Source organism: Melanerpes formicivorus, unplaced genomic scaffold, assembly GCF_026170545.1.
Source record: "Melanerpes formicivorus ecotype bairdi unplaced genomic scaffold, bMelFor1.0.p_v2 SCAF_208, whole genome shotgun sequence".
NCBI lineage: Eukaryota > Metazoa > Chordata > Aves > Piciformes > Picidae > Melanerpes > Melanerpes formicivorus.
In genome coordinates this window covers 60,928-129,371 of record NW_027142560.1, presented here as the reverse complement: position 1 = coordinate 129,371, position 68,444 = coordinate 60,928, and the positions used below count along the sequence as shown (strand labels likewise).

At 59.4% G+C, this 68,444-nt stretch overlaps 3 protein-coding genes and 1 pseudogene across 3 annotated transcripts; 2 read left to right on the top strand and 2 right to left on the bottom strand.

Moving 5' to 3' along the window:
• Positions 1 to 6,699: 6,699 nt before the first annotated feature.
• On the bottom strand, positions 6,700 to 21,482 carry LOC137457897 (zinc finger protein 135-like; annotated as a pseudogene).
• A 3,298-nt stretch (positions 21,483 to 24,780) lies between these two features.
• On the top strand, positions 24,781 to 38,018 carry LOC137457902 (solute carrier family 12 member 7-like). Its single transcript, XM_068169654.1, has 5 exons — positions 24,781 to 24,797; positions 26,129 to 26,335; positions 27,156 to 27,257; positions 30,662 to 30,808; positions 37,977 to 38,018. The coding sequence occupies exons 2-5, from the start codon at positions 26,135 to 26,137 to the stop codon at positions 38,016 to 38,018; spliced, it is 492 nt and encodes a 163-aa protein (XP_068025755.1). The 5' UTR covers positions 24,781 to 24,797; positions 26,129 to 26,134.
• A 1,293-nt stretch (positions 38,019 to 39,311) lies between these two features.
• On the top strand, positions 39,312 to 51,125 carry LOC137457896 (solute carrier family 12 member 4-like). The gene is made up of 18 exons (XM_068169649.1): positions 39,312 to 39,434; positions 40,975 to 41,060; positions 41,168 to 41,260; positions 41,505 to 41,603; positions 42,427 to 42,484; positions 42,593 to 42,755; positions 43,135 to 43,238; positions 44,285 to 44,383; positions 44,880 to 44,999; positions 45,361 to 45,465; positions 46,151 to 46,322; positions 46,634 to 46,835; positions 48,135 to 48,364; positions 48,719 to 48,853; positions 49,095 to 49,178; positions 49,812 to 49,876; positions 50,264 to 50,397; positions 50,913 to 51,125. The coding sequence occupies exons 3-18, from the start codon at positions 41,206 to 41,208 to the stop codon at positions 50,978 to 50,980; spliced, it is 1,893 nt and encodes a 630-aa protein (XP_068025750.1). The 5' UTR covers positions 39,312 to 39,434; positions 40,975 to 41,060; positions 41,168 to 41,205; the 3' UTR covers positions 50,981 to 51,125.
• A 10,928-nt stretch (positions 51,126 to 62,053) lies between these two features.
• Positions 62,054 to 65,419, bottom strand: NOP10 (NOP10 ribonucleoprotein). Its single transcript, XM_068169648.1, has 2 exons — positions 65,270 to 65,419; positions 62,054 to 65,116 (listed from the first exon to the last, which is right to left on the bottom strand). The coding sequence occupies exons 1-2, from the start codon at positions 65,321 to 65,323 to the stop codon at positions 64,976 to 64,978; spliced, it is 195 nt and encodes a 64-aa protein (XP_068025749.1). The 5' UTR covers positions 65,324 to 65,419; the 3' UTR covers positions 62,054 to 64,975.
• Positions 65,420 to 68,444: the final 3,025 nt, after the last annotated feature.

The window sequence follows — 68,444 nt, the reverse complement described above, 5'->3', positions numbered from 1 at the left end:
TGAAATTCTCCTTTTCTCCTTGGGAGATTCTTCCTTTTGGGGTCAAAGTCTTTCTTTTTGGGGGTCAAATTCTCCCTTTTCAGGGCAACCTTCACCTTGGGCTCAAATTCTTCCTATTTGGGGCCAAATTCTTCCTTTCTGGGGCAAAAATCTTCCTTTTGGAGTCAAAATTCTTCCTTTTGGAGGTAAAATTCTTCACTCCTGGGCTAAAATTCAGCATCTTGGGGAGAAAATTCTTCCTTTGGGGAGTCAAATTCTTCCATTTTGGGGTAAAAGTAATTTTTTGGGGTAAAAGTCTTCCTTTGGGGGTTAAAAGTCCTCATTTTGGGCTCAAATTCTTCCTTTTTGGGGTAAAATTCTTCCTTTCTGGAGTCAAATTCTTCCTTTCTGGGGTAAGATTCATTTTTGGGGTAAAATTCTTCCTTCTGGGGTTAAAAGTCTTTGGTTTGGGATAAAATTCTTCTTTTTGGGAGTCAAATTCTTCTTTTGGGGAGTCCAAGCCTTCCTCTGGCTTGCAAGAGCCTTCCTCTTGGGGGTCAGAGTCTGTGCTCTGTGCTCACATTCAGTGCTTTGGGCAGTGGCAAAGGTTGATTTGTGCTCAGTTGCTTCATTCCATGGGGAAATTGCCCTCATTTCAGCCCCCAGACCACCACTTCAGGCCCCAAGCCCCTCATTTGAGGAACCCAAACCACTCCTTCAGCCCCCAAGGCACCACTCCACACCCCAAACCCCTCATTTCTACCCTCAGACACATGCTCACTTTAGGCCCCCAATCCCCATTGCAGCTCCAAAGTCCTCACTTCAGGCCAAAATTCCACGGTTTAGGCCCCAGACCTCCTCCCTTAAGCTCCAAGTCCTCATTAAGAGCTTCAAAAAGAGTTAGCTTTAGGCCCCAAAGCCTCAGCTGAGGCCCAAAGTGCTCATTTTAGGCCCCAAGCCCCCAGTTTGGGCACCCAAATCCTCAGAGGTCTCTATGGGGCTGGGGTCCCTATAGCTGCACTGTGTGGTCCCTATAGAGTGGGGATCCCTATGGGACTGGGGTCCCTCTCTGGGTCCCTATGGGGCTGGGGTCCCTCTATAGGTCCTTATAGGGCTGGGGTCCCTCTACATGTCCCTATGGGGCTGGGGTCCCTCTATAGGTCCTTATGGGGCTGGGGTCCCTTTCTGGGTCCCTATGGGGCCGGGGTCCCACTATATGTCCCTATGGGGCCAGGGTCCCCCTATAGGTCCTTATGGGGCTGGGATCTCTCTATATGTCCCTGTGGGGCTGGGGTCTCTCTATATGACCCTATGGGGCTGGGGTCTGTCTATAAGTCCCTATGGGGCTGGGGGTTTCTCTATAGATCTGGGTGTCTCTATATAGATCCCTATGGGCTGGAGTCCCTCTTTAGGTCCCTATGGGGCTGGGGTCCTTTTAGCTGCACTGTGGCATCACATTACAGTGGGGGTCACTATGGGGCTGGAGTCCCTCTCAGGGTCCCAATGGAGCTGGGGTCCCTCTATAGGTCCTTATGGGGCTGGGGTCCCTCTCTGGGTCCATATAGAGCTGGGGTCCCTCTACACATCCTTATAGGGCTGGATTCCCTCTCTGGGTCCCTATGGGGCTGAGGTCCCTATAGCTGCACTGTGGGATCCCTATAGAGTGGGGGTCCCTATGGGGCTGGAGTCCCTCTCTGGGTCCCTATGGGGCCAGGGTCCCTCTATAGGTCCTTATGGGGCTGGGATCTCTCTATAGGTCCCTATGGGGCTGGGGTCTCTCTATAGGTCCCTGTGGAGCTGGGATCTCTCTATAGGTCCCTATGGGGCTCGGCGTCTCTATATAGATGCCTATGGGGCTGGGGTCCCTATAGCTGCACTGTGGGGTCCCTATGGGGTTGGGGGTCTCAATGGGGCAGGGCTGGGGTCCCTATGGGCCTGGGGTCCCTATAGCTGCACTGTGGAGTCTCTATAGAGTGGGGGTCCCTATGGGACTGGAGTCCCTCTATAGGACACTATGGGGCTGGAGTCTCTCTATAGCTCTCTATGGGGCTGGGGCCCTTAGAGCTGCACTATGGAGTCCCTATAGAGTGGAGGTCACTATGGGGTTGGGGTCCCTCAGTAGGTTCATATGGGGCTGGGGATCTCTCCATAAGTCCCTATGGGTCAGAGGGTCTCTCTATATGTCCCTATGGGGCAGGGGTCCCTATCTGGGTCCCTATGGGGCTGGGGTCTCTATAGCTGCACTGTGGGGTCTCTATAGAGTGGGGGTCACTATGTGGCTGGGGCTCTCACTATAGGTCCCTATGGGGCAGGGGTCCTACAGCTTCACTGGGGGGTCCCTATGGACGTGGGGGTCACAATGGGGCAGGGCTGGAGCTCCCTATGGGGCTGGGGTCCCTCTCTGGGTCCCTATGGGGCTGGGATCTCTCTATATGTCCTTATGGGGCTGGGGTCTGTCTATAAATCCCTATGGGGTTGGGGGTTTCTCTATAGGTCCCTATGAGGCTGGGTGTGTCTGTATAGATCCCTATGGGGCTGGAGTCCCTCTTTAGGTCCCTATGGGGCTGGGGTCCCTCTAGCTGCACTGTGGCGTCATATTAGAGTGGGGGTCACTATGGGGCTGGAGTCCCTCTCAGGGTCCCAATGGAGCTGGGGTCCCTCTATAGGTCCTTATAGGGCTGGATTCCCTCTCTGGGTCTATATGGAACTGGGGTCCCTCTACACATCCTTATAGGGCTGGATTCCCTCTCTGGGACCCTATGGGGCTGAGGTCCCTATAGCTGCACTGTGGGATCCCTATAGAGTGAGGGTCCCTATGGAGCTGGGGTCCCTCTATAGGTCCTTATGGGGCTGGATTCCCTCTCTGGGTCCCTATGGGGCTGGGGTCCCTATAGCTGCAGTGTGGGATCCCCATAAAGTGGGGGGCCTATGCGGCTAGAGTCCCTCTCTGGGTCCCTATGGGGCTGGGGTCCCTCTATAGGTCCTTATGGGGCTGGAGTCTCTCTCTGGGTCCCTATGGGGCTGGGGTCCCTATAGCTGCACTGTGGGGTCCCTATAGAGTGGGGGTCCTTATGGGGCTGGGGTTTCTCTCTGGGTTCCTATGGGGCTGCAGTCCCTCTATAGGTCCTTATAGGGCTGGGGTCCCTCTCTGGGCACCTATGGGACTGGGGTCCCTCTATAGGTCCTTATAGGGCTGGGGTCCCTCTCTGGGTCACTATGGGGCTGGGGTCCCTATAGCTGCACTGTGGGATCCCTATAGAGTGGGCGTCACAGTGGGGCTGGAGTCCCTCTCTGGGTCCCTATGGGGCTGGGGTCCCTCTATAGGTCCTTGTGGGGCTGGGGTCCCTCTCTGGGTCCCTCTGGGGCCGGGGTCCCTCTATAGGTCCTTATGGGGCTGGAGTCCCTCTCTGGGTCCCTCTGGGGCTGGGGTCCCTCTATAGGTCCTTATGGGGCTGGGGTCCCTCTCTGGGTCCCTCTGGGGCTGGGGTCCCTCTATAGGTCTTTATGGGGCTGGGATCTCTCTATAAGTCCCTATGGGGCTGGGGTTTCTCTATAGGTCCCTATGGGGCTCAGCATCTCTATATAGATTCCTATGGGGCTGGGATACCTATAGCTGCACTGTAGGGTCCCTATGGAGTTGGGGGTCTCAATGGGGCTGGCGTCCCTCTATATGTCCCTATGGGGCTGGAGTCTCTCTATAGGTCCCTATGGGGCTGGGGCCCTTACTGCTGCACTGTGGGGTCCCTATGGAGTTGGGGGTCTCAATGGGGCTGGCGTCCCTCTATATATCCCTATGGGGCTGGAGTCTCTCTATAGGTCCCTATGGGGCTGGGGCCCTTACAGCTGCACTGTGGAGTCCGTATAGAGTGGGGGTCACTATGAGGCTGGGGTCCCTCTCTGGGTCCCTATGGGGCTGGGTTCCCTCTATAGGTCCTTATGTGGCTGGGGTCCCTCTCTGGGTCTCTATGGGGCTGGGGTCCCTTTCTGGGTCTCTGTGGTACTGGGGTCCCTCTAGGGCTCCCTATGGGGCTGGGGTCTCTCCCAGAACTGGACACAGGACTCAAGGTGTGGCCCAACCAGTGCTGACTTCCCTGCTCCTGCTGGCCACACTGTTCCTAATGCAACTCATCCCAGTGCCAGGTGCTGCACTTTGGCCACAGCAACCCCAGGCAGAGCTACAGGCTGGGGTCAGAGTGGCTGAGAGCTGCCAGGCAGAGAGGGATCTGGGGGTGATGGTTCACAGCCACCTGAACATGAGCCAGCAGTGTGCCCAGGTGGACAAGAAGGCCAATGGCATCCTGGCCTGCATCAGGAATAGTTTAGCCAGCAGGAGCAGGGAAGTCATTGTGCCCTGTGCTCTGCATTGGTTAGGCCACACCTTGAGTCCTGTGTCCAGTTCTGGGCCCCTCAGTTTAAGAAGGACACATCCTGGTGTGACAGGAGGATCCCCACACCTGGATGTGTTGGAAGCTGAGTACGGGAATGCAAGTCATAGTTTGCCTTCACTTCGAGGCATGGAAGGAGTCACTGGACTCAATTGCCCCAGAGGTGGAAACACAGCCCCAGCATTTGCAGCATTTGGACTGGGCATGGACTGATCCAGACTGTGCTGGAACAGAGTGGAGCTGCAGAGCACCTGCAGTGAGCAGCCCTCTGGGTACTGCAAAGCGACCTCCTGTGGAGTGAGAATGGACAGTGCCTGAGGTGTGCTGCTGATCGCTGCTGGGCATGGTGCAGATGGCACAGAATGAGGGCTTGGGAATGTCAAAGGTTAAGCTGGAAATTTGCTGCCATTACTCCACACCATCCTGCCTCATGCCACCTTCACAGGGACAGTGCTGGCTGGAGCAAAGGACTACAGGGCTTGAAGTTCAGATGGCAACATGGGAGGCTTCCTGTTCTGGTTGCTGCTGTTGGGTTCTGGCTCTCAGGTGCTGGCTTTTTGCTGAGGGGGAGGGCTGCAGGGGTTTAACTCCTGGCTGCTGCTGCTCACTGCTGTGCTTCTTTCTACAAACAGCCTCAGGTCAGTGTGCATTATGGGATCTCATTTGGATTCAGCTCTTTTGTTCTTATCTCAAGTCCTTATCTCAACCCAGAGGGTTTTTTGGTTCCTCTGTGTGTTGTTTTTCCCTCACTTCTGTTTTGGGGGGGAACAGGCAGCTTAACCTCTTCTCAGCTCTTCAACCTGTTCCAGCCCCATAGCAGAAAGCCAACAGAAGCATTTTGAGTTCTTCCAAAGATGTCCATGAGATTCCCCCTACACCCTCCAAAACCCCCAAAACAATCCTAGAACCATCCAAATCTCAAGCACCTAAGATCACCTGAAAGCCCCTGAAGAATGCAGGTCCTTGCCTCTCCAACCTGATCTCCTTCTATGATCAGGTGACCTGACTGGTGGACGTGGGGAGGCCTGTGGATGTGGTCTACCTGGACTTCAGCAAGGCCTTTGACACTGTCCCCCACAGCAAACTGCTGTCTAAGCTGTCAGCCCCTGCCTTGGACAGCAACACCCTGTGCTGGGTTAGGAACTGGCTGGAGGCTGAGCCCAGGTGGTGAATGGTGCCACATCCAGCTGGCAGCCAGGCACCAGTGGTGTGCCCCAGGGATCAGTGCTGGGCCCCATCCTCTTTAATATTTTCATTGATGATCTGGATGAGGGCATTGAGTCAGTCATCAGCAAATTTGCAGATGACAGCAAGTTGGGAGCAGATGTTGGTCAGTTAGAGGGCAGAAGGGCTCTGAAGAGGGACCTCGACCAACTGGACAGATGGGCAGAGTCCAATGGGATGGCATTCAACAAGTCCAAGTGCCAAGTGCTGCACTGTGGCCACAACAACCCCAGGCAGAGCTACAGGCTGGGGTCAGAGTGGCTGAGAGCAGCCAGGCAGAGAGGGACCTGGGGGTAGTGGTGGATAGCTGCCTAAACATGAGCCAGCAGTGTGCCCAGGTGGCCAAGAAGGCCAAGGGCATCCTGGCCTGCATCAGGAGCAGTGTAGCCAGCAGGAGCAGGGAGCTCATCCTGCCCTGTGCTCAGCACTGCTCAGGCCACACCTTGAGTCCTGTGTCCAGTTCTGGGCCCCTCAGTTTAAGAAGGACATTGAAACACTTGAATGTGTCCAGAGAAGGGCAACAAGGCTGGGGAGAGGCCTTGAGCACAGCCCTGTGAGGAGAGGCTGTGAGGGAGCTGGGGTTGCTTAGCCTGGAGGAGAGGAGGCTCAGGGGAGACCTCATTGCCCTCCACAACTACCTGAGGGGAGGTTGTAGCCAGGAAGGGGTTGGTCTCTTCTCTCAAGCAGCCAGCACCAGAACAAGAGGACACAGTCTCAAGCTGTGCCAGGGGAGGTTTAGCTGGAGGTGAGGAGAAAGTTCTTCCCAGCAAGAGAGTTGTTGGCCCTTGGGATGTGCTGCCCAGGGAGGTGGTGGAGTCCCCATCCCTGAAGGGGTTCAAGAGGGGATTGGATGTGGCACGTGGTGCCATGGTCTAGTCATGGGGTCTGTGGTGCCCAGTTGGACTCGATGATCCTTGAGGTCTCTTCCAACCTTAGTGATACTGTGAGACTGTAATAATGCCTCTGAGATGCCACTCAAGACTCCTCTGAGAACCTCATTTTCCTGTCCCTGAACTGGGCACACAGCTCCAGCCCCACTTCTTGGGGAAAAATGACCCCAAAATTTAGGCATTGTTCCAGAGATGCCTGAAATAAAAGCAGACAGACAGAATTTGGGTAACTTTCAGGTTTTATTGACACAATTGGGCAATGGACAGAGGGATTCTTACCCCAGGGGGACACAAAGCATTAGGGCAGAATCAGGCAGACCCTGGCAAAGCTCTGCCCAGCTCCAATGGCAGCTCTGGCTATGCTGACTCAGCACTGTAATTGTTCTCATCATCACTAATTGGTGTTCAGAGAGGCAGGAGGTGTTTGTTACTGCCAGAGCCCCCAGCCTCTGGGAAATGCAGGTGAAAAAGAGGCGATTTTGGTTCAAACTGCTGACAAGGCCCTTTCAGGGCGCCATGATTACCCCAATAGACCCTGGGTAGGTCTATTTCACATCCCCTGCTCTGTGGGCTGCTCAACAGTGACTATAGCGATGCTTGGTGAGATAGGAGCTGTGGGTGAAGCTCTTGCCGCAGTCGGGGCAGATGAAAGGCTTCTCACCAGTGTGTACGCGGTGGTGGTGAATGAGAGTGCTCCTACAGGCGAAGCTCTTGCCGCACTCAGAACAGGTGAAAGCCTTCTCACCGGTGTGCAGACGGTGCTGGGTGAGGCTGGAGGCGCAGGTGAAGCTCTTGCCACACTCAGCACAGATGTACGGCCCGTCACCGCTGTGGACGAGTCGATGCTGCCGGAGTCTGGTGCTTGTGGAGAAGCTCTTGCTGCACATAGGACAGCTGTATGGTTTGTCACCACTGTGGGTGAGTTGATGGCCGATGAGTCTGCTGCTTGTGGTGAAAATCTTGCCGCACTCGGCACAGGGGAACAGCTTCTCTCCCGTGCGGATGCGGCGGTGGATGGTGAGGGTGGCGCTGTGGCTGAAGCTCTTGCCGCAGTCCCTGCAGATGAAGGGCTTCTCGGTAGTGTGCACGCTGTAGTGCTGGGTGAGGGCAGACTTTGAAGTGAAACTCTTGCCACAGTCAGCACAGTTATACAGTTTCTCACCCGTGTGGGTACAGCGATGGGGGGGTGAGGGTAAAGCTCTGTCTGAAGCTCTTGCCACATTTGGCACAGCTATACAGTTTCTCACCACTGTGGATGAGTTGGTGCTGGATGAATGCGGCGCTCGTGGTGAAGCTCTTGCCACACTCAGCACAGGGCAACACCTCTCCGCTGTGGATGCGGCGGTGGATGGTAAGGTAGTAACTGCGTTTGAAGCTCTTGCCGCAGTCCCTGCAGCTGGACTTCTCGGTGCTGTGCACACTGTGGTGCTGGGTGAGGTTAGCCTTCTGAGAGAAACACTTACCGCAGACAGCACAGCTGTATGGCCTCTCACCAGTGTGGGTGCGGTGGTGGGCGATGAGATTTGAGCTCCGGGTGAAACTCCGGCCACAGACAGCGCAGGTGAAAGGTTTGGCTGCGGTGTGGGTGAGGCAGTGCTCCATGAGGCTGAAGTGCCTGCAAAACCTCCTGCCACAGGCAGTACAGATGAAAGACTTCTCTCCGGTGCGCACACGACGGTGATGGCTTGGACTCCCCTTCTGGATGAAGCTCTTGTCACAGTCGGCAGAGCTGTATGGTTTGTCCCCTCTGTGGAGGAGTTGGTGCTGGATGAGTCTGGTGCTTGTGGTAAAGCTCTTGCCACACTCAGCACAGGGGAACAGCTTCTCTCCAGTGTGGGCACGGCAGTGCCGGATGAGCTGAGAGCCCCCTCTGAACCTCTTGCCACAGTCACCACAGACGAAGGGCCAGGTGCCAGGCTGGGGGCAGTGGTGCTTCACGGGCTCTGAGCCAGGTGGGAAGCTCTGCCCACACTCAGGGCACTGATTCAGCTGCTTGGGTGGCACTGAGGGACCTGCTCTGGCTTCATCCTCCTCCATACATTCCTTCTCCTCATCCTGGTCACCTTCAGCATCATCATTATCCTCCTCTTCGTACTCCTAGTCACCATTCTCCTCAGCATCATCATTGTCATCCATCTTGTCCTCTTTTTCCTCCTTCTCCTCTCCCGTGGGGCTGCACTTGGGCTGCTCCAACTTGATCTCTGGGTGCTTCTTCTCCTCCCAGCTCTTGTTTGTGTCCATCTGTGAGGCCATACTGCAGAAGGAAGGGGTCACAGCTCTGCAATAGGGAAGATGGTAGCACCTGAGCCCAGGACCTCAAACCCTCATATCCCGCCTGGTTGATGGCTGTCCCTGAGTCCCAACACCTCCCAACACCCAGCTGAAGGAAAGAATGCAGAGAGGACCTCAAACCTCCACTTTTTGGCACAGTGTGGGCTCAAACCTCTAATACCTGTGCTGAGACCCCAGGTTCCTGTGATCAGTGCCCGGAGGTACGCTGGGGCTTACAAGTGGTCTTGACCCACTTTCCTTGAGGCTGGCAGCACTGACAGGGTGGTTCCTGGCCCAGGGATGGCTCAGCACTGCCCAGGACCAGGCAGCACAGCTCAGCCTTGCTGGGGGCAGCTCCCAAGCCCAGCAGCACAGCCACAGCACACAACCAGGGCTGATCAAGATGGGAGGCCTCAACAAGTGCAGACTCAGCTCCTTGACCAGGAGACAGCCCCCAGCACACAGCTGCAGGCCAGCACCACAACACAGCTGCCTCCACACAGCCTCTCCCAGGCCTTGCCTAAAGCTTCCTCCCACTGCCTGCCCAGGGCTCTGCTGCCTGCAGATGCATTTGCCAGCACATCTTGCTCTGGACCCATCTCTCCTCCCTGGCCTTGCCCCCAGCACACCCACTCTGTGCTCAGCTCTGCCTTGCACACACCTCCCTGCTGGCCACTCCCCAACAGAAGATCAGAGCACCCCTCAGGACACAGAGAAAGGGAACTTCATGCTTTCTGGAGGTGCATCAAAGGGGGAAGGGACTTGGGCAGCTTCTTGCTAAACCTCTTCAGCCCTCACTGGGATGCTGGAGGAGTCTCTGGCTCCTGTCCAAACCTCACACCTCCAGCACCCTTCACACACCTGCAACCCAAAGAGACTCACTGGAAAGGGTTTTGCTTCCTTCTCTCCCTGACCATTTCTCTCACCTTGCTCTTTGCAGTGCTCCAGGAGCTGCCACTCCACATCCCCAAGAGAAAATGAGGTTGGATGGGAGGGCACAGTGCCCATGGGCTGCTGTTCATCTCCCAGCTGACACAGGCAGAGCTGCAGCACAATTCACTCCTTTCAGCTCCTCAAATGCTGCCAGATTCTGCCATGTCCTGCACACACCTTTGCCGCATGGGACCTGTACCCTGTCCCCTTTTTGGGGGGACAAGGCCTAATTCCTGCCTGACCATTCCCAGTCCCTTCCCTCATTCCCAGCCCATCCATGGCCCTGCTGCCTTGGCTGTCCCATGGCCCTGTGTCCCCCACCTCCACTGCCACTGCAGCTGGAAGGGTGGAGTGGGAAATGCTGTGGCTGAGGAAGCCTCTAAGGAACTGGGCTGGGGTCAGGTTGTAGTGAGTGTGACAGATCTCAGCCTGAGCCCCAGGCACAAGGGTTTGCCCCACCCCCAGCAATCCCACACTTAACCCCTGATGCTCCTGCCCATGCAGTTTCTCTAGCAGCTGTCACCACATGCGGGAAAGTAAGGCAGGAGTTCAGGACGAGTGGCCTCCTGAGCTGGGTGATGGGGTCAGGGAGCAGTGTAGTGCCCCTGAAATCCATGAGGAATTAGTTTGGGACCTGCTGACCCACTTGGACACTCACAAGTCCATGGGACCGGGTGGGATCCATCCTAGGGTGCTGAGAGAGCTGGCAGATGAGCTGCCAAGCTGCTCTCCATCATTTTCCTCCAGTCCTGGCTCACAGGTGAGGTCCCAGATGACTGGAAACTGGCCAATGTGGTCCCCATCCACAAGAAGGGTCGGATGGAGGAACCTGGAAACTCCAGGCCAGTCAGCCTGACCTCAGTGCCAGGGAAAGTGATGGAGCAGATTATCCTGGGGGCAATAACTGCGCACCTGAAGGACAGCCAACAGCTCGGGTCCAGCCAGCATGGATTTAGGAAGGGCAGGTCCTGCCTGACCAACCTGAGCTCCTTCTATGGTCAGGTGACCCGTCTGGTGGATGTGGGGCAGGCTGTGGATGTGGTCTACCTGGACTTCAGCAAGGCCTTTGACACCATCCCCAACAGCAAACTCCTGGCCAAGCTGTCAGCCCCTGGCTTGGACAGCAGCTCTCTGAGCTGGGTTAGGAACTGGCTGGAGGCTGAGCCCAGAGAGTGGTGGTGAATGGTGCCACAGCCAGCTGGCAGCCAGGCACCAGTGGTGTGCCCCAGGGAGCAGTGCTGGGCCCCAGCCTGATCAATATCTTCATTGATGATCTGGAGGAAGGGATGGAGTCCATCAGCAGTAGGTTTGCAGCTGACACCAAGCTGGGGGCAGGAGTTGATCTGCTGGAGGGCAGGAGAGCTCTGCAGAGGGACCTGGACAGGCTGGGCAGATGGGCAGAGGCCAAGGGCAGGAGATTGAACACATCCAAGTGCCAGGTGCTGCACTTTGGCCACAACAACCCCATGCAGAGCTACAGGCTGGGGTCAGAGTGGCTGAGAGCAGCCAGGAAGAGAGGGACCTGGGACTGCTGATTGACAGCTGCCTGAACATTAGCGAGCAGTGTGCCCAGGTGGACAAGAAGGCCAAGGGCATCCTGGCCTGTGTCCAGAGAAGGGCAACAAAGTTGGTGAGGGGTTTGGAACACAGCCCTGTGAGGAGAGGCTGAGGGGGCTGGGGTTGCTTAGCCTGGAGAGGAGGAGGCTCAGGGGTGACCTTATTGCTCTCTACAACTACCTGAAAGGTGGTTGTAGCCAGGAAGGGGTTGGCCTCTTCTCCCAGGCACCCAGCAGCAGAACAAGAGGACACAGTCTCAGGCTGCACCAGGGGAGATTTAGGCTGGAGGTTAGGAGGAAGTTCTACACAGAAAGAGTGATTGCCCATTGGAATGGGCTGCCTGGGGAGGTGGTGGAGTCACCATCATTGGAGGTGTTTAGGAGGAGACTTGATGGGGTGCTTGGTTGCATGGTTTAGTTGATGAGGTGGTGTTGGATGACAGATTGGACTCAATCTTGAAGGTCTCTTCCAACCTGCTCTATTCTATTCTATTCTATTCTATTCTATTCTATTCTATTCTATTCTATTCTATTCTATTCTATTCACAGTGTGGACAGCAGGAGCAGGGAAGTCATTGTGCCCTGTGCTCTGCATTGGTTAGGCCACACCTTGAGTCCTGTGTCCAGTTCTGGGCCCCTCAGTTTAAGAAGGACATTGAGAGACTTGAACATGTCCAGAGAAGGGCAACAAGGCTGGGGAGGGGTCTGGGGCACAGCCCTGGGAGGAGAGGCTGAGGGAGCTGGGGTTGTTTAGCCTGGAGAAGAGGAGGCTCAGGGGAGACCTCTTTGCTCTCTACAACTACCTGAAGGGAGGTTGTAGCCAGGTGGGGGTTGGTTTCTTCTCCCAAGCAACCAGCACCAGAACAAGAGGACACAGTCTCAAGCTGTGCCAGGGGAGGTTTAGACTCGAGGTGAGGAGAGAGTCATTCACCATTGGAACGTGCTGCCCAGGGAGGTGGTGGAGTCCCCATCCCTGGAGGGGTTCAAGAGGGGATTGGATGTGGCACTTGATGCCATGGTCTAGTCATGAGGTTTGTGTTGACAGGTTGGACTCCATGATCTTTGAGGTCTTTTCCAACCTTGGTGATTCTGTGATACTGTGAAAAGGAGGCAAAAATCATCTCCCAGCAGGGATGGTGAGGAAGGCACATCAGTGGGGCCCAGCACCTCGCAGAACCCAGCGGTGGATGAGGATGACTCAGACCAGGAAGCAGTAACTGTTACATCTCTACCCAGTAAGGAATTAAGGCAAACTCGTTTGGATTACGCACAGAAAGAGGGTGAGCCAATACTAAGCTGGGCCCTGAGCTGTTGGGGCAAGGGGGTGGACAGTAAGGGTTCACAAGGGTAAGGAACAAGGATGGATGGGGAAAGTACGTATAGAAAAACAGTCCTTTGGAATCCTTTGAAGAGGTGTGGATGTAGCAGAGACGAGGACCAGGCCTGACCATGTGGCAGAGAAGTAGGAAGCCCGAAGTAGTCCTCTCATAAAGGCAAGGCAGGAACCAAAAAGAAAGAAATGGCTGCAGTGTCTTCCTTTTCATAGGCTTGCTGGACAGGGAGCGGGAGTGGAACATTCTAACTCAGTTCCCCAGAGAGAAACCTGGATCCATTCTGAAGGAGAAGGGGAAAAGGAGGCATCGCTCCCCTTTTTCAGTTCAGACATGGAGGCCTTGATCTCTTTGTCAGTGTCTTTAGCCACAGTTTCTATGGCTGAGATCAGGGGTTTCTGAATTACACTTTCCTCATATTCCCTTAAATCATTGGCAAACTCACAGAGAGTTTTAGGACTTCCATCCTGCCCACTCAGGAGTGTCCCTCCTAATGTGGGAGCGTATTTCTGAGGAGCACTCTGGGTGAGTTTCTTTCAGAAGGGCCGTCTCATGGGCACCTCATCTGGGTCCGAAGGGAGCTGGCCATCCCCATACATTATTTTCAGCACAGCCATCTGTCTCAGATACTGAATGCCCTGTTCCATAGCTGTCCATCTAACTGGGGCCCAGGGCAGGTCATCTCTTGAGCGGTAGCAGCTCCTGATGGCATTGAGGATCGGGGCCCAGAGAGTGTGTGTTCCATCGAGTTTGGCTAACTCTTTGTCCAGGCTGGCATCACGAGACAGGGAGCCTAAAAGCTTCACCTCCCTCTTATTGAGGACCACCAGAAAGGGTCATCTATCTTAGCTCATTCCCACAAGGTCTGCACCCACTCTCTACAAAGGAACAGCACAGGCTCTCCAGTCTCCTTTGCCCTTCCTCTCTGCTCCCAGGAACATCTTCTGGTATCTCTCTCTGCAGAGGAGCTTTGAGGCCTTGGCAGTGCTGCCAACTGCAGCCTGGAGCGGCCTGGCTCACCTGGGAGCTGCATACCAGAATCTGTAACTGCAGGTCTTGGGTATGGGGGAGGAGGGGCAGAGAGGCATGGGGGTGGGGGAAGGCATTTGGGGCCTGGGGTTCTGGCCTGGTTTGGTGGAGCTCTGGAGGAAGCTTTGGCCTAGGGAGGTTGCTTGGCTCCCGTGGCCCAGGCACACTATGGATTGTTGTGGATTTGATGCTTTGCACTGTAGGATGCAGCTCTGAACAGCACAGCCATGGAAACTGCCCAATTCTATCCAACCCTCTGGCCACAGCTTGGCATCAACTCCTTTCACCTTTCTCTGCCTCCTGAAACCTAAGACAATGCCCTGCAGAACAAGGTGGAGGAGCTCAAGGGAACAAGCTGCAGAGGGGGCCTAAGGCAACCTCCTGAGCTTCAACAAGAGCAAGGGCAGGGTCCTGCTACCAGGACAGGCTGAGGGAGCTGGGGGTGATCAGCCTGGAGGGGAGAAGAGAAGACTCTGGGGAGACCTAAGAGTGACCTTCTGGTACCTGAAGGGGACTACAAGAAGGCTGCAGAGGGACTCTTTGCAAAGCCTGCAGGGACAGCACCAGAGGCAATGGCTTCAAACTAGAGCAGAGCAGATTGAGACAGGAGGTGAGGAACAAGTTCTGCACCAGGAGGCTGCTGGAACACTGCAACAGGTTGCCCAGGGAGGGGCTTGAGGGCCCAGCCCTGGAGAGGTTCAAGGTCGGGCTGGACAGGGCTCTGGGCAACCTGACTGCAGAGGGGCTTGGGCTGCATCACCTTTGCAGCTCCCTCCCAACCCAAACCACTCCAGGATTCTAGGAGTCTAAGGGCAGCCTCCAGGGAGAGCAGGAAAAAGATGAGGCAGAGGAGGACAAGGAAGAGGACAAGGAGGAGGAGAACCAAAATCCCTTCCAAACTCCTCCAAACCTCTGCCAAATTCCTGGAAAGCTCTTCCAGCTCTGCAGAGTTCATTCTGAAGAGAGCTGAGGGAGTTGCTAGGCTCAGGGATGTCTTGCACACTCTGCACAAATGCTTCAGAAGCTTTCCAAGTGCCCTCAAAACCAGCAGCACAGCTCTGCTGCCACACAATGCCAGGCTGCAAGGGACCCCAAGGCTCAGCTGCTCCAACCTTGCCAGCTGACACTGGACTGGAAAGGAGCTGGCCCAGCCCCCTGCCAACCTGAGCCTCCCAACTCTGCCCTGCAGGGCAATCCACCGCTGCCCTGGGGAGATTATTCCAATGGCTGACTGGGAGGGAAAAGCTTTTGCCTCTGCAGGGCACTGTGCCACTTCAGCTCAACTCTTGCAGCAGCTCTTTGAGATCTGCCTCTGGAGCATCACAAACTCTGAAGCACTGCAGTGCAAAGCAGCTCAGCTTCAACTTCCAACTGGCTGAACTCTCTCATTTTAAATTCAAGGCAGGGGCCAAGCACACACCCAGCCTACAAGCTCACACCTGGCCCCCAAGCTCAGGAACCAGCAACTAAGGTCAGAGTCAGCTCCCAAGCACAAGAATCCAGATCAGAAATGCAGAGCCAGCCCCCAAGCTCAGAGCCAGCTCCTAAGTTCACATCCAGGCCCCAAGCTCAAGAACCAGCAGCTAAGATCAGAACAACTTCCAAGATCAGGAGCCAGCCCCTGAGCTCAAGAATCAGCAATTAAGGTCAGAACATTTCCCAAGCTCAGAAACCAGGTGCTGACCTCAGACACAGACCCTGAGGTCAAGAACCAAATCCCAAGCCCAGAGCCAGCAAGTAAGGTCACAACCACTTCCCAAGCTCACACCCAGACCTGGAGCTCACACCCAGCAACTAAGCTCCAGAGCCAGCAGCTCAGGTCAGAACCACCTCCCAAGCTCCAGAGCCAGCAGCTCAGGTCAGAACCACCTCCCAATCTCCAGAGCCAGCAGCTCACGTCACAACCACTTCCCAAGCTCCAGAGCCAGCAGCTCACATCAGAAGCACTGCCCAAGCTCCAGAGCCAGCAGCTCACATCAGAAGCACTTCCCAAGCTGCAGAGCCAGCAGCTCACTTCAGAACCACTTCCCAAGCTCCAGAGCCAGCAGCTCACATCACAACCACTTCCCAAGATAGGAGCCAGCCCTCAAGCTCCAGAATAAGCAACTAAGGTCAGAACCACTGCCCAAGCTCAAGAACCAGGACCCAAGCTCCACAACCTGGACCAAAAGTGCAGAGTTAGCTCCCAAGCTCAGAGCCAGCAACTAAGGTCAGAACCACTGCCCAAGCTCACACCCTGCCCCCAAGCTCCAGTACCAGCAACAAAGGTCAGAACCAAGCTCCAGAGAAAGCCCTCACAAGCCCAAGAGCCAGGAACTACGGTCAGAACCACTTCCCAAGCTCAAGAACCAGCACCTGACCTCAGAGACAGGCTCTGAGATCAACCATCAGACCCCAAGCCCAGAGCCAGCAGCTCAGGTCAGAACCACTGCCCAAGCTCCAGAGCCAGCAGCTCAGGTCAGAACCACCTCCCAAGCTCCAGAGCCAGCAGCTCACGTCACAACCACTGCCCAAGGTCCAGAGCCAGCAGCTCACATCAAAACCACTTCCCAAGCTCCAGAGCCAGCCAGATCAGAGCCAGCCCCCGAGCTCAAGAATCAGCAACTAAGGTCAGAACCACTTCCTAAGCTCAAGAACTAGCACCCAAGCTCCAGAACCTAGACCAAAAGTGCAGACTCAGCTCCCATGCTCAGAGCCAGCAACTAAGGTCAGAACCACTTCCCACGCTCACACCCAGCCCCCAAGCTCAAGAAACAGCTCCCGAGCTCCAGAGCCTGCAAGTAACATCAGAAACGCTTTCCAAGCTCAGGAACCAGCTCCCAGCCTCCAGTAACAGCAACAAAGTTCAGAGACAAGCTCCAGAGCCAGCTTCCACAAGCTCCAGAGACAGTAGCTCACATCAGAAGCACTTCCCAAGCTCCAGAGCCAGCAGCTCACATCAGAAGCACTTCCCAAGCTCCAGAGCCAGCAGCTCACATCAGAAGCACTTCCCAAGCTCCAGAGCCAGCAGCTCACATCAGAAGCACTTCCCAAGCTCCAGAGCCAGCAGCTCACTTCAGAAGCACTGCCCAATCTCCAGAGCCAGCAGCTCACATCAGAAGCACTGCCCAAGCTCCAGAGCCAGCAGCTCACATCAGAAGCACTGCCCAATCTCCAGAGCCAGCAGCTCACATCAGAAGCACTGCCCAAGCTCCAGAGCCAGCAGATCACATCAGAAGCACTGCCCAATCTCCAGAGCCAGCAGCTCACATCAGAAGCACTGCCCAAGCTCCAGAGCCAGCAGCTCAAATCAGAAGCACTGCCCAAGCTCCAGAGCCAGCAGCTCACATCACAACCACTTCCAAAGCTAGGAGCCAGACCTCAAGCTGCAGAATAAGAAACTAAGGTCAGAACCACTGCCCAAGCTCAAGAACCAGGTCCCAAGCTCCACAACCTAGACCAAAAGTGCAAGAGTTAGCTCCCAAGCTAAGAGCCAGCAACTAAGGTCAGAACCACTTCCCAAGCTCAAGAACCATGGCCTGACCTCAGAGACAGGCCCTGAGATCAACCATCAGACCCCAAGCTCCAGAGCCAGCAGCTCAGGTCAGAACCACTGCCCAAGCTCCAGAGCCAGCAGCTCAGGTCAGAACCACTGCCCAAGCTCCAGAGCCAGCAGCTCACGTCAGAACCACTGCCCAAGCTCTGGAGCCAGCAGCCAACATCACAACCACTTCCCAAGCTCAAGAAGCAGCAGCTAAGGTCAGAACACTTCCCAAGCTCCAGAGCCAGCAGCTCACATCAGAAGCACTTCCCAAGCTCCAGAGCCAGCCCCCAAGCTCCAGAGCCAGCAGCTCACATCAGAAGCACTTCCCAAGCTTCAGAGCCAGCAGCTCACATCAGAAGCACTGCCCAAGCTCCAGAGCCAGCAGCTCACATCAGAAGCACTGCCCAAGCTCCAGAGCCAGCAGCTCACATCAGAAGCACTTCCCAAGCTCCAGAGCCAGCAGCTCACATCAGAAGCACTGCCCAATCTCCAGAGCCAGCAGCTCACATCAGAAGCACTGCCCAAGCTCCAGAGCCAGCAGCTCACATCAGAAGCACTGCCCAATCTCCAGAGCCAGCAGCTCACATCAGAAGCACTGCCCAAGCTCCAGAGCCAGCAGCTCACATCACAACCACTTCCCAAGCTAGGAGCCTGCCCTCAAGCTCCAGAATAAGCAACTAAGGTCACAACCACTGCCCAAGATCCAGAACCAGCACCCAAGCTCCACAACCTAGACCAAAAGTGCAGAGTTAGCTCCCAAGCTCAGAGCCAGCAACTAAGGTCAGAACCACTTCCCAAGCTCACACCCTGCCCCCAAGCTCCAGTACCAGCAACAAAGGTCAGAACCAATCCCCAGAGAAAGCCCTCACAAGCCCAAGAGCCAGGAACTAAGGTCAGAACCATTTCCCAAGCTCAAGAACCAGCACCTGACCTCAGAGACAGGCCCTGAGATCAACCATCAGACCCCAAGCCCAGAGCCAGCAGCTCAGGTCAGAAACCACTGCCCAAGCTCCGGAGCCAGCAGCTCAGGTCAGAACCACTGCCCAAGCTCTGGAGCCAGCAGCCAACATCACAACCACTTCCTAAGCTCAAGAAGCAGCAGCTAAGGTCGGAATACTTCCCAAGCTCCAGAGTCAGCAGCTCACATTAGAACCACTTCCCAAACTCCAGAGTCAGCCCCCAAACTCCAGAGCCAGCAGCTCACATCAGAAGCACTTCCCAAGCTCCAGAGCCAGCAGCTCACATCACAACCACTTCCCAAGCTCCAGAGCCAGCAGCTCACATCACAACCACTTCCCAAGATAGGAGCCAGCCCCCAAGCTCCAGAATAAGCAACTAAGGTCAGAACCACTGCCCAAGCTCAAGAACCAGCACCCAAGCTCCACAACCTAGACCAAAAGTGCAGACTCAGCTCCCAAGCTCAGAGCCAGCAACTAAGGTCAGAACCTCTTCCCAAGCTCAAGAACCATGGCCTGACCTCAGAGACAGGCTCTGAGATCAACCATCAGACCCCAAGCCCAGAGACAGCAGCTCAGGTCAGAAGCACTTCCCAAGCTCCCGAGCTAGCAGCTCACATCACAACCACTTCCCAAGCTCCAGAGCCAGCAGCTCACATCACAACCACTTCCCAAGCTCCAGAGCCAGCAGCTCACATCAGAAGCACTTCCCAAGCTCCAGAGCCAGCAGCTCACATCAGAAGCACTTCCCAAGCTCCAGAGCCAGCAGCTCACATCAGAAGCACTTCCCAAGCTCCAGAGCCAGCCCCCAAGCTCCAGAGCCAGCAACTAAGGTCAGAACCACTTCCAAAGCTCACACCCAGCCTCCAAGCTCTAGTACCAGCAACAAAGGTCAGAACCAAGCTCCAGAGCCAGCCCCCACAAGCTCCAGAGCCAGCCCCCACAAGCTCCAGAGCCAGCAGCTAAGATCAGAACCACTTCCCAAGCTCAAGATCCAGCACCTGACCTCAGAGACAGGCCCTGAAATCAACCATCAGACCTCAAGCCCAGAGCCAGCAACTCAGGTCAGAACCCTTTTCAAGCTCACACCCAGACCCCAAGCTCATGACCCAGAAAATAGAATCAGAACCACTTCCCAAGCTCAAGAGGCTGCCCCCGAGCTCTGAGCCAGCAACTAAGGTCAGAACCACTTCCCGAGCTCACACCTGGCCCCCAAGCTCCAGTGCTAGCAACAAAGGTCAGAACCAAGCTCCAGAGCCAGTCCCCACAAGCTCAAGAGCCATCAGATAAGATCAGAACCACTTCCCAAGCTCACAGCCAGCCCCCAGGCTCAGAGCCAGTTTCACAACTTTGCTTATTTCAAGTTCCCTTCATTGCACTTCTGCTAAGTGTCCAAACTGAAGCAGTCAGAGAATGCTTTGGGCTGCAAGGGACCCCAAAGATCAGACAGCTCCAACCCCCTGCCATGCCCACAGGCACCTTCCACCACACCAGGCTGCTCAAGCCCTCATCCAACCTCACCCTCAGCACCTCCAGGGAGGGGGCAGCCAGCACCTCCCTGGCCAACCTGCTCCAGGCTCTCACCACCCCCACTCCAAACTATTGCCTCCCAAGCTCCACTCCAAATCTGCCCTCCTCAACCTTCAATCCAGTCCCCCTCAGCCCATCACTCCCAGCCCCTCACCAAAGTCCCTCCCCAGCTCTCCTGCAGCCCCCAGCAGCTGCCACAAGGCTGCTCCAACCTCTCCCCACAGCCTTCTCCTCTCCAGCCTCAACAGACACAACTCTTACAGCCCACACCCACAGGGGAACTGCCACAGCCCTCCCACCACCCCCATGGCCTCCTCTGCACCCCCTCCAACAGCTCAACCTCCTGCCCCTCTTGGGGGCACCACAGCTGCACACAGCACTCCAGCTGGCAGCACACAATGCTGCCAGCACAAAAACCATTGCAGCAAAAGCCTCAAGCTCTGCTCAGCTGCCAAAACCAAAGGGACCTCAACTTGGCCACCAGAGAAAGGACCAAACTGAGCCAAGACACTGATCCAACACCCAAGGCTGCACAAAACAACCATCAGCAGAAGCTCCTCCTGCCCTGAGCCTTTCTGTGCTCAGGAGGCCTGCAGAGAAACTGAGAATCACTCTGCAACCCCCCAGGGAATCTTTGTGCCTCAAGAGCTTGCAGAGCACAGAGGCCTTGGATGCCACCACCCCCAGCACAGCCAAGCCGCCCCACAGCTGACACCAGCCCCAGGCGCTCCCAAGCTCAGGCTCAGCACAGCACCCACGCCTGACACCCCCACGGCACCCAGCACACAGCCTGCCCACAGCTCCCCCCCGCGCCTGGCCCTCAGCCCAGCCGCTGCCCTTCAGCACAGCAGCCGCCCGGCACCTGCCAGCACAAAGCCTCCAAACCCCCAGGGCTCCCCCACACACCCCCACAGCAGCCTCTGCTGCAAGCCACACCCCACGCTCACCACCACCTCTCCTGCACACAGCAGCCCCCACAGCGCCGCTGCCACCTCAGCTCTGCTGCCAGCCCAGCCCCCAGCACAGGGACACAGGGACACAGGGCCAGGGACAGCCCCTGCAGCCCACCAATGGCTCCGCCTGCAACACAGCAGCAGCCAAAGGGGGCCTGCAGCTGCCCCCACCAGGGGGAGCCAGCAGCACAGCACCACAACGAACCCCCAAACACACCCACCCCGACCCAGACCCACACACAGCTCCCCACAACCGCACCCACCCCCTCGCACCACCCCACCACTCCCCACTCCAAGCCTCACCACCCCGACCCACACCACACCCACACACAGCCTCCCCCACCACCACCAACTCCTCCCCCCAAACCCACACAGCCCCACGGGCTCCTCACCAGCCCCTCACACGCCCCTCTCCGACCCCAAGCCCCCACCCAACCTCACACACGCCCCCACAACTCCACAGCCCCCAACAACCACCCCCCACAGCCCCACCCACACCAGCCCCACACCTCACCGAGCCCTCCTCAAGCCCAGCTCCAGGACACAGCCCTCAGCCCCACGGCAGCCCAATGCCAACCCCACGAGCCGCTCCCCCGAGCCCACCCCAGCAGCCCCCACTCTGCCCCACACCTACCCCACAGCCCAGGCCAAAGGGGCGCACAGCAGGAGGAAGAGGAAGGAGGAAGAGGAAGGAGGAAGAGGAAGGAGGAAGAGGAAGGAGGAAGAGGAAGGAGGAAGAGGAAGGAGGAAGAGGAAGGAGGAAGAGGAAGGAGGAAGAGGAAGGAGGAAGAGGAAGGAGGAAGAGGAAGGAGGAAGAGGAAGGAGGAAGAGGAAGGAGCAGAGGCAGCTGCCGACTGCCGTCCCCTGCAGCCTCCTGGCAGCCTGGGCGAGCAGAGAGCGATGCAATGGACAGCCCGCACCGACCACGTTTCAGCTCAGAGGAGGCGGGGGCTGGGGCCTCAGACGAAGCCCCGCCCACGGCCGGGCAGCCGCAGCCAATGAGAGGCGGCGGGAGCGCGGCAGCTCCTCCCCCTGGGCGCTGCCGAGGCACAGCCAGGAGCTGCCCCTGCCGGCCGCGGCCGCCATTGGTGCTGCCCCGTGGGGAGCGGCAGCGGTGCCAGAGCGCTGCGGGCGGCGGCAGCGGAGCGGGGAAGGGTCTGGGCGGGCCCCGGGGCATGCTGAGAGCCGGGGAGCGTTGAGCTGCTGGGCCCCGGCGCTGCGCGGGGCGTGCGGAGCTCAGCCTTGAGGTTTTCCTTCCTTCCTTTGTGTTTGAGTCCCCAGGCTCCCACTGCCTGCTGCGGAACATCTTGGGGCTGCCTCCAGCCCTCGCAGCAGCCTCTCTCGGGTTGCACTCAGATTGGTTTGGTCTCAGGTTGGCTTTGAGCTTTTTCCCTTAGGCTGTGAGCTGAACGCAGCTCAGGAAGAAAAGTTCTGACTGCAGGCTGGAGAGAGAGGGCTTGGGGCCGCAGGAGGAAGTTTGAGGAGGGGTTTGGAGGAGCCCAGAGCGCTTGTGCAGGGCAGAGACACAAATAGGTCCCTGAGCCATAGCCGCCCCCAGCGCTCCCCGGCCCCGCAGCCCCTCCCGCCCCGCCGCAGCTCAGCAGCCGGCAGCTGCCGCTCGCCCTCCAGCACCTCGCATCCAAAGGGAGTCTCTGGTTTCAGTTCTGATGCATCAGAGGATGAGGAGGAGTCTGGGTTGGGTTGTTGGTTGCTTGGCACCAGCAGCAAGGTTATTTCCTGTGCCAGGGTTTGGATCTAGCAATTGCTGTGACCCCACCTCTGCAGAGCCATTCCCTGGCTGCGTTTGCAGTGTCCCCGGGGCTGGGCTGGTTACCAGTGCTGATTGAGGCTGTTGGTGCCTGACAATCATTTTGACGTCTTGCTGGAGCTGGCCTCTTGCAGCAACATTGACTTCCCCTCTCCACTTGTTCTCTTTCCCTTGGTTCTTATTACCTATGCCAACGGATTTGGGTTTTGTTCCTGTATGAAATTTGGTTTCAAGCTAAAAACTCTGCATCTGTGTGCTGGATTTTAGAATCATAGAATCAGTAAGGCTGGAAAAAATCTCAGAGATCATCAAGTCCAACCTGTCATAGAATTATACAATCAGTGAGGTTGGAAAAGACCTCAGAAATCATCAAGTCCAACCTATTAGCTCACAGCTCATGACCAACTAAACCATGGCTTCAAGTGCCACGTCCAATCCCCTCTTGAACACCTCCAGCGACAGTGACTCCACCACCTCCCTGGGCAGCACATCATCATCATCTTCATGGCCTCCTCATCTGGCAGTTCCATATCCCCTTTATGTTTGGGGCACCAGAACTGGATGGAGTTTTCCATGTAGGATCTCAGGAGAGCAGAGCGGAGGGGCAGAGTCCCCTCCCTGTCCTGCTGCTCACACTGCTTCTGATGCAGCCCAGGATGCAGCTGCTTGCTGGACTGCCAGCATCATCCTTGTTCCAAAGGACTAAATAGTCTTAAGTAGAGCTCAGGGAGAAAGCAAATGCACCCAACAAGACTAAGGGAGCAGGATAGCTCCCCTGTGATCCAGGAGGAAGTAGTTAGAGACCTGCTGAGCCACTTGGATCCCCACAGGTCCATGGGACCGGATGGGATCCATCCTAGGGTGCTGAGAGAGCTGGCAGAGGAGCTGCCAAGCCGCTCTCCATCATTTTTCACCAGCCCTGGATCACTGGAGAGGTGCCAGAGGACTGGAAGCTGTCACTGCGGTGCCCATGCACAAGCAGGGCAGGTTGGATGAGCCAGGGAGTTCCAGGCCTGTCAGCCTGACCTCAGTGCCAGGCAAGATGATGGAAGAGTCATCCTGAGTGCAATCACACAGCACTTCCAGCATGGCCAAGGGCTCAGGCCCAGCCAGCATGGGTTCAGGAAGGGCAGGTCCTGCCTGACCAACCTGAGCTCCTTCCATGCCCAGGTGACTGCCTGGTGGCTGTGGGGCAGGCTGTGGATGAGCTCTGCCTGGACCTCAGCAAGGCCTTTGACACTGTCCCCCACAGCAAACTCCTGGCCAAGCTGTCAGCCCCTGGCTGGGACAGCAGCTCCCTGAGCTGGGTGAGGAACTGGCTGGAGGCTGAGCCCAGAGAGTGGTGGTGAATGGTGCCACAGCCAGCTGGCAGCCAGGCACCAGTGGTGTGCCCCAGGGAGCAGTGCTGGGCCCCATCCTCTTTAACATCTTCATTGATGATCTGGAGGAGGGGATGGAGTCCATCAGCAGTAGGTTTGCAGCTGACAGCAAGCTGGGGGCAGGAGTTGAGCTGCTGGAGGGTAGACAGGCTCTGCAGAGGGACCTGGACAGGTTGGACAGATGGGCAGAGGCCAAGGGCAGGAGATTGAACACAGCCCAGTGCCAGGTGCTGCACATTGGCCACAACAACCCCAGGCAGAGCTACAGGCTGGGGTCAGAGTAGCTGAGAGCAGCCAGGCAGAGAAGGACCTGGGGGTAGTGGTGGACAGCTGCCTGAACATGAGCCAGCAGTGTGCCCAGGAGGCCAAGAAGGCCAAGGGCATCCTGGCCTGCATCAGGAACAGTGTGGCCAGCAGGAGCAGGGAGGTCATTGTGCCCTGTGCTCAGCACTGGTTAGGCCACACCTTGAGTCCTGTGTCCAGCTCTGGGCTCCTCAGGTTAGGAAGGAGGTTGAGCTGCTGGAAGGTGTCCAGAGAAGGGCAACAAAGCTGGGGAGGGGTCTGGGGCACAGCCCTGTGAGGAGAGGCTGAGGGAGCTGGGGTTGCTTAGCCTGGAGAAGAGGAGGCTCAGGGGAGACCTCATTGCTCTCCACAGCTCCCTGCAGGGAGGCTGCAGCCAGGGTGGTTTGTCATTCCAGCATCCTCTCAGGGGCTGAGCTCTTCTTGTTTCACTGACTGGGTATCCCCAGCAGCTGCATGAGGATGACCTAAATGTCTGTGCTTTAGGTCCTGGCTCCCGGCTCTAGGCTCTAGCACCAGGCCTGAGCTGTCAGCTGTGAGCCCACCCCTAGGCCCCAGCTTTGGGCCCAGCTCTAGGCCGTGGTTCCCAGCTGTGAGCATCACTTTAGTCCCTGGCTCTGCGCCCACCTCCAGTCCCTGAATAAAGCCAATGAGCTCCAGCCAGGCTCCGCCTGCTCCTTCGGGGGGAGGGGACGGGGTGGGTGGGAACCGGGCTTTGGTCCCGCCCCTAGCCACGCCTCCTCGCTAAGCCCCGCCCACATGCGGCAGCCCTGCCCCTGCGGCAGCGCAGGTAAAGGAAACCCTGGAAGGGAGGGGGAGGAGGGGGGGAAGGGAAAAGACCCCTAAAAAGGTGAATTTACCCCAAAATTCCAGGGTGGACCCCCGGGAGGGAGGGAGGGGAGCCAAAACTCAACGAATTGGACCCAAAATGGGAGGTTGGAGGGAGATGAAGGGGGAAGCCCAAACTAAGGCTATTGAGGGTGGGGGAGGAGAGGGTTGGGGCTGGGGTCCCCTTAAAGGTGTGGGGGGAGGTCAACAACAGAGCTGATTGGCCTCAAAATGGCACTTTTGACCCCAAATATCACTTTATGGGCTCAAAGTGTCATTTTTTACCCCAAAATGTTACATTTTGGCCCCAGAAGTCTACCTTTTTAGCCCCAAAATGTCACTTTTTGGACCCAATTTCTCTCTTTTTGATCCCCAAAATGTCACTTTTCTGGCCCCCAAAGTGTTACTTTTGGCCCCAAAATGTCAATTTTTTAACCCAAAAGGTGATTTTTGGCCCCAAAAGTAATTTTTGGCCCCCTACATGCTCACTTTCTGCCCCAAAATGTCACTTTTGACCTCAAAATACCACTTTTTGAACCCAAAATGTCATTCTGACCCAAAAATCAAGCCCCTAAGTTCTCACTTTCTGCTCGAAACTGTCATTTTGAACCCCAAAATATCACTTTTTAACTAAAAAATGTCATTTTTGGGACCCAAAATGTCAACTTTGGCCCCCAGATCACATCTTCGGCCCCTAAATTCTCACTTTTTGCCCCCAGATGTCATTTTTTGACCCCAAATTTCACTTTTTTGCCCCAAAATATCACATTTTGGCTTAAAAATATCAAATTTTGAACCCAAAATAACTTTTTTAGCCACAAAATGTCCCATTTGGCCTCAAAATGTCACTTTCTGAACCCAAAATGTCATTTTGCCCCTAAAAGTCAATTCTTTGCCCCCTAGGTTTTCACTCTTTCATCCCAAAATGTCACTTTTTGGACCCTAAATTTCACTTTTTCAACCCAAATTGTCACTTTTTGAACCCCAAATGTCATTTTTACCCCCAAATGTTACTGTTTACCCCCAAATTTGCCCCCAAAATGCCATTTTTTGCCCCCAAATCCTTTTTCACCCCAAAACGTCCTTTTTTAACCCAAATTCTCTTTTTTGACCCCAAACTGTCATTTTTTGCCCCAAATTCTCCCTTTTGCCCTAAATCCTCCTTTCCTGCCCCAAATTCTCCTTTCTTGCCCCAAATTCTGCCTTTTCAGCCCCAAATGGCCTTTCTTGCCCCAAATTCTCCTTTTTCACCCCAAATCTCCTTCCCCTCTTCTTCCCCGCTGCCTACCCAAGGCGGCCATGTCTGGGCCGGAGCCCTCCGAGACCACCCCGGAGCCTCCCTCCCCCTCCACCACCTCTCGGCCCCTCCCTTCCGACTCCAGCGCTCAGACCACGCCCACCAGCCCCGCGCCCTGCTCCGGATTGGCTGCCTTCCCTACCAGCCCCTCCCACCTCGAGGCGGGGCTGGGTACCGGGCCACGCCCCCTGGCTCTCTTTGAGGTGAGGCCACGCCCCCCCGCTCCCTCCTCTACTCCCTTGGTCCAAGACTTTCCCTAGCCCCTCCCTTCCCCACCCCTATTGGTCAAACCTCCCTCTGTGACCGCCCCCACTGCTTGGCCCCGCCTCCCAATTGGCTTCCATTGCCCAAAGCCCTTTCTGGCCGCAGCTCTTTCCCGCTCATTCTACCCCCAAATTCCCCCCAGAATGAGCCAAATTCACCCAAATTCCCCCAAACCCCTCCTTAGCATCCCTAAAACTCTCCAATTGCACCCAAACGACCCCAAAATCCTCCGATTTCACCCCCAAAAGCCCCCAAATGCCCCAAATTTTACCCAATCCCCTTCAGTCCTCCCTCTGCAATGCCCCCCAAACCCCCACATTCCACCCAAAATGACCCCAAATCCTGCCAATCCACCCCGCAATGACCCAAAGCCTCCAATTCTGCCCAAACTGACCCCAAAATCCTCCCAATTTCACCTGAAAAAGCCCCCAAATTCCCCTATTTTTCCCCACTCCCAATCCCCTTCATTCCCTTCCCCCAAGCCCCCGAATTCCACCCCAAATGACCCTGAATTCCCCCAATTTCACCCCAAAACCCTCCCCAGGGCCCCTCCCAGCCCCCACACTCCTCAAATCCCCTCTCCCAAAGCCCCCAAATCCTCCAATTTCACCCCAAAAAGGCCTCCCCTGAGGTCTTCCCCTCCCCCCCCCCCCCCCGAGGCTCCAGCTCCTCCCTGACCTCCCCCCTCCCCCCCAATCTCCCCTCTCGCGAGGGTCGCATGACCCCCACCACACACCTACTTGGCTCCGCCCCCCTCAGGAGGAATTGTCCAATCAGCAGCCTCGGGTCCCGGCTTTGCTCCGCCCCATGGCTCCCTACAGCGCCCTGGGGGAGGGAGAGAGCGAAGGAGAGGAGACCTCGGTACTGGGAGGGGACTGGGAGGGGACTGGGGAGAGGCTGGGAGGGGACTGGGAGTGAACAGGATCCAAAGTGGGAGGGGCCTGAGGACCCATACTGGTATGACTGGGTCCATACTGGTCCATACTGGTCCATACTGGGAGTTCTAGGGGACAACACTGGGTCCATACTGGTCCATACTGGGTCAGTAGTAGCCCATACTGGTCCATACTGGTCCATACTGGGACCATACTGGTCCATACTGGTCCATACTGGTCCATACTGGGAGTTCTAGGGGACAACACTGGGTCCATACTGGGAGTTCTAGGGGACAACACTGGGTCCATACTGGTCCATACTGGGTCAGTAGTAGCCCATACTGGTCCATACTGGTCCATACTGGGACCATACTGGTCCATACTGGTCCATACTGGTCCATACATCAGGTTGGACTCGATGATCCTCGAGGTCCTTTCCAACCTAAGTGATACTGTGATACTGTGATACTGGTCCATACTGGTCCATACTGGGAGTTCTAGGGGACAACACTGGGTCCATACTGGCCCATACTGGTCCATACTGGTCCATACTGGTCCATACTGGGAGTTCTAGGGGACAACACTGGGTCCATACTGGTCCATACTGGTCCATACTGGGAGTTCTAGGGGACAACACTGGGTTCATACTGGGTCCATACTGGTCCACACTGGTCCATACTGGGAGTTCTAGGGGACAACACTGGGTCCATCCTGGTCCATACTGGTCCATACTGGGAGTTCTAGGGGACAACACTGGGTTCATCCTGGTCCATACTGGTCCATACTGGGAGTTCTAGGGGACAACACTGGGTCCATACTGGTCCATACTGGTCCATACTGGGAGTTCTAGGGGACAACACTGGGTCCATACTGGTCCATACTGGTCCATACTGGGAGTTCTAGGGGACAACACTGGGTCCATCCTGGTCCATACTGGTCCATACTGGTCCATACTGGTCCATACTGGGAGTTCTAGGGGACAACACTGGGTCCATACTGGTCCATACTGGTCCATACTGGGAGTTCTAAGGGACAACACTGGGTCCATCCTGGTCCATACTGGTCCATACTGGTCCATACTGGTCCATACTGGGAGTTCTAGGGGACAACACTGGGTTCATCCTGGTCCATACTGGTCCATACTGGGAGTTCTAGGGGACAACACTGGGTTCATCCTGGTCCATACTGGTCCATACTGGGTCCATACTGGGAGTTCTAGGGGACAACACTGGGTCCATACTGGTCCACACTGGGTCCATACTGGTCCATACTGGTCCATACTGGGAGTTCTAGGGGACAATACTGGGTCCATACTGGTCCATACTGGTCCATACTGGTCCATACTGGGAGTTCTAGGGGACAGCACTGGGTCCATACTGGTCCATACTGGTCCATACTGGGTCCATACTGGGAGTTCTAGGGGACAACACTGGGTCCATACTGGTCCATACTGGTCCATACTGGGAGTTCTAGGGTACAACACTGGGTTCATACTGGTCCATACTGGTCCATACTGGTCCATACTGGGAGTTCTAGGGGACAACACTGGGTCCATACTGGTCCATACTGGTCCATACTGGGAGTTCTAGGGGACAACACTGGGTCCATCCTGGTCCATACTGGTCCATACTGGTCCATACTGGGAGTTCTAGGGGACAACACTGGGTCCATACTGGTCCATACTGGTCCATACTGGGAGTTCTAAGGGACAACACTGGGTCCATCCTGGTCCATACTGGTCCATACTGGGAGTTCTAGGGGACAACACTGGGTTCATCCTGGTCCATACTGGTCCATACTGGGAGTTCTAGGGGACAACACTGGGTTCATCCTGGTCCATACTGGTCCATACTGGGTCCATACTGGGATTTCTAGGGGACAACACTGGGTCCATACTGGTCCACACTGGGTCCATACTGGTCCATACTGGTCCATACTGGGAGTTCTAGGGGACAATACTGGGTCCATACTGGTCCATACTGGTCCATACTGGTCCATACTGGGAGTTCTAGGGGACAACACTGGGTCCATACTGGTCCATACTGGGTCCATACTGGGTCCATACTGGGAGTTCTAGGGGACAACACTGGGTCCATACTGGTCCATACTGGTCCATACTGGGAGTTCTAGGGTACAACACTGGGTTCATACTGGTCCATACTGGTCCATACTGGTCCATACTGGGAGTTCTAGGGGACAACACTGGGTCCATACTGGTCCATACTGGTCCATACTGGGAGTTCTAGGGGACAACACTGGGTCCATCCTGGTCCATACTGGTCCATACTGGTCCATACTGGGAGTTCTAGGGGACAACACTGGGTCCATACTGGTCCATACTGGTCCATACTGGGAGTTCTAAGGGACAACACTGGGTCCATCCTGGTCCATACTGGTCCATACTGGTCCATACTGGTCCATACTGGGAGTTCTAGGGGACAACACTGGGTTCATCCTGGTCCATACTGGTCCATACTGGGAGTTCTAGGGGACAACACTGGGTTCATCCTGGTCCATACTGGTCCATACTGGGTCCATACTGGGATTTCTAGGGGACAACACTGGGTCCATACTGGTCCACACTGGGTCCATACTGGTCCATACTGGTCCATACTGGGAGTTCTAGGGGACAATACTGGGTCCATACTGGTCCATACTGGTCCATACTGGTCCATACTGGGAGTTCTAGGGGACAGCACTGGGTCCATACTGGTCCATACTGGTCCATACTGGGTCCATACTGGGAGTTCTAGGGGACAACACTGGGTCCATACTGGTCCATACTGGTTCATACTGGGAGTTCTAGGGGACAACACTGGGTCCATACTGGTCCATACTGGTCCATACTGGTTCATACTGGGAGTTCTAGGGGACAACACTGGGTCCATACTGGTCCATACTGGTCCATACTGGGTCCATACTGGGAGTTCTAGGGGACAACACTGGGTCCATACTGGTCCATACTGGTCCATACTGGGAGTTCTAAGGGACAACACTGGGTCCATCCTGGTCCATACTGGTCCATACTGGTCCATACTGGTCCATACTGGGAGTTCTAGGGGACAACACTGGGTCCATACTGGTCCATACTGGTCCATACTGGTCCATACTGGGAGTTCTAGGGGACAACACTGGGTCCATACTGGTCCATACTGGGTCCATACTGGGTCCATACTGGTCCACACTGGGTCCATACTGGGTCCATACTGGGAGTTCTAGGGGACAACACTGGGTTCATACTGGTCCATACTGGTCCATACTGGGAGTTCTAGGGGACAACACTGGGTCCATACTGGTCCATACTGGTCCATACTGGGAGTTCTAGGGGACAACACTGGGTCCATCCCGGTCCATCCCGGTCCTGACTGGTGGTTCCCTGCCCCGGGGCAGGGCCGTTCCCTGGGGGCACCACTGGGGGTCGCTGCTCCCTCCCTGCAGGCTCCCCTGGGGCTGCTCCTGGCCCTGCGACTGCCCTGGGTGGTCGGCGCCGGGGGAGTGCTGCTGGCAGCCAGCATCGGGGCCCTGCTGGGAGCCTGCGTGAGTCTGCTGGGAGCACTGGGAGCTACTGGGAGCTACTGGGAGCTACTGGGAGCACTGGGAGCTACTGGGAGCTACTGGGAGCTACTGGGAGCTACTGGGAGCCAAACTGGGAGCTACTGGGAGCACTGGGAGCTACTGGGAGCTACTGGGAGCTACTGGGAGCCATACTGGGAGCCATACTGGGAGCACTGGGAGCTACTGGGAGCACTGGGAGCTACTGGGAGCCAAACTGGGAGCACTGGGAGCCATACTGGGAGCACTGGGAGCCATACTGGGAGCTACTGGGAGCCAAACTGGGAGCTACTGGGAGCCATACTGGGAGCACTGGGAGCCATACTGGGAGCTACTGGGAGCCAAACTGGGAGCTACTGGGAGCCATACTGGGGGCACTGGGAGCCATACTGGGAGCTACTGGGAGCCATACTGGGAGCTACTGGGAGCCAAACTGGGAGCACTGGGAGCCATACTGGGAGCTACTGGGAGCCATACTGGGAGCACTGGGAGCCATACTGGGAGCTACTGGGAGCCAAACTGGGAGCTACTGGGAGCCATACTGGGAGCACTGGGAGCCATACTGGGAGCTACTGGGAGCCAAACTGGGAGCACTGGGAACCAAACTGGGAGCTACTGGGAGCCATACTGGGAGCACTGGGAGCCATACTGGGAGCTACTGGGAGCCATACTGGGAGCTACTGGGAGCCATACTGGGAGCACTGGGAGCCATACTGGGAGCACTGGGAGCCATACTGGGAGCTACTGGGAGCCAAACTGGGAGCTACTGGGAGCCATACTGGGAGCACTGGGAGCCATACTGGGAGCTACTGGGAGACATACTGGGAGCTACTGGGAGCCATACTGGGAGCACTGGGAGCCAAACTGGGAGCACTGGGAGCCAAACTGGGAGCTACTGGGAGCCATACTGGGAGCACTGGGAGCCATACTGGGAGCTACTGGGAGCCATACTGGGAGCTACTGGGAGCCATACTGGGAGCACTGGGAGCCATACTGGGAGCACTGGGAGCCATACTGGGAGCTACTGGGAGCCATACTGGGAGCACTGGGAGCCATACTGGGAGCACTGGGAGCCAAACTGGGAGCACTGGGAGCCAAACTGGGAGCTACTGGGAGCCATACTGGGAGCACTGGGAGCCATACTGGGAGCACTGGGAGCGAAACTGGGAGCTACTGGGAGCCATACTGGGAGCACTGGGAGCCATACTGGGAGCACTGGGAGCAAAACTGGGAGCTACTGGGAGCCATACTGGGAGCACTGGGAGCCATACTGGGAGCACTGGGAGCCATACTGGGAGCTACTGGGAGCCATACTAGGAGCACTGGGAGCCATACTGGGAGCACTGGGAGCCATACTGGGAGCACTGGGAGCCATACTGGGAGCTACTGGGAGCCATACTAGGAGCACTGGGAGCCATACTGGGAGCACTGGGAGCCATACTGGGAGCACTGGGAGCCATACTGGGAGCTACTGGGAGCCACACTGGGAGCACTGGGAGCCAAACTGGGAGCACTGGGAGCCATACTGGGAGCTACTGGGAGCCATACTGGGAGCACTGGGAGCCACACTGGGAGCTACTGGGAGCCATACTGGGAGCTACTGGGAGCCACACTGGGAGCACTGGGAGCCATACTGGGAGCACTGGGAGCCATACTGGGAGCTACTGGGAGCCATACTGGGAGCACTGGGAGCCAAACTGGGAGCTACTGGGAGCCATACTGGGAGCACTGGGAGCCATACTGGGAGCACTGGGAGCCAAACTGGGAGCTACTGAGAACCATACTGGGAGCACTGGGAGCCATACTGGGAGCTACTGGGAGCCAAACTGGGAGCTACTGGGAGCCATACTGGGAGCACTGGGAGCCATACTGGGAGCTACTGGGAGCCAAACTGGGAGCTACTGGGAGCCAAACTGGGAGCACTGGGAGCGAAACTGGGAGCTACTGGGAGCCATACTGGGAGCTACTGGGAGCCAAACTGGGAGCACTGGGAGCCATACTGGGAGCTACTGGGAGCCATACTGGGAGCTACTGGGAGCCATACTGGGAGCTACTGGGAGCCATACTGGGAGCACTGGGAGCCATACTGGGAGCACTGGGAGCCATACTGGGAGCTACTGGGAGCCATACTGGGAGCACTGGGAGCCATACTGGGAGCTACTGGGAGCCATACTGGGAACACTGGGAGCCATACTGGGAGCTACTGGGAGCCAAACTGGGAGCTACTGGGAGCCATACTGGGAGCTACTGGGAGCCATACTGGGAGCACTGGGAGCCAAACTGGGAGCTACTGGGAGCCATACTGGGAGCTACTGGGAGCCATACTGGGAGCACTGGGAGCCAAACTGGGAGCTACTGGGAGCCATACTGGGAGCTACTGGGAGCCATACTGGGAGCACTGGGAGCCATACTGGGAGCTACTGGGAGCCATACTGGGAGCACTGGGAGCCATACTGGGAGCTACTGGGAGCCAAACTGGGAGCTACTGGGAGCCATACTGGGAGCTACTGGGAGCTACTGGGAGCACTGGGAGCCATACTGGGAGCTACTGGGAGCCATACTGGGAGCTACTGGGAGCCATACTGGGAGCACTGGGAGCCAAACTGGGAGCACTGGGAGCCATACTGGGAGCACTGGGAGCCAAACTGGGAGCTACTAGGAGCCAAACTGGGAGCTACTGGGAGCCATACTGGGAGCTACTGGGAGCCATACTGGGAGCACTGGGAGCGAAACTGGGAGCTACTGGGAGCCATACTGGGAGCACTGGGAGCCATACTGGGAGCACTGGGAGCCAAACTGGGAGCTACTGGGAGCCATACTGGGAGCTACTTGCAGCCATACTGGGAGCTACTGGGAGCCACACTGGGAGCACTGGGAGCCATACTGGGAGCACTGGGAGCCATACTGGGAGCACTGGGAGCCATACTGGGAGCTACTGGGAGCCATACTGGGAGCTACTGGGAGCCATACTGGGAGCACTGGGAGCCATACTGGGAGCACTGGGAGCCATACTGGGAGCTACTGGGAGCCATACTGGGAGCACTGGGAGCCATACTGGGAGCACTGGGAGCCAAACTGGGAGCACTGGGAGCCAAACTGGGAGCTACTGGGAGCCATACTGGGAGCACTGGGAGCCATACTGGGAGCACTGGGAGCGAAACTGGGAGCTACTGGGAGCCAAACTGGGAGCTACTGGGAGCCATACTGGGAGCTACTGGGAGCCATACTGGGGGCACTGGGAGCCATACTGGGAGCTACTGGGAGCCATACTGGGAGCACTGGGAGCCATACTGGGAGCTACTGGGAGCCAAACTGGGAGCACTGGGAGCCATACTGGGAGCTACTGGGAGCCATACTGGGAGCTACTGGGAGCCATACTGGGAGCACTGGGAGCCAAACTGGGAGCACTGGGAGCCATACTGGGAGCTACTGGGAGCCATACTGGGAGCACTGGGAGCCATACTGGGAGCACTGGGAGCCAAACTGGGAGCACTGGGAGCCATACTGGGAGCACTGGGAGCCAAACTGGGAGCACTGGGAGCCATACTGGGAGCACTGGGAGCCATACTGGGAGCTACTGGGAGCCATACTAGGAGCACTGGGAGCCATACTGGGAGCACTGGGAGCCATACTGGGAGCACTGGGAGCCATACTGGGAGCTACTGGGAGCCACACTGGGAGCACTGGGAGCCATACTGGGAGCTACTGGGAGCCATACTGGGAGCACTGGGAGCCACACTGGGAGCTACTGGGAGCCATACTGGGAGCACTGGGAGCCATACTGGGAGCTACTGGGAGCCATACTGGGAGCACTGGGAGCCACACTGGGAGCTACTGGGAGCCATACTGGGAGCTACTGGGAGCCATACTGGGAGCTACTGGGAGCCAAACTGGGAGCACTGGGAGCCATACTGGGAGCACTGGGAGCCAAACTGGGAGCACTGGGAGCCATACTGGGAGCTACTGGGAGCCAAACTGGGAGCTACTGGGAGCCATACTGGGAGCACTGGGAGCCATACTGGGAGCTACTGGGAGCCAAACTGGGAGCTACTGGGAGCCAAACTGGGAGCACTGGGAGCCATACTGGGAGCTACTGGGAGCCATACTGGGAGCTACTGGGAGCCAAACTGGGAGCTACTGGGAGCCATACTGGGAGCTACTGGGAGCCAAACTGGGAGCACTGGGAGCGAAACTGGGAGCTACTGGGAGCCATACTGGGAGCTACTGGGAGCCAAACTGGGAGCACTGGGAGCCATACTGGGAGCTACTGGGAGCCATACTGGGAGCTACTGGGAGCCATACTGGGAGCTACTGGGAGCCATACTGGGAGCACTGGGAGCCATACTGGGAGCTACTGGGAGCCATACTGGGAGCACTGGGAGCCATACTGGGAGCACTGGGAGCCATACTGGGAGCTCTGGGAGCCATACTGGGAGCTACTGGGAGCCATACTGGGAGCACTGGGAGCCATACTGGGAGCTACTGGGAGCCATACTGGGTACTACTGGGAGCCATACTGGGAGCACTGGGAGCCATACTGGGAGCACTGGGAGCCATACTGGGAGCTACTGGGAGCCAAACTGGGAGCTACTGGGAACCATACTGGGAGCTACTGGGAGCCATACTGGGAGCACTGGGAGCCATACTGGGAGCTACTGGGAGCCATACTGGGAGCACTGGGAGCCATACTGGGAGCTACTGGGAGCCAAACTGGGAGCTACTGGGAGCCATACTGGGAGCACTGGGAGCCAAACTGGGAGCTACTGGGAGCCATACTGGGAGCTACTGGGAGCCATACTGGGAGCACTGGGAGCCATACTGGGAGCTACTGGGAGCCATACTGGGAGCTCTGGGAGCCATACTGGGAGCTACTGGGAGCCATACTGGGAGCACTGGGAGCCATACTGGGAGCTACTGGGAGCCATACTGGGTACTACTGGGAGCCATACTGGGAGCACTGGGAGCCATACTGGGAGCACTGGGAGCCATACTGGGAGCTACTGGGAGCCAAACTGGGAGCTACTGGGAACCATACTGGGAGCTACTGGGAGCCATACTGGGAGCACTGGGAGCCATACTGGGAGCTACTGGGAGCCATACTGGGAGCACTGGGAGCCATACTGGGAGCTACTGGGAGCCAAACTGGGAGCACTGGGAGCCATACTGGGAGCTACTGGGAGCCATACTGGGAGCTACTGGGAGCCATACTGGGAGCACTGGGAGCCATACTGGGAGCACTGGGAGCCATACTGGGAGCTACTGGGAGCCATACTGGGAGCACTGGGAGCCATACTGGGAGCACTGGGAGCCATACTGGGAGCTACTGGGAGCCATACTGGGAGCTCTGGGAGCCATACTGGGAGCTACTGGGAGCCATACTGGGAGCACTGGGAGCCATACTGGGAGCTACTGGGAGCCATACTGGGTACTACTGGGAGCCATACTGGGAGCACTGGGAGCCATACTGGGAGCACTGGGAGCCATACTGGGAGCTACTGGGAGCCATACTGGGAGCTACTGGGAGCCATACTGGGAGCTACTGGGAGCCATACTGGGAGCACTGGGAGCCATACTGGGAGCTACTGGGAGCCAAACTGGGAGCACTGGGAGCCATACTGGGAGCTACTGGGAGCCAAACTGGGAGCACTGGGAGCCAAACTGGGAGCTACTGGGAGCCATACTGGGAGCACTGGGAACCATACTGGGAGCACTGGGAGCCATACTGGGAGCTACTGGGAACCAAACTGGGAGCTACTGGGAGCCATGCTGGGAGCACTGGGAGCCATACTGGGAGCTACTGGGAGCCATACTGGGAGCACTGGGAGCCATACTGGGAGCTACTGGGAACCAAACTGGGAGCTACTGGGAGCCATACTGGGAGCACTGGGAGCCATACTGGGAGCTACTGGGAGCCATACTGGGAGCTCTGGGAGCCATACTGGGAGCTACTGGGAGCCATACTGGGAGCACTGGGAACCATACTGGGAGCACTGGGAGCCATACTGGGAGCTACTGGGAACCAAACTGGGAGCTACTGGGAGCCATACTGGGAGCACTGGGAGCCATACTGGGAGCTACTGGGAGCCATACTGGGAGCTCTGGGAGCCATACTGGGAGCTACTGGGAGCCATACTGGGAGCACTGGGAGCCATACTGGGAGCTACTGGGAGCCATACTGGGAGCTACTGGGAGCCATACTGGGAGCACTGGGAGCCATACTGGGAGCTACTGGGAGCCATACTGGGAGCTACTGGGAGCCATACTGGGAGCACTGGGAGCCATACTGGGAGCTACTGGGAGCCATACTGGGAGCACTGGGAGCCATACTGGGAGCTACTGGGAGCCAAACTGGGAGCTACTGGGAGCCATACTGGGAGCACTGGGAGCCATGCTGGGAGCTACTGGGAGCCATACTGGGAGCACTGGGAGCCATGCTGGGAGCTACTGGGAGCCATACTGGGAGCTACTGGGAGCCAAACTGGGAGCACTGGGATCCAAACTGGGAGCTACTGGGAGCCATACTGGGAGCACTGGGAGCCATACTGGGAGCACTGGGATCCAAACTGGGAGCTACTGGGAGCCATACTGGAAGCACTGGGAGCCATACTGGGAGCTACTGGGAGCCAAACTGGGAGCACTGGGAGCCAAACTGGGAGCTACTGGGAGCCATACTGGGAGCTACTGGGAGCCAAACTGGGAGCACTGGGAGCCATACTGGGAGCTACTGGGAGCCATACTGGGAGCACTGGGAGCCATACTGGGAGCTACTGGGAGCCAAACTGGGAGCTACTGGGAGCCATACTGGGAGCTACTGGGAGCCATACTGGGAGCACTGGGAGCCATACTGGGAGCTACTGGGAGCCATACTGGGAGCTCTGGGAGCCATACTGGGAGCTACTGGGAGCCATACTGGGAGCACTGGGAGCCAAACTGGGAGCTACTGGGAGCCATACTGGGAGCTACTGGGAGCCATACTGGGAGCACTGGGAGCCATACTGGGAGCTACTGGGAGCCAAACTGGGAGCACTGGGAGCCAAACTGGGAGCTACTGGGAGCCATACTGGGAGCTACTGGGAGCCAAACTGGGAGCACTGGGAGCCATACTGGGAGCACTGGGAGCCATACTGGGAGCTACTGGGAGCCATACTGGGAGCTACTGGGAGCCTCTCCTGCTGCTCCCTGCAGGCTCTGCTGACCTCAGCCTCCCTCAGTGCTGTGGCCAGCAATGGCCCCGCCCCTGGTGAGTGATTGGCTGAGACAGGAAGGGGGAGGGCAGGTGGGGGTGGGGCTTCCAGCTCCAGGCCTGGCCTCCCCCCTCTCCCTTTTTACCCCCTGAACCACCCACCCCCTCCCGCGCTGATGTCACGGCAGGGGGCGGAGCCTTGGGGCTGATTGGCGCCGGGCTGGGCCCCGAGGTGGGCGGGGCCGTGGGTGTGGCCTCCTTTCTCGGCTCCTCCTTTGCCGCTGCTGCTGCTGCCCTGGGAGCTGCTGAGCTGCTATTGGTGGGTTTGGGTTTGGGGGTGGGATTAAAGGGATTGGGAGAGGAGTTGGAGGGAATTGGGAGGGGACTGGGAGGGGCTGTGAGGGTATTGGGAGGGGACTGGGAGGACTGGGATGGGATTGGAAGGGATTGGGAGGGACTGGGAGGGAACTGGGAGGGACTGGGATGGGACTGGGAGGGACTGGGAGGGAACTGGGAGGGACTGGGAGGGCATTGGGAGGGAAGTGGGAGGGACTGGGAGGGGATTGGGACGGAACTGGGAAGGGACTGGGAGGGCATTGGGAGGGAAGTGGGAGGGACTGGGAGGGGATTGGGACGGAACTGGGAAGGGACTGGGATGGGATTGGAAGGGATTGGGAGGGACTGGGAGGGAACTGGGAGGGACTGGCAGAGGACTGGGACGGGATTGGGAGGGACTGGGAGGGGATTGGGAGGGAACTGGGAGGGACTGTGAGGGCATTGGGAGGGAAGTGGGAGGGACTGGGATGGGATTGGGAGAGGACTGGGAGGGAACTGGGAGGGACTGGGAGGGGATTGGGAGGGACAGGGAGGGGATTGGGAGGGGATTGGGAGGGACTGGGAGGGAACTGGAAGGGAACTGGGAGGGACTGGGAGAGGATTGGGAGGGGACTGGGAGGAGACTGGGAGGGGACTGGGAGGGGACTGGGAGGGGGTTGGGAGGGACTGGGAGGGATTGGGAGGGACTGGGAGGGGATTGGGAGGGAACTGGGAGGAGACTGGGAGGGGATTGGGAGAGGTTTGGGAGGGAACTGGGAGGGGATTGGGAGGGGATTGGGAGGGGCTGAGCAGTGGGCGGGGCCAGTCCCCCCCCCCGCTCCGCTCTCCCCTCCCTCTCCCCCTCCTCCCTCCCTCCCTCCAGGTCTATGTGGTCCCTGCCCCTCCCTTCCTGCCAGGCCGCGGGCAGGGGGCAGGGCTGAACGCGGGGCGTGGCTTTGGGGCGGGGCTCCTGGGGCTGCTGGTCCTGGGGGCGGGGCTTCCGGGAGCCGCCCGGATCTCCGCCCCCTTGGGCCCGGCCGGACTGCTGCTGGCTCTGCTGGGGCTGGGGCTGGGGGCGCTGAGCGCAGCCCTGCCGGGAGCGGCGCCCAGGCCGTGAGTCCCTGCGCCCCGCCTCTGCCCCGCCCCAGCCCGCTTCCCCCTGGCCCCGCAGCCACTTCCTCTTTCAGATCAACCGCTTCCGCTTGGTCGGGACCCCTCTGCTCCTGGCCCCGCTCTGCCTGCCGCTCTCACATCAGCCCACCTCCTGTTTGCCATACTGGGAGCTACTGGGAGCCAAACTGGGAGCACTGGGAGCCACACTGGGAGCTACTGGGAGCCAAACTGGGAGCACTGGGAGCCATACTGGGAGCCATACTGGGAGCAATGGGAGCCATACTGGGAGCCAAACTGGGAGCACTGGGAGCCATACTGGGAGCCATACTGGGAGCAATGGGAGCCAAACTGGGAGCACTGGGAGCCATACTGGGAGCCATACTGGGAATGCAAACTGGGAGCACTGGGAGCCATACTGGGAGCCAAACTGGGAGCACTGGGAGCCATACTGGGAGCCATACTGGGAGCACTGGGAGCCAAACTGGGAGCACTGGGAGCCATACTGGGAGCACTGGGATCCAAACTGGGAGCACTGGGAGCCATACTGGGAGCACTGGGAGCCACACTGGGAGCTACTGGGATCCAAACTGGGAGCTACTGGGAGCCACACTGGGAGCTACTGGGAGCCATACTGGGAGCACTGGGAGCCACACTGGGAGCTACTGGGAACCATACTGGGAGCACTGGGAGCCAAACTGGGAGCACTGGGAGCCACACTGGGAGCCATACTGGGAGCTACTGGGATCCAAACTGGGAGCTACTGGGAGCCAAACTGGGAGCTACTGGGAGCCAGCCTTACCCCCACCCCTGAGTTCCCACGAGCCACTTCCTCTTGGCCCCACGCTCGCTTCCATTGGGCCCATGCCCACTTCCTCTTGTCCAGGCAGCCACTTCCTGCCGCCTCACACCTGCTGTTAGTTTCACCTGACCCGCTTCCTCTTGGCCCCACAGCCGCTTCTGTCGTCAAATTCACCTCCTTCCAGGACCCACTTCCTTTAGGGCCACCCAGCCCCTTCCCGTCACCTGGCGCCAACGTCTGCTTTCCCATGACCTACTTCCCATTCACCACCACTCACTTCCTGTTTCACATCCTCCCGCTTCCAGCCAGCCGCTGCTCACTTCCTTTTGGCCCCCCAGTCACTTCTGGTCGCCTAACGCTCACTTCCGCTCCCAGGTGCCTCCACTTCTTGTTCCTGCACTCACTTCCAGTCGGCCCAGACCCACTTAGCAGTTCACTGACTCCTGCCTGGCCTCACCCTCTCCCCTCCCCTTCTCTCACTCCCAAATTCACTTCCGGGTATCCTAAGACCCACTTCCTACTCACTTCCCGTTCCTCAGCCCCGCCCCCCCCCTTCCGCCACATGCCCCTCCCAGCCCAACCTTGCTCACTTCCTGTCCCCTCTGACCCACTTCCAGTTGGCTTCCACCCACATCCAGTTGCATCCAGATCCGCTTCTGGCTCCCTCCCACATCCGGTTCTCCGCTCAGTGCTCCCAAGCCCCTCCCACTCCTTCCCAATCCTTCTCCCCTCCCCCTCCAGGCCCTGCATCCAATCTGGATCCAGCCCCTGCCCCTTAGCTCCGCCCCCCTCCAACGGCTCCTCCCCTGCTGCGCAGCGATTGGCTGGTAAGTTGGTCCTGCCAGGCTCTGATTGGATGAAGGCTCTGTGGGGGGAGAGGGGGAGAGGGGCGTAGCCTTACTCTTAGCCACACCCCTTCCCCCTCCCCCTGCAGAAAACCTTTGGCCACGCCCTCCGGATGACATCGACACCATGGGCGGAGCCTCCTTCGGGGTCCTCCTGGGGCTGAGCCTCCCCAGTGCTGGAGGTGAGGGGAGGGAGCGGGGGAGTGGCTTGGTGCCCCCAGGTGTGGGGCAGGGACCCACAGGGAGGGTCTGGGACCCACTGAAAGGCCTCGAAGTGGCTCTGTATAGGCTGCAGCCTGTACTGCTGGGGGCCTAGAGAGGAAGTGAGTGAGGCCTAGGCTGGAAGAGAGTGAGGCCTAGGCCAGACATGGTGTGGCCTAGGCCGGCAGTAGGCCTGTGTAGGGCTGACCCCCAGGTGTGGGGCAGGGCTGCTGTGGGGCTGCAGTCGCTGCCGGCAGCTCCGGGACCCTTCCAGCTCGGTTCCCATTGGGAGTTGCGGAGCCGCCCTGGGAACCACCCTGGGATGTATCCAGTCTGGAATGGGGAGGGACTGGGAGGGATTGGGTGGGAACTGGGAGGGACTGGGAGGGGATTAGGAGGGACTGAGAGGGGATTGGGAAGGGACTGGGAGGGACTGGGAGGGGAATGGGAGGGGCTGGGAGGGGCTGGGAGGGACTGGGAGGGGATTGGGAGGGACTGAGAGGGGATTGGGAAGGGACTGGGAGGGACTGGGAAGGGAATGGGAGGGACTGGGAGGGGATTGGGAGGGGATTGGGAGGGGCTGGGAGGGGACTGGGAGGGGATTGGGAGGGTCTGGGAGGGACTGGGAGGGGAATGGGAGGGGCTTGGGAGGGGCTGGAAGGGACTGGGAGGGGATTGGGAGGGACTGAGAGGGGATTGGGAGGGTCTGGGAGGGACTGGGAGGGGAATGGGAGGGGCTTGGGAGGGGCTGGGAGGGACTGGGAGGGGATTGGGAGGGACTGAGAGGGGATTGGGAAGGGACTGGGAGGAACTGGGAGGGGAATGGGAGGGACTGGGAGGGGATTGGGAGGGGCTGGGAGGGGACTGGGAGGGGATTGTGAGGGACTGGGAGGGGATTGGGAAGGACTGGGAGGGACTGGGAGGGGCTGGGGAGGGGATTGGGAGGGGCTGGGAGGGGCTGGGAGTGGATTGGGAGGGGATTGGGAGGGAGTGGGATTGGACTGGGAGGGGATTGGGAGGGACTGGGAGGGGAGTGGGAGGGACTGGAAGGGCTTGGGAGGGACTGGGAGGGACTGGGAGGGAACTGGGGGGAAACGGGAGCCGGTGTGGGAGTGGCCCTGGTGTGGGTGTGGCCTTGACATCACAGATGTGGGCGGGGCCCTGCTGCTGGGGGCAGGGCTGGAGCGGCACCAACTGAGGGACAGGTGAGCGACCACACCCTGCACAGCCTCAGCCAATCACTTCACGGCCAGTGGGATGGGCCCTGGACTGCCATTGGCCGGCACCCACCTCAGTTCTCTCCCTCCCTTCAGGTCTGGCCAATCCCTGCGCGGCCTGGCGGGGCTGGGGCAGGGGCCTTGGCTGCCATTGGCTGGAGCTCTGCTGTCGGCGGCCGGCACTGGGCTGGAGGCACTGCTGGGAGGGAGCCTCCTGCTGCGGGGCCTCTGCCGGGCCCGGGCCCTGCCCCTGCCCCCGGTGAGGACACAGAGCAGCCAGGGCGGACCCAGGGAGGGACGGGGGAGGAGCAAAAATGGCTCCAGAAAGACCCAAAAGAGCCCCAAAAAAGGACCAAAAGCCACAGAAATGGGCCCCAGAAATAGCCAAAATTAGAAGGACCAAATGGAGACCAAAAAAGACCAAACCCAGCCCAAAAGAACAGCAAAAATCATCAAAGCTCCCAAAAGCAGCCCAAAAATGAGGCCCAAGCCCCTCCCCCCCCGCCAGCTCTCTCCCCCCTTGCTGATCTCACCAGGCTTTGCCCCACCCCCTGGCGGCTCCCATTGGCTGTGCCAGGGGGGGGGAAGGGCTGGTGGCAGCCCTGGGGGTTGTGATTGGTTCCTGCTCTCCTCTCTAGGCGCTGGGGCGGGGCCGGCTACTGCCATTGGCTGCGACCGGGCTGGTGGCGGCGCTGGGTGTCCTGATTGGCTCCTTCGACCTGGTGGCTCCGGTGGTGTCTGAGTGAGGAAGGAGGGGGAGGGGAGGGATGGGGTCAGGAGGGGGAGAGAGGGAGGGGGAGGGGGAGGGGAGAGTGGGATTGGGAGGGAGGGAAGGAGAGAGGAGGGGAGGAGAGGAGAGAGAAGGGGAAGGGAGGGGAGGGGAGGGGAGGGAAGGGGAGGAGAGGGGAGGAGAGAGAAGGGGAAGGGAGGGGAGGGGAGAAGAGGGGAGGGGAGGGAAGGGGATGGGAGGGGAGGGGAGGGGAGGGGAAGGGAGGGGAGGGGAGGAGGGGGAGGGGAAGGGAGGGGAGGGGAGGAGAGGGGAGGGGAGGGGAGGGGAGGGGAGGGGAAGGGAGGGGAGGGAAGGAGATGGGATGGGAGGGGAGAGGGGGGGAGGAGAGAGAAGGGGAGGGGAGGGGAGGGGAAGGGAGGATAAGGGAGAGGAGAGGAGGAGAGGGGAGGGGAGGGGGAGAAAATTCCTGGGGAAAGAGTGGGAAATGGGAAAATTGTAAGAAAATGTTGGAATTTGAGGGGATTTGGGGAAAAGAGGATAAAAATGAGGGGAAAGTGAGGAAAGGGGAAAAATGAGGGAAAGGAGGAAAAAGTGAGGAAAACAGAGGGGGGGGGAAGGAGGAAATTTGGATCACTGGGGGGGGAAATTTGTGGAGATTTGGAGGAATTTGGGAAAATTTGGGAGAAGTGGAGGAAATTTGTGGGGAAAGTGGGAGGAAAAAGGGGGGGGAACTGGGGAAAATTTGGGGGAAATTGAGAAAATTTGTTGAAATAGAGGAAAATTTGGGGAAATTTGGGCAAACGTGAGGAAAAGTAGGGAAAAGTGGGAGAAAAATTGGGGAATTGGGGAAAATTGGGAAAGTTTGGGGGAAATTGGGAAAATTTGGAGGGGAATGGGACCAAAAGAAGTGGAAAATGGGGGGGAAAAGGCAGAAATTTGCCCTTGATTGGAGCGAAGCTGCCCCAGCCTGGGCCAACTGGTGCTAAACTGGGAGGGACTGGGAGGAGCTGGGGATGGGCATGGCCTGGTGGCAATGACGTCATCGATTACATCATCAGGTTCTGGCTGACCTCCTACCTGGGGCTGAACTTGGCCTGCGGCCTCCAGGGGCTGCTGCCCCCCCCCGGCTGGGCCCCCCAGTGCCGCTGCTACCACTGGTGAGGACTGGGAGCCAGACTGGGACCACACTGGGTCCATACTGGTCTATACTGGTCCATACTGGTTTATACTGGTCCGTTACTAATGCATACTGGTCCATACTGGTCTATAATAGTCCACACTGGGAGCCTTGCAGCCACACTAGGACACCTCTAGGCTCACACTAGCTCCATACTGGTCCATACTGGTCCATACTGGGAGCCTTGCAGCCACACTAGGACACCTCTAGGCTCACACTAGCTCCATACTGGTCCATACTGGGAGCCTTGCAGCCACACTAGGACACCTCTAGGCTCACACTAGCTCCATACTGGTCCATACTGGTCCAGACTGGGAGCCTTGCAGCCACACTAGGACACCTCTAGGCTCACACTAGCTCCATACTGGTCCATACTGGTCCATACTGGGAGCCTTGCAGCCACACTAGGACACCTCTAGGCTCACACTAGCTCCATACTGGTCCATACTGGTCCATACTGGTTTGTACTGGTGCAGGGCAGTGTCGCTGGCCGGGGCTGGGCTGTGCCTGGCCCTGATGTTGGTCACCTGCTGGTACGGAGCCCTCCTGGCCATGGCCATCGGAGCCACTGCGCACCAGTACGTCCAGTACCGGAGGTGAGGCCTACGGGGAGGCACTGGGAAGGGACTGGGAAGGGACTGGGAGGGGATTGGGAGGGACTGGGAAGGGATTGGGAGGGGATTGGGAAGGGACTGGGAGGGGATTGGGAGGGACTGGGAAGGGATTGGGAGGGGATTGGGAAGGGATTGGGAAGGGATTGGGAGGGGATTGGGAGGGGATTGGGAGGGGATTGGGAAGGGACTGGGAGGGGATTGGGAGGGACTGGGAAGGGATTGGGAAGGGATTGGGAGGGGATTGGGAGGGGGTTGGGAGGGACTGGGAAGGGACTGGGAGGAGACTGGGAGGCACTGGGCTGGACCCTGTCCCCTCCCCCTCCTTTTCTCCTCCCCCCGCCAGGGCCCGCAGCGCATGGGGGGAGGGGCTCCGAGGCCTCTCATTGGGCGCAGCCCAGGTGGCTCTGCTGCGATTGGAGGATGAGCAACCCCCAGCCGCCAGCTGGAGGTTGGAACTGGGAGGGGACTGGGAGGGACTGGGGGCATTGGGAGCCAGAGCTGGGCTCCTGTCAGCTCTTAAAGCGGCAACGCCACAGGTGGGGCCCACAGGAGCCCTCAAGGGGCAAAGGCAGAGCCCAGCAGCTCCCAGTGGGGCAGCAAGGGAGCAGCACCGGGAGGGGCTGGGGGAGCTGGGACCATACTGCCCCAAAGGGCTCCCTCTAGTGGCCCTTCGTGGTTCCTGCAGGGTCGCCCCCAGGGTCCCTTCCTGGTTCCTCCTCCTTTAAGTTCCCCCCAGGGTCCCTTGGTATCTCCTGGGTGGTTGCTGTGTGATTGCTCAGCCCAAGGAGGGCCTCCCAGGGTCCCACCGTGGCCCCAGGACCCCCTAAGGTTCCTCCATGGTCCCTTGACCCCCTTGAGGTCCCCCCGTGGTCCCTTGATGGTTGTTGTTGGTTCCATGACCCACATGAGGCACCCCCATGGTCCCTTGATGGTTGTTGTTGGTTCCATGACCCACATGAGGCACCCCCATGGTCCCTTGATGGTTGTTGTTGGTTCCATGACCCACATGAGGCACCCCCGTGGTCCCTTGATGGTTGTTGTTGGTTCCATGACCCACATGAGGCACCCCCATGGTCCCTTGATGGTTCCTGATGGTCACTTGGTGGTTCCTGATGGCTTCTGGTGGTCCCCAGGCCCCAGCTGCTGGTTCTGGTGGAGCTGGAAGAGGAACAGCAGAAGGTGGCCCAGCCTCAGCTGCTGGCCTTGGCCTCCCACCTGGGGGTTGGGCAGGGCCTGACCGTGGTGGCCTCCCTGGTGCCAGGGGAACTGCCCCAGGATCAGCCCCGGGCTGACCAGGCCAGGCAGGTGAGACGCTGGGAGGGACTGGGAGGTGATTGGGAGGGAGTGGGAGGGGACTGGGAGGGACTGGGAGGTGATTGGGAGGGACTGGGAGGGGACTGGGAGGGGCTGGGAGGGAGTGGGAGGGGACTGGGAGGGACTGGGGACCACCTCTGGTCCCCATGGCTCAGGCTCAGGTCCCTATGGTGCTCTGGGTGTCCCCATGGCGCCACCTGGTGGCCACTATCTGCAATTGCAGCTCCTTCCAGCAGCTCCACACAGCCCCTGGGGGCTCCCTATGGGCAGCCTCTCCAGCGCCCCCCCGTGTCCCTCCGCAGACGCTGCGCTCGGCGCTGGCCGCCTGCCGCTGCCGAGGCTTCGCCCAGGTGCTGGTGTGGCCTGGGCCGCTCTGGGCCGGGCTGGCTGCAATGGCTCAGGGCTGCGGCCTGGGGGCGCTGCGCCCCAACGCAGTGCTCCTGGGCTGGCCCCGGGGGTGGGCTGCGCACCCGGACCCCTCAGCCACCGCCAGGGGATTCGTGGGTGAGTGAGGGGAGGGAGACAGCCTGGGGGCACTGTGGGGACACCTTGGGGACACCCTGGGGACACCCTGGGGACACCTTGGAGACACCTTGGGGACACCCTGGGGACACCCTGGGGACACCGTGGAGACACCTTGGGGATACCCTGGGGACACCTTGGGGATACCCTGGGGACACCTTGGGGACACCCTGGGGACACACTGGGGACACCTTGGGGACACCCTGGGGGCACCTTGGGGATACCCTGGGGACACCTTGGGGATACCCTGGGGACACCTTGGAGACACCTTGGGGATACCCTGGGGATACCCTGGGGACACCTTGGGGACACCTTGGAGACACCTTGGGGACACCCTGGGGACACCTTGGGGACACCTTGGGGACACCTTGGGGATACCCTGGGGACACCTTGGGGACACCTTGGAGACACCTTGGGGACACCCTGGGGACACCTTGGGGACATCCCGGGAACACCTTGGAGACACCCTGGGGACACCTTGGGGACACCTTGGGGACACCCTGGGGACACCTTGGGGACACCCTGGGGGCACCCTGGGGACACCTTGGAGACACCCTGGGGACACCTTGGGGACACCTTGGGGACACCCTGGGGACACCTTGGGGACACCCTGGGGACACTTTGGGGACATCCTGGGGACACCTTCTTGGCACTTTGGGGACACCTTGGGGAATGTTTGGGGACTCCTTGGGGACACTTTGTGGCCATGTTGGGGACACCCTGGGGACACTTTCTGGGCACCTTGGGGGACCGCTCAGTGCCAGTGACGCCCCCCAGGTACTGTCCCCAACCCTTGTTCCCTAAGCCCCTCCTTCCCCCCCCTCCTGTCCCCTCCCCCTCTTGTTCCTTCCCCTCTCTCCCCTTGTCCCCTCTCCCTCTTGTCCCTTCCCCCCTCCTTCTCCCCTTCCACCCTCTTGTCCCCTCCCCCCTTCCTCCTTGCCCTTTCCCCTCTCCCTCCTTCCCTCCCCCTCCCTCCTTCCCCCTTCTTATCTCTTCCTCCACTCCTTGTTGCTTCCCCCTCCTCTTGTCCCCTCTCACCCCATCTCTGCTCTCCTTCTCTGCTCTCCTCCCCCTCCCTCTTGTCTCTTCCCCCCCCTTTATCTGCTCCCCATTGTCCCCTCCCTCCCCCCTCCCCCTTCCCTCCTCTCCCCTCCCTTTCTCCTTCTCCTCTCCCCTTCTCCTTCCCTCCCTTTCCCCCTCTCCCCATTCTTCCCTCCTCTCCTTCCCTTCCCCCTCCACTCCCTTCCCCCCCTTTGCCCTCCCTCCCTCCCCCTCCCCCAGAGCTGCTGCGGGTGGCTGGCTCTGGGGGTCGCTCTCTGCTGGTGGCCAAAGGGACCCCCGGGGATCCCCTCCCTGGGCTTCCTCCCTTCGGGGACCCTTCCCTCGGGGACCCCCCACCGGGGGCCGCCCCTGGCAGCGGGGCCGGGGCTGAGCCCAGCCTGGACGTGTGGTGGGTGGTCGGCGATGGGAGGCTGCTGACGCTGCTGCCCAGGCTGCTGCGCCGCCACCCGGTGAGAGCTGGAACTGCACACAGGGGAGGTGGGAACGGGAGGGGAGCAGGAAGGGGGGAACCAGTATGGACCAGTAAAGGCACTGGGAGGGGGGGAAAAGGGGGATGGTGAGGGGGAAAGTGGGGACTGGGAAGGGGGAAATGGGGACTGGGAGGGGGCAGTGGTGAGCGCTGGACGCTGTTGCCATCACCTGGTGAGCGCCGGAACTGCACCCAGCAAGGCCCAGGATGGGTGGGGCAGGGGGAGGGAGGCACCAATATGGCACAGTACGGTCCAGGTTGGCCCAAACTGGGGGAGTGGGCACCTGGGGGTCCCTCTGGGGGTCCCATGGGTGTCCCCCTTGGTGCCCCCTAGGCCTGGAGGGGCTGCCCCCTGCGGCTCTTCACCGTGGCCCTGCTGGAGGACAACAGCGAGCGGATGCGGCGGATGCTGGCAGCTGTGGCCCGCAGGAGGGGGCTGGGGGAGGCCCAGACACAGGTGGTGGAGCTGGTGAGGAGCCCCCAGACCCCTATAGATGCCTATGGACACCTACAGACCCTATAGAACCCAATGGATACCTACAGACCTCTATAGACCCCTATGGACCCCTACAGAATCATATGGACCCCTACAAACCCCTATAGACCCCTAAAGAACACTATAGACCCCTACAGACCTCTAGAGGACCCTGCAGACCCCTCCAGACCCCTCCAGCCCCTATAGCGCCCCCTGTGTCCTCCATATGTCTCAGCATGACGGAGCTGTCTCAGCCTACACAGCCGAGAGGACCTTGATGGTGGAGCAGAGAGCAGCCATGGCCCAGGCCCTGCGCCAGGTGAGCGACCTGTGGGGGCTATAGGGGATCCGTAGGGGGCTGTAGGGGAGGTGGGGGGGATATAGGGTCTGGAGGGGTCTGTATGTGGGGCTGCAAGGGGGCTGGAAAGGGCTAGAGGGGGATGTGGGAGGCTGGAGGGGTCTATGTGTGGTGCTATAGGACACCTATTGGGGGTCCATAGGGGTCTGTAGGGGTCCATAGGGGCTTTAGGAGCTCTATAGGGGTCTGTAGGGGTCCCTAGGGGTCTGCAGGGGTCTATAGGGGCTCTAGGAGCTCTATAGGGGTCTGTAGGGGTCCATAGGGGTCTGCAGGGGTCTATAGGGGCTCTAGGAGCTCTATAGGGGTCTGTAGGGGTCTATAGGGGCTCTAGGAGCTCTATAGGGGTCTGCAGGGGTCTATAGGGGCTCTAGGAGCTCTATAGGGGTCTGTAGGGGTCCCTAGGGGTCTGCAGGGGTCTATAGGGGCTCTAGGAGTTCTATAGGGGTCTGTAGGGGTCCGTAGGGGTCTATAGGGGCTCTAGGAGCTCTATAGGTGTCTGTAGGGGTCTATAGGGGCCCACAGGGGTCTATAGGGATCTGTAGGGATCTATAAGGGTCTATAGGGCCCCCTTGGCACCCCCCAATGATTTCTCAGGGAGGGCTCCGCCCCTCGGAGGCTGAGGAGGCCCTGGGAGCATGGACTCAGCGTGGCCCTGACCCGTGAGTGAACTGGGAGGGACGGGGAGGGGCTGGGATGGACTGGGAAGGACTGGGAGAGATGGGGAGGGCATTGGGAGTGGATTGGGAAGGGACTGGGAGGGGACTGGTCCATACTGGGAGGCACTGGGTGGTCACTGGTTTGTACTGGTCCATAATGGGAGGCACTGGGTGGCCACTGGTTTGTACTGGTCCATACTGGGAGGCACTGGGTGGCCACTGGTTTGTACTGGTCCATACTGGGAGGCACTGGGTGGTCACTGGTTTGTACTGGTCCATACTGGGAGGCACTGGGTGGTCACTGGTTTGTACTGGTCCGTACTGGGAGGCACTGGGTGACAGTGTGGGGGTCTGACTCCGGTGCACACCGGTCTGTGCCGGTGCCGGCAGGGGGAACGTGCGGCGCATGCACGCGGCGGAGCGACTCAACGAGGTGATTGGCCGCTGCTCGGGCGGGGCCCGGCTGGTGCTGCTCGACCTGCCTCCCCCGCCCCCGCCCCGCCCCGACCGGCCGGTGGATACCTGTACCTGGAAGTGGGGCAGGAAGTGGGTGAAGGGGGGGTGAGAAGGGTGGAACTGGGCTCCGTGTGTCTGAGTTGGGATGAAATGGGCGGAAAAGGGACCAGAAGAGGGCAGGAAGTGGGTGGAAAAGGGGGGAAGGGGTGGAACTGGGCTGAATTTGGATGAAGGGGGAAGGAAGTGGGCAGGAAGTTGGCTGGATGTGGGTGAAAGGGGGGGGAAGGGGAAGGGGTGGAACTTGCCTGAGTTTGGATTAAATGGGTGGAAGTGGGAAGGAAGTGGGTAGAAGATGGCAAAGGGGTGGAACTGGGCTGAATGGGTCTGAATTAGGGTTAAAGGGGTGGAAGTGGGCAGGAAGTGGGTGGGAGGCAAAAGGAAGAGGGGAGGAAGGGGGTGAAACTGGTCTGAACTGGGATTTAATGGATGGAACTGGGGAGGGACTGGGAGGGGATTGGGAGGGGACTGGGAGAGGCTGAGAGGCAACTGGGAGCTACTGGTGGAGGCCTTGACCTGGGTCCAGATCTGGAGTTCCTGGAGGTGCTGACTGAGGGCCTGGGCCCAGTGCTGCTGGTGAGGGACGGCTCCTGAGGCACCAGTATGGACCAGTACAGACCACTATGGACCAGAATGCATCACTGTGGACCAGTATGGACTAGTATGGATCACTATGGTCCAGCATGGACCAGTATAAACCAATACAGACCAGTATAAACCAACACAGACCAGTATAAACCACTACGTCTGACTATGTACCGCTATGGACCAGTATGGCTCCAGGACAGCCCCAGGCCTGGCTCTCACTGCTCCCAGTATGGCTCCCAGTGCTCCCAGTGTGGCTCCCAGTGCTGGGCTGGGCGGGACTGGGGTCGGTGCACCTGTGTGTGAGACATGGGCTGGGCAGTCCGCAGCCACGAGGCAAGCAGAGCCCTGCTCAGCGCAGCTCCCATGTCCTGCCAGGGACTCGGCCGGGGGAGGGAGGAGCAGTTGGGGAGTGGTTGGGAAGAATGGACATCAGGAAACGGGGCAGGGGTCCACAGGCAACACGGGAGCAAGAGGGTGCCCAGGGACAGCCCCCGGCCACGCCTCTGGGCTTGCAGTTAGCATCTGGAGGCACGGTCCTGATAGCTGGGACGAGGATAAGGCAGCAAGGATGAACTTCTGTGTGGAGGAAGGGGCGAGAGGGAAATCAGATTGTGGGCAAGTTGGGCACTTGAAATGAGGAGGAAGAGAGAGCTTAAGGGTTTTGAGGATACAATATTTAGCTTAAGGAAGGAGAGAGAGAGTGAAGCCACTTTATTGACAGCCGCCTAAACATGAGCCAGCAGTGTGCCCAGGGGGCCAAGAAGGCCAATGGCATCCTGGCCTGTATTAGGAATGGTGTGGCCAGCAGGAGCAGGGAGGTCATTGTGCCCTGTACTCTGCATTGGTTAGGCCGCACCTTGAGTCCTGTGTCCAATTCTGGGCCCCTCAGTTTAGGAAGGACATCGAAACACTTGAAGGTGTCCAGAGAAGGGCAACAAGGCTGGGGAGAAGCCTTGAGCACAGCCCTGTGAGGAGAGGCTGAGGGAGCTGGGGTTGCTTAGCCTGGAGAAGAGGAGACTCAGGGGAGACCTCATTGCCCTCTACAACTTCCTGAAGGGTGGTTGTAGCCAGGAAGGGGTTGGTCTCTTCTCCCAGGCAACCAGCACCAGAACAAGAGGACACAGTCTCAAGCTGTGCCAGGGGAGGTTTAAACTCGAGGTGAGGACAAAGTTCTTCCCTGAGAGAGTCATTGGTCATTGGAATGTGCTGCCCAGGAAGGTGGTGGAGTCACCATCCCTGGAGGTGTTCAAGAGGAGATTGGACGTGGCACTTGGTGCCATGGTCTGGTCATGAGGTCTGTGTTGATAGGGTGGACTCGATGATCCTCGAGGTCTCTTCCAACCTTAGTGATACTGTGATACTGTGATCCTGTGAAGTGGGACCCCAGGAAGAAAAGTTAAAGTGTTCAGCAGATCCAGGAGATGAGCCTAGGGTCGGCTGCGGGACGCCCTGGCCACCAGCTGGTGGCAGGTCCGGCCCGGGACAAGGCGGAGCTGAGCCGCAGCCTGGCACGGCTGGAGGAGGAGCGGGAGCACAGCTGGCACCGCAGCTGTGCCCGGCAGCTGCTACAGGAGCTGCGGCGCTGCAGGGGGCTCGCAGAGCGGCCGAGGAGGGCAGGCAGGGGCTGTGTGCAGAGCTGCCAGAGCTGCACGGCCAGCACCAGTGTCTGCACCAGCACCTGCGGCAGGCGGGGCAGGATCAGGGTGCGGCGGGCGAGGCGCTGGCACAGGCAGGAGCTGCTGCGGGGGGAGCTGCAGAGGCTGAGCCGTGCCTGCCAGGGACTGGGCAAGCATCAGGCCCAGGAGGTGGCCAGGCTCCGGTCAGAGGGTTACTCGGGTTCCTAGAGGGGGTGTGGAGAGCAAGTTTTAGGGGCAAAGGGGGAAGGGTTTAAAGTCCCGGTAGCTAAGGACTTTGAATTGGAGGCTGAAGCTAGAAGTGGGAAGGGTGCATCTGAGTAGTACCAAGTGCAAGGCGTAATTTACGAGGGAGAGAGAGTTCAGCTGGACACAGAGGTAGTTCTGGAAGAGGGGCAGATGACGGGCAGGATGTTACAGTTAAGCATTAAGGGTGAGGCAGAGGTTAACCCAGAAGTCTGGGCCAGGGAAGAAAATAGAGGGGGGTTAGGTTGGTCTCAGGAGAAGGGGCAGTTGGGGTTGGAAGGAAGGAGGATTGTGTCTCTTCAAGCCCCAAAACAAAGACTATTGGGAGTGGGGGACTTGCTCCTGAGGCTGTGGCTATGAGTTTCTGTGCAGAGCCAGCAGCTGTGAGCAGGTCAGCGCAGGGGCCGAGCAGCTGATCAGCAGAGCGCTCTGCTGCAGCCCATGCTGCGCTGTCCCGGAGCAGCAGAGCAAGGTGCGGTCAGATGCGGAGAGCTGGCTGGGCTGTTGGCTGTGCCGGGGGTGTGTGCGGAGCCGCGGCTGCCTGCCCAGGGCTTTGGAGGGGTTAAGGCAGTGTCCTCTCCACCCTGGGAGAGCGAGGCGAGCCGCGCCGGGCCCCCTGCCCGTGCTGGGGATGCTGCTGCGGCTGCTGGGGGCCCTGCCGAGGCTCTGGACGCTGCTGCTGCTGCTGCTGCGGCGGGAAACGGCGGCGCTGCCGGAGCCGCAGCTGTGCCCGCCGGGGGCTCGGTGGGTCTGGAGCCGCTCCCCGGTGCAACGGGGCGAGCCCGGCGGCGGAGGGCAGAGAGCCGGCGGCGGGCCGGGGGGAGCGGGGCGGTCTCCGCCGCCGGCTTCTCTCCCGTGGAGCAGCGGCGACCTGGAGGCGCAGGGGGCGCCGGGCTCGGCGGCGGCGGAGGAGGAGGAGGCGGCAGCCTGGCTGCGCGCTGCCCGCGCCCCCGTGTGGCCACGCTGGAGCGGGGCGGCTGCGGGCAGGGCTGTGGGCGGAGCTGCGGGCGGAGCTACGGGCGGAGCTAAGGGCGGGGCTGCGGGCGGGGCTGCGGGCGGAGCTACGGGCGGGGCTGCGGGCGGAGCTACGGGCGGAGCTAAGGGCGGGGCTGTGGGCGGGGGCTGCGGGCGGAGCTACGGGCGGGGCTGCGGGCGGAGCTACGGGCGGAGCTAAGGGCGGGGCTGTGGGCGGGGCTGCGGGCGGAGCTACGGGCGGAGCTAAGGGCGGGGTTGTGGGCGGGGCTGCGGGCGGAGCTACGGGCGGGGCTGCGGGCGGAGCTACGGGCGGAGCTACGGGCGGAGCTAAGGGCGGGGTTGTGGGCGGGGGCTGCGGGCGGAGCTACGGGCGGGGCTGCGGGCGGAGCTGCGGGCGGAGCTGCGGGCGGGGCTGCGGGCGGGGCTGCGGGCGGAGCTGCGGGCGGCTGACGCTGCTGCGGGATGGGAGCCAGCCCGGGTGCGCTGCGGCATCGGCCCGGAGCGGCTCCAGGGCCAGCAGCTGGCCGGGGGCTGGGCGTGCAGGAGCGGCTGCCGCCCGTGGCGCTGGTGAAGGCCGGCGGGCGGCAGTGGGAAGTGGCGCGGGAGGACCTCATAGATGAAATCCAACCCAACACCTCCTGACAACTAACCCAGGGCTCCAAGGGCCACATCCAATCCCCTCTGGAACACCTCCAGAGATGGGGACTCCACCACCTCCCTGGGCAGCACATCCCAATGGGGAATCTCTCTTGCTGGGAGGAACTTTCTCCTCACCTCCAGCCTAAACCTCCCCTGGCACAACTTGAGACTCTGTCCTCTTGTTCTGGTGCTGGCTGCCTGGGAGAAGAGACCAACCCCCACCTGGCTACAACTTCCCCTCAGGGAGCTGTAGAGAGCAATGAGGTCACCCCTGAGCCTCCTCTTCTCCAGGCTAAGCAACCCCAGCTCCCTCAGCCTCTCCTCATGCTTTGGTAACAGGTAAATCATCCACAACTGAAATGGGTGTGTCTGCTCCCCCAGGATTACAAAGACAATGCACAGATCATGCTCTGGACACCCTCCCCACCGTGCCACATTCCACGGGGGGGGGGGAAGGAGCTGCTCGAATAATATCTTTGCCTGAGTTGTCCACCGGGATTCGACCACTTAAAGCAGACAGGGAGGGAGGTATGGATAGCTCAGACTGTCCCAAGATTCTATGGACACAAGCAATCAAGGATGATCAATCCTGGCTGAATATCTGTACAATGGGAAGGCCCTTTACAGGTCTCGTTGACACTGGAGCAGATACTGCTGTTGTAGGAGCTCAGGAGTGGCCAGACGATTGGGATCCCCTGTGAGGAGAGGCTGAGGGAGCTGGGGTTATGTAGCCTGGAGAGGAGGAGGCTCAGGGGAGAGGGAGAGGAGAAAGTACTTCCCAGAATGAGTAATTGGCCATTGGAATGAGCTGCCCAGGGAGGTGGTAGAGTCACCATCAAAAAGGGATTGGATGTGGCACCTGGAGCCGTGGTTTAGTTGTCAGGAGGTGTTGGGTGGTAGGTTGAACTTGATGGTCTCTGAGGTCTTTTCCCACCTGGTGGATTCTGTGATTCTATGAATTGTCACAACCCTTAGTTGCCATAGAAGGAATAGAATAGAATAGAATAGAATAGAATAGAATAGAATAGAGCAGAGCAGGTTGGAAGAGACCTTCAAGATCATCAAGTCCAACCTATCATCCAACACCACCTCATCAACTAACCCACGGCACCAAGCACCCCATCAAGTCTCCTCCTGAACACCTCCAGTGATGGTGACTCCACCACCTCCCTAGCCAGCCCATCCCAATGGGCAATCACTCTCTCTGTGTAGAACTTCTTCCTCACCTCCAGCCTAAACCTCCCCTGGTGCAGCTTGAGACTGTGTCCTCTTGTTCTGGTGCTGGGTGCCTGGGAGAAGAGACCAACCTCTGCCTGTCTACAACCTCCCTTCAGGGAGCTGTAGAGAGCAATGAGGTCTCCCCTGAGCCTCCTCTTCTCCAGGCTAAGCAACCCCAGCTCCCTCAGCCTCTCCTCACAGGGCTGTGCTCCAAGCCCCTCCCCAGCTTTGTTTCCCTTCTCTGGACGTGCTCCAGCAAGTCAACCTCCTTCCTAAACCGAGGAGCCCAGAACAGGTGAACCCAAATCCCATCTCAGTCAAAAGCTCCACTGAAAACAGGGACCCGATGGCGAGGTTGGTAACGTGAGGCCCTTTGTGTAGCCCCTGGGGAAGGGATCTCCTGTTTTCAATGGAGTTTTTGGTGGGGCCTCAGGCTGTCACAAAGTTCTGAGAAGGCCCACTGAAAAGAATCAGCCTGGCCTTAAACTGCCATGGCTGACGACACAGCCTGCCTGGGCTGCTCAGTGGGCCGCGGAGGGTGAGGGGCTGAAACAAGCAAACCTCCAGGTGAAGGAGCAGTTAGAGGCAGGTCACGCCAGAGCATCCACGAGCCCCTGGCCACGCACAGTGTTTGTAATACCGAAAAGCCCCGGCAGGTGGCGATAGCCTCAAGGTCTTCGAGCGGCCGGCGCTGGGATGGGCAACACGGGGGCATGGCAGCCATGGGAACCTAACCCTGCGGCGATTCCAGGTTTTGGCCATGCCGCGTAGCGCACCGCGGAGGCTGCGTTCGTGCTCTTTGTCTCCATCCAGACGACTGCAAGCGCTTGGCCTTTTCAGCTCCCGCTGCCGGTTGTCAGGGCCCCACGCACGGATACGGGTGGGTTGTCTTGCCACAGGGGATGGGAAACAGTCCCACGATGTGTCAGTCTGTGGTGGGGTCAGCGCTGAAACCTGCGAGCAAAGCCCTGCAGGGTGTTTGTTTCACTCTGTGGGTGATATTCTGGTTGCTGCAGGACAGGAGGATCGATTGCCAACAGCTTTACCTGGATGCTGTCAAGCTCAGAACATTATGGGTTACAGGTGGCCCCTGAAAAGGTTCAGTGTGAACCGCCTTGGAAATACCTGGGATGGAAATTAACAGAGTCCAGCGACTGGGGGGGGCTGGGTGTGCCGTCAGGTGGGGAGACAGGAAGTGTTGGGGACCGTTGGGTGTGCTGGAAGGGACTCTGCCCGCTTTGGGTAGCTTTATCACTGTGCTTGCAGCTTCGGGACAGCACCAATTGCTTTTCCATTTAAAATTTCCATTGCTTCTGCAACCCAGGTGTGTGAGGAGTGCTCTTCTTTTGCCCCTCTCAGGAGCAGAAGATCCACAAGGGCCAGGAGGATGAGCAGAGGGCTGGAGCACCTCTCCTGTGAGGACAGATTGAAGGAGTTGGGGCTGTTCAGTCTGGAGAAGAGAAGGCTCTGAGGTGACCTCATTGTGGCCTTCCAGTATCTGGAGGGGGCTCCAGGAAGGCTGGGGAGGGACTGCTCAGGATCTCAGGTAGTGATAGGACTAGGGGGAATGGAATGAAGCTGGAGGTGGGGAGATTCAGGCTGGAGGGGAGGAGGAAGTTCTTCCCCATGAGAGTGGTGAAGCCCTGGAATGGGTTGTGCAGGGAGGTGGTTGGGGCCCTGTCCCTGGAGGTGTTTAAGCCCAGGCTGGATGAGGCTCTGGCCAGGCTGATCTAGTGTGGGGTGTCCCTGCCCATGGCAGGGGGGTTGGAACTGGATGATCCTTGTGGTCCCTTCCAACCCTGACTGATACTATGATACTATTCTGGGTTCAAAAGATGACATTTTTGGGGCCAAAAAGCAACATTTTTTTGGGGAAAAAAGTGACATTTGCTGCCAAAAAATGACATTTTGGGGCAAAAAGTGAGAACTTAGGGGCAGAAAAGTGACACTTTGGGGTCAAAATGGAGAATTTGGGTTAAAAAAAAAGTGACATTTTGGGTCCAAAGTGTAGAATTTGGGGGCCAAGAGGTAGGATTTTGAGGTATAAATAAATGACATTTTGGTTTGAGAGCCGACTGGGACCGGCACCTCGGGACCGCTCCGCTGGAACCGAGAGCTTTCTGCTCGGCTCCTCGCCTTCCCTCCGGGGCTCTGCGGGTCGGGAGGACTCCTGGTCGGCAGGGGGGGGGTGTGGCAGGATCGTGCTCTCGCAGCCTGCGCGGGATCGGGAGCCTGCCGCAGCCGCGGGTGGGTTCAATCCTGCCCAGGCTGTGCGCGCAGCGCCGGTTTGGTTCGAGAGCTGAGCCACGGCTGCAGGGTGCTTCAGCCTGGCACTTGGAATGGGAGGGGAAGGACAGAACACCTGTGTCAGGTGTGAGCAGGTGAACTTCCTCCTCAGCCTGGTGGCAGAGCTGAAGGATGATCCCCCAGGGGCCCCATCCTCTTCAACATCTTCCTCGATGATCTGGATGAGGGGGTCGAGTCAGTCATCAGCAAGTTTGCAGATGACAGCAAGTTAGGGGCAGATGTTGGTCAGTTAGAGGGTGGGAAAGGCTCTGCAGAGGGACCTCGACCGACTGGACAGATGGGCAGAGGCCAACAGGATGGCATTCAACAAGTCCAAGTGCCTGGGGCTGCACTTTGGCTACGGCAATCCCATGCAGAGCTACAGGCTGGGGTCGGAGTGGCTGAGAGCTCCCAAACAGAGAGGGACCTGAGGGTACTGATTGACAGCCGCCTGAACATGAGCCAGCAGTGTGCCCAGGTGGCCAAGAGGGCCAATGGCATCGTGGCCTGCATTAGGAATAGTGTGGCCAGCAGGAGCAGGGAAGTCATTGTGCCCTGTACTCTGCTTTGGTTAGGCCACACCTTGAGTCCTGTGTCCACTTCTGGGCCACTCAGTTTAAGAAGGACATTGAGAGACTTGAAGGTGTCCAGAGAAGGGCAACAAGGCAGGGGAGAGGCCTTGAGCACAGCCCTGTGAGGAGAGGCTGAGGGAGCTGGGGTTGCTTAGCCTGGAGAAGAGGAGGCTCAGGGGAGACCTCATTGCCCTCTACAACTACCTGAAGGGTGGTTGTAGCCAGGAAGGGGTTGGCCTCTTCTCCCAGGCAACCAGCACCAGAACAAGGGGACACAGTCTCAAGCTGCGCCAGGGGAGGTTTAGACTCGAGGTGAGGAGGAAGTTCTTTACCGAGCGAGTCATTCATCATTGGAATGTGCTGCCCAGGGAGGTGGTTGAGTCATCGACCCTGGAGGCGTTCAAGGGGAGATTGGACGTGGCACTTGGTGCCATGGTCTAGGCATGGGGTCTGTGTTGATAGGTTGGACTCGATGATCCTCGAGGTCCTTTCCAACCTTAGTTATACTGTGATACTGTGAAGTGGCCAAGCTGAAGGAGGAGGTAGCTAGGCTAAGGACAATAAGGGAAAGTGAAAGTGAGTTAGATTTGTGGGAGAAGGCTCTGCAGATCTCCCCTGCTGAGGGAAGGGTCCCCAGAAACGGGGAGGGATGGATACAGGTCCCTGCCAGGGGTGGCAAGAGAAATCCACCCCAGCCCTCTCCTCCTCCTCCGCTGTCCTTGCATAAGTATGAGGCCCTGCAGGCCGAGGGCAGTGGGGATGAGAGGGCTGAGGAGCAGCCATCCAGAGGGGAGCCTAAGGCCAAGCAGTCCCCACCAGCTCTAACAACCAGCTCCAGAGGGGAGCCTAAGGCCAAGCAGTCCCCACCAGCTATAACGACCAGCTCCAGAGGGGAGCCTAAGGCCAAGCAGTCCCCACCAGCTATAACAACCAGCTCCAGAGGGGAGCCTAAGGCCAAGCAGTCCCCACCAGCTATAACGACCAGCTCCAGGGAGGAGCCTAAGGCCAAGCAGTCCCCACCAGCTATAACGACCAGCTCCAGGGAGGAGCCTAAGGCCAAGCAGTCCCCACCAGCTATAACAACCAGCTCCAGGGGGGAGCCTAAGGCCAAGCAGTCCCCACCAGCTATAACAACCAGCTCCAGGGGGGAGCCTAAGGCCAAGCAGTCCCCACCAGCTATAACAACCAGCTCCAGAGGGGAGCCTAAGGCCAAGCAGTCCCCACCAGCTATAACAACCAGCTCCAGAGGGGAGCCTAAGGCCAAGCAGTCCCCACCAGCTCTAACAACCAGCTCCAGAGGGGAACCTAAGCCCAAGCAGTCCCCACCAGCTATAATGACCAGCTCCAGGGAGGAGCCTAAGGCCAAGCAGTCCCCACCAGCTCTAACAACCAGCTCCAGAGGGGAGCCTAAGCCCAAGCAGTCCCCACCAGCTATAATGACCAGCTCCAGGGAGGAGCCTAAGGCCAAGCAGTCCCCACCAGCTGTAACAACCAGCTCCACAAAGAGGAGAAGGGTTGTAGTTGTTGGGGACTCTCTCCTGGGGGGTACTGAGGGACCCATATGTCATCCTGACCCATCCCACAGGGAGGTCTGCTCCCTACCCGGGGCAGGGGTTAGGGACATTGCAAGGAGACTCCCTAAATTGATCCAGCCCCCTGACCATTACCCTCTGCTGGTGATACAGGCTGGGAGCGATGCGATGGACAGGAAGGGCACCAGGGCGATTAAGGAGGAGTTCAGGGCCCTTGGACAATTGATTGATGGGGCAGGAGCTCAAGTGGTGTTCTGCTCAGCCCCCTCAGTGGCAGGGGAGTACACTGAGAGGAATGGGAGAGCCCACACCATCAACAATTGGCTCAGGGGATGGTGCCAGCAGCGGAGGTCCCTCTGTCGCGGTCCCCCTGCAGAGCCTCTCTGCCCTCCAGCAGCTCAACTCCTGCCCCCAGCTTGGTGTCAGCTGCAAACCTACTGCTGATGGACTCCATCCCCTCCTCCAGATCATCAGTGAAGATATTGATCAGGCTGGGGCCCAGCACTGCTCCCTGGGGCACACCACTGGTGCCTGGCTGCCAGCTGGCTGTGGCACCATTCACCACCACTCTCTGGGCTCAGCCTCCAGCCAGTTCCTCACCCAGCTCAGAGAGCTGCTGTCCCAGCCAGGGGCTGACAGCTTGGCCAGGAGCTTGCTGTGGGGGACAGTGTCAAAGGCCTTGCTGAGGTCCAGGCAGACTCCATCCACAGCCTGCCCCACAGCCACCAGGCAGTCACCTGGGCATGGGAGGAGCTCAGGTTGGTCAGGCAGGACCTGCCCTTCCTGAACCCATGCTGGCTGGGCCTGAGCCCTTGGCCATGCTGTAAGTGCTGTGTGATTGCACTCAGGATGACTCTTCCATCATCTTGCCTGGCACTGAGGTCAGGCTGACAGGCCTGGAACTCCCTGGCTCAGCCAACCTGCCCTGCTTGTGCATGGGCACCACAGTGACAGCTTCCAGTCCTCTGGCACCTCTCCAGTGATCCAGGGCTGGTGAAAAATGATGGAGAGCAGCTTGGCAGCTCCTCTGCCAGCTCTCTCAGCGCCCTAGGATGGATCCCATCCGGTCCCATGGACCTGTGGGGATCCAAGTGGCTGAGGAGATCTCTAACCATCCCCTCCTCCTGGAACAGAGGGAAACTCTGCTGCTCCCTTGGCTCCTTCTGCCAGAGGGGATTGGATGTGGCACTTGGTGCCATGGTCTGGTCATGAGGTCTGTGGTGCCAGGTTGGACTCGACGATCTCTGAGGTCTCTCCCAGCCTTGGTGATGCTGTGACTTTGGGCTCAAAAAGTGACGTTTGGGGGCAAAAAGTGAGCATTTATGACCAGAGTGACATTTTTGGGCCCCAAATTAAGTATTTAGGGGCCAAAAAAGTGACATTTTGGGCCAAAGAGGTAGCATTATGGGGCTAGAAAGGGCTGTTTTGGAGCCACAAAGTGCCCTGCTGTTGACCTCCCCCCACCCCTTTAAAGGGACCCCAGCCCCAACCCTCCCCCCCAACCCCTCATAGCCTCATTTGGGGCCATCCCCTCCCCCTCCAACCTCCCATTTTGGGTCCAACTCGCGGTCTTGGCTCTCCTCCCTCCCCCCCACCCCTTCATAGCCTCATTTGGGGCCATCCCCTCCCCCTCCAACCTCCCATTTTGGGTCCAACTCGCGGTCTTGGCTCTCCTCCCTCCCCCCCACCCCTCATAGCCTCATTTGGGGCCATCCCCCTCCCCCTCCAACCTCCCATTTTGGGTCCAACTCGCGGTCTTGGCTCTCCTCCCTCCCCCCCCGGGGTCCCCTCTGGAATTCTGAGGTCAATCTTTTGGGGTCTTCCCTCCCCCCTCCTCCTTCCCTTTACCTGCGCAGCCGCAGGAGGGGCGCTGCATGGGCGGGGCTTCAATAGGAGGCGTGGCTGGGGGCGGGGCTAGATGCTGGCTCCCCTTCCCTTCCCCCCACCCCCTTCCCCCAAGGAGCAGGCAGAGCCTGGTTGGAGCTCATTGGCTTTATTCAGGGCCTGGAGCTGGGCCTCGAGCCAGGGACTAAAGTCAGGCTCAGAGCTGGCAGCCAGGACCTAAATCTGAGCCCAAAGCCAGGGCCTAAAGTTAGGCTCACAGCTGGCAATCAGGGCCTGGAGCTGGGGCCATGAGTTGGCTCACAGCTGGGAGCCAGAGCCTAAAGCTAGGCTTAGAGCTGAGCCCAAAGCCAGGACCTAAAACTGGGCTTTAAATCTAAGAGCTAAGGCCTGGAGCTGGGCATAAAGCTTGGTCCAGGAGCTAGAGGCCAGAGCTGAGCCCTGGAGCTGAGGCCATGGCCAGGACCTGAGCTGGGCTCTGGCTCCAGGAGCTGCAGGCTGCAGCCAGGGCCTTGAGCTGGGAGCTGAGGCCAAGGGCTGAGGGCCTGGGCTGGGGGCCTGGAGCTGGGACCCTGAACTGGGGGCCAGGGCCTGGGGGCCCAGGGCAGGAGCTGCAGGATGGAGCCAGGGCCCTGAGCTGGGGGCTGGGGCCTGGAGCCAGGAGCCCAGGACCAGGAGCTGGGGTCCTGAAGCCTGGAGCTCTGAGCTGAGGGCTGGGACCTGGTGCCAGGACCTGGATCCCAGGACCAGGAGCTGGGGTCCTAAGCTGGGGGCTGGAGCCTGGGGCCAGGACTTGGAGCCCAGGGCCAGGAGCTGGGGTCCTAAGCTGGGGGCTGGAGCCTGGGGGCCAGGACTTGGAGCCCAGGGCCAGGAGCTGGGACCTGGAGCTGGGGACCAGAGCCAGGAGCTACAGACCTGAGCCTGGCCCTGGAGCCCAGACCTGGAGCTGGAGTCTGGAGCTGGGGCCAGGGCCAGGAGCGGGAGCGGAGCCGGGGCCTGGGGGCAGGAGCTGGGGAGCGGAGCCTGGGCCTGGGGGCCAGGGTCTGGAGCTGGGGGTTGGAGCAAGGAGCCAGGGCCTGGGATCTGGAGCCTGGAGCCAGCACCTGCAGGCCAGAGCCTGGAGCTGGGACCTGGAACTGGGGGCTGGAGCCTGGAGTCAGGAGCTGGGGGTTGGAGCCAAGGCCTGGAGCTGGGGCCCTGAGCTGGGGGCTGGAGCCTGGAGCCAGGGCCTGGAGCTGGGGGTTGGAACCAGGACCTGGGACCCTGAGCTGGGGTCTGGAACCTGGAACCATGGCCTGGAGCTGTGGTCTGGAGCCTGGGGCCAAGACCTGGAGGCCAGAGCCAGCAGCTGGGACCCTGACCTGGGGGCTGGAGCTTGGAGCTGGAGGCCTGAGCTGGGGTCTGGAGCCTGCAGCCAGGACCTGGAGGCCAGGGCCAGGAGCTGGAGGCCTGAGCTGGGGTCTGGAGCCTGCAGCCAGGACCTGGAGGCCAGGGCCAGGAGCTGGAGGCCTGAGCTGGGGGCTGGAGCCTGCAGCCAGAACCTGGAGACCAGGGCCAGGAGCTGGAGGCCTGAGCTGGGGCCTAGAGCCTGTAGCCAGGACCTGGAGGCCAGGGCCTGGAGCTGGAGCCCTGAGCTGGGGTCTGGAGGCTGTAGCCAGGACCTGGAGACCAGGGCCAGGAGCTGGAGGCCTGAGCTGGGGGCTGGAGCCTGGAGCCAGCACCTGGAGGCCAGGGCCTGGAGCTGGAGGCCTGAGCTGGGGGCTGGAGCCTGGAGCCAGCCCCTGCAGGCCAGGGCCTGGAGCCCTGAGCTGGGGCCTGGAGCCTGGAGCCAGGACCTGGAGCCCAGAGCCAGGAGCTGGAGCCCTGAGCTGGGGCCTGGAGCCTGCAGCCAGGGCCTGAAGTTGGGGCCTGGAGCTCAGGACTGGAGCTCTGAGCTGGGCTCCAGCTGCAGAGAGCCTAAGCTGGGGCCCAGGGCCCGGGAGCCAGGGCCTGGAGCTGGGGTCTGGAGCCTGGAGCCAGCACCTGGATGCCAGGCCCAGGGGCTGGGACCCTGAGCTGAGGGCTGGAGCCTGGCACTGGAGGCCTGAGCTGGGGCCTGGAGCTCAGGACCGGGGTCCTGAGCTGGGGGTTGGAGCCAGGAGCCATGGCCTGGAGCTGGGGAGCAGGAGGCAGCCCCTGGAGGTGGGGGGCCAGGAGCCATGGCCTGGAGCTGGGGGCCAGAGCCTGGAGCCGGAGCCCCTGGCCTGGGGCCTGGGGCCTGCAGCCAGGACTGGGAGGCCAGGACCAGGAGCTGGGGGCTGGGGCCTGGAGCTGAGCACCGCAGCCAGGGCCAGAGGCTGCAGGCAGGGCCTGGGGCTCAGCACTGGGGCCTGGAGCTGAGCACCACAGCCAGGGCCAGAGGCTGCAGGCAGGGCCTGGGGCTCAGCGCTGGGGCCTGGAGCTGAGCACCACAGCCAGGGCCAGAGGCTGCAGGCAGGGCCTGGGGCTCAGCACTGGGGCCTGGAGCTGAGCACCACAGCCAGGGCCAGAGGCTGCAGGCAGGGCCTGGGGCTCAGCGCTGGGGCCTGGAGCTGAGCACCACAGCCAGGGCCAGAGGCTGCAGGCAGGGCCTGGGGCTCAGCGCTGGGGCCTGGAGCTGAGCACCACAGCCAGGGCCAGAGGCTGCAGGCAGGGCCTGGGGCTCAGCGCTGGGGCCTGGAGCTGAGCACCACAGCCAGGGCCAGAGGCTGCAGGCAGGGCCTGGGGCTGGGGGCTGGGGCCTGGAGCTGAGGCTGGGGCCAGGGCCAGAGGCTGCAGGCAGGGCCTGGGGCTCAGCGCTGGGGCCTGGAGCTGAGGCTGGAGCCAGGGCCTGGAGCCGGGGCGGGGGGGGGGGAAGCCGGAGCCGGGGGTCGCAGCCGCGGCCTGCAGCTGAGGCCTAGCCCCAGCGCCTGGCAGCCAGGACCCCAGAGAGCCTCCGGTGGAGATCGCAGCCGTGGGCCGGGGCCGGGGCGGTTGAGTCCTTCCTTCCCTCCTCCTCCTCCTCCTCCTCCACTGCCAGGAGCCGGCGGCGCGGAGGCCTCAGAGCAGCGGCCGCGGGCGTTGCGTGGGCAGGACGCCGAAGCGCTTCTTGAGCAGCAGGCGGTGTCGGGAGAAGCGATCGTCCGGGGAGAAGCGCGCGGGGTGCGCGGAGCGCGTCGGCTGCCCGCCGGGGGACATCTTCTGCCGGAGGCCGGGGGCGAGGCGGGGGGGGAGACAAAAGCGGAGGGGGAATGAGGGACGAGGCAGACCCAGAGCGCTCCTACCTCCCTCCCCTCCCTCCCGGCGCTTCCCGGCGCCCCCCCGTCCTCCCCGTCCCGCCCGGGCTGCCGGTACCTTCAGGGTGTAAACGCGCTGCCCGTTCTCGTCATCGTAGCACTGCAGGAACATGGCGGCCGCGGGACCCCGGCGCGGGCGGGAGAAGGCGGAAGCGGAGGGGCGGCGCGGGGCATGACGGGAAGGGAGGCGCCGCCTGGGGGGGAGGCAGTGCGGCCCGCGCGGGGCGTGACGGGAAGGGAGGCGCCGGCTGAGGGGGAGGCAGCGCGGCCCGCGCGGGGTATGACGGGAAGGGAGGCGTGGCCGAAAAAAGTGACGTCATGGCGCAGGGGGCATCAGAGACGCTTAGAATCATTCAGGGTTGGGAGGGACCACAAGGATCATCCAGTTCCAACCCCCCTGCCATGGGCAGGGACACCCCACACTAGATCAGCCTGGCCAGAGCCTCATCCAGCCTGGGCTTAAACACCTCCAGGGACGGGGCCCCAACCACCTCCCTGCACAACCCATTCCAGGGCTTCACCACTCTCATGGGGAAGAACTTCCTCCTCACCTCCAGCCTGAATCTCCCCACCTCCAGCTTCATTCCATTCCCCCCAGTCCTATCACTGCCTGAGATCCTGAGCAGTCCCTCCCCAGCCTTCCTGTAGCCCCCTTCAGATACTGGAAGGCCACAATGAGGTCACCTGGGAGCCTTCTCTTCTCCAGACTGAACAGCCCCAACTCCTTCAGTCTGTCCTCACAGGAGAGCTGCTCCAGCCCTCTGATCATCCTCCTGGCCCTGCTCTGCACACCTTCCAGCACCCTCCACATCCCTCTTGCCATAGGGGCTCCAGAACTGGAGGCAGTACTCCAGGTGGGGTCTCCCCAGAGCTGAGCAGAGGGGGAGGATCACCTCCCTTGCCCTGCTGGCCACACTTCTCCTGCTGCAGCCCAGGATCTGATTGGCTTTGCAGGCTGCAAGTGCACACTGAGAGCTCCTGGTGAGCTTCTCCTCCCCCAGCACCCCCAAGTCTCTCTCCTCAGGGCTGCTTTCCAGCCAGTCACTGCCCAGCCTGGATTTGTGCCTGGGATTGCCTCCACCCAGCTGCAGGACCCTGCCCTTGCTCTTGTTGAACCTCCTGAGGTTGGCTTGTGCCCACCTCTCCAGCCTGTCCAGGTCCCTCTGGATGGCCTCCCTTCCCTCCAGCTGTCTGCTGCACCACACAGCTTGGTGTCATCAGCAAACTTGCTGAGGGTGCACCTCAATGCCACTGTCCATGTCCCCCACAAAGATGTTGAACAAGACAGGTCCCAGGACTGATCCCTGAGGGACTCCACTTGTCCCTGGCCTCCCCTGGGACATGGAGCCATGGACAGCCACTCTTTGGGTGCAGCCATCAAGCCAGTTCCTTATCCATCTAGTGGTCACCCATCACACCCATGTGTCACCAGCCTGGAGACCAGGATGTGGTGCGGGACAGTGTCGAAGGCTTTGCTCAGCTCCAGGTAAATGACATCAGTTGCTTGCCCCTCATCTATTGATGTTGTCACCTGCTCATAGAAGGCCACCAGGTTGGTCAGGCAGGATTTGCCCTTGGTGAAGCCATGCTGACTGCTCCCCATCACCTCTTCACTACTCTTCTGAGTCAGCAGTGCCTCCAGGAGGATCTGCTCCATGACCTTTCCAGGCACAGAGGTGAGACTGCCTGGCCTGGAGCTCCCTGGTTCCTCCTTCTTACCCTTTTTGCAGATGGGGCAATGTTTCCCCTTCTCCAGCCTGTGGGGACTGCCCCAGACTGAAATAGAATAGAGAGAGGTATAGCCCAGAGGACTGCCGCTGCGCTCCCCCCTCCCCCTGGTTCATACTGGGGTGGTACTGATCTGTGCTGGGCTGGACCGTACTGGTTTAGACTGGGAGATGCTGGTCCATGCTGGGGAAGGTGGTGGAGTCACCATCCCTGGAGGTGTTCAGCAGGAGACTGGATGGGGTGCTTGGTGCCATGGTTGAGTTAATCAGGTGGTGCTGGGTGATAGGTTGGACTGTGATGGCCTCAAAGGTCTCTTCCAGCCTGGTGTGAGAAATTGCCCTTAATATTTGGCTTTGGCAAGGGGAATCGCTGGGGACTGTGAGCTTGACTGGCTGGTCCTGGTCTTTATCGTGTGGGGGGTTTGGGAGAGAAAGGTGAGGCGCCATGTCTGAAGAGTGGCCAGGTCAAAAGCGCAGGTTGTGTCCCAGCCCTGACGGAGGGGGTGGGGGCGCACTGGGGAGAGGTATGACCCTGGATGAATGTGCATCTTTGGCCTCTGTTTAAGCTCAGCTCGTGGCGTGACGGGGCCCCTCGCCCAGCTGCTCCGCGCCCAGCGCTGTGTTGCCTGCATTTTATGGTAACCTGGCTATACAACTCAGCAGTCAGATGGTTTCCCACACGGGTTAATTCTACACGAGTCTAGTTCTAGGCTAGTCAAGTCGAGTCTAGTCTGTTCGGGAACGGGGCCATACTGGGCTGCACTGGTCCATGCTGGGCTGCACTGGTCCATACTGGCCCATACTGCTCCATAATGGGGTACACTGGTCCATACTGGGCTGCACTGGTCCATACTGGGGTGCACTGGTCCATACTGGGCTGCACTGGTCCATAGCAGTTTCTGCTGGGCTGCACTGGTCCATACTACGCTGCACTGGTCCATACTGGGCTGCACTGGTCAATAGTAGCTTATACTGGGGTGCACTGGTCCATACTGGGCTGCACTGGTCCATAGCAGCTTATGCTGGGCTGCACTGGTCCATACTGGGCTGCACTGGTCCATAGCAGTTTATGCTGGGCTGCACTGGTCCATAGCAGTTTCTGCTGGGCTGCACTGGTCCATACTGGGCTGCACTGGTCCATAGTAGCTTATACTGGGGTGCACTGGTCCATACTGGTCCATACTGGTCCATACTGGGCTGCACTGGTCCATAGCAGCTTATACTGGGCTGCAGTGGTCCATACTGGGCTGCACTGGTCCATAGCAGCTTATACTGGGCTGCACTGGTCCATACTGGCCTGCACTGGTCCATAGCAGCTTATACTGGGCTGCACTGGTCCATACTGGACTGCACTGGTCCATAGTAGCTTATACTGGGGTGCACTGGTCCATACTGGTCCATACTGGGCTGCACTGGTCCATAGCAGTTTATGCTGGACTGCACTGGTCCATACTGGAGTGCACTGGTCCATACTGCTCCATACTGGTCTATACTGGTCCATACTGG

What these genes read in the sequence shown, in the direction of transcription:
- LOC137457902 (XM_068169654.1), top strand. Translation starts at nt 26,135, where the DNA reads ATGTCTGGGCCGGAGCCCTCCGAGACCACCCCGGAGCCTCCCTCCCCC. An exon ending in GCGAAGGAGAGGAGACCTCG is followed by an intron (nt 27,258 to 30,661) that starts GTACTGGGAGGG and finishes GCCCCGGGGCAG; the next exon opens with GGCCGTTCCCTGGGGGCACC. An exon ending in GGGCCCTGCTGGGAGCCTGC is followed by an intron (nt 30,809 to 37,976) that starts GTGAGTCTGCTG and finishes CCATACTGGGAG; the next exon opens with CTACTGGGAGCCTCTCCTGC.
- LOC137457896 (XM_068169649.1), top strand. Translation starts at nt 41,206, where the DNA reads ATGGGCGGAGCCTCCTTCGGGGTCCTCCTGGGGCTGAGCCTCCCCAGT. An exon ending in GGGCTGACCAGGCCAGGCAG is followed by an intron (nt 46,323 to 46,633) that starts GTGAGACGCTGG and finishes GTCCCTCCGCAG; the next exon opens with ACGCTGCGCTCGGCGCTGGC. An exon ending in AGACACAGGTGGTGGAGCTG is followed by an intron (nt 48,854 to 49,094) that starts GTGAGGAGCCCC and finishes CATATGTCTCAG; the next exon opens with CATGACGGAGCTGTCTCAGC.
- NOP10 (XM_068169648.1), bottom strand. Translation starts at nt 65,323, where the DNA reads ATGTTCCTGCAGTGCTACGATGACGAGAACGGGCAGCGCGTTTACACC. An exon ending in AGCGCGTTTACACCCTGAAG is followed by an intron (nt 65,117 to 65,269) that starts GTACCGGCAGCC and finishes GGCCTCCGGCAG; the next exon opens with AAGATGTCCCCCGGCGGGCA.